Genomic DNA, 72,089 nt, shown 5'->3' on the forward strand with positions numbered 1-72,089 from the left:
CCCTGTTAGTCTAATAGAACCTTCATGTTAAATTCATAGGATATGTGAGTATTTTTTAACAGAGTAATATGTTGCAACAGTAATAGCAGACTAATTAAGCGGCGTTAAACATCAGTCAGTTTAACGAGTCAAATCATTGTTTTAGTGGACCAAGAATGTGTTTAAAATGTTTTTATTTCACAAAATTTACCCTTGTATTCAAATATCAAAATTTATTGTTCTACATGCCTCTTACGTGTCCAACGTTTTTCTCTCAGCCTGTGACCCGACATCGAGGACTAAATGTGGAGATGACTGTCACTGTGCAGACAGAAGGGAACGTGGAGGACCCATTTGTTGGAGAGTCTGTCATGACGGATGGTCAGGCTATGACTGCCAAAGAGAAGACATCGGGGGAGCATCTGGTACGTCCAGTACAACAGGCCTATATCATAGTAAACCACCCACACAGCGACACATAGTCCATCACACGGGGCTCTTTATGAGCAGTTCGTGTTTTTGTTCTGCTGTTTGTCTGCTGAGAAAGTGTCTGTTTGTGCCTGGTGTCACACAACGTGGTATTTTCTCCAACGTTTACACCACCAATTGTTAGATGCATGTGCCTGGTGTCACACAACGTGGTATTTTCTCCAAAGTTTACACCACCAATTGTTAGATGCATGTGCCTGGTGTCACACAACGTGGTATTTTCTCCAAAGTTTACACCACCAATTGTTAGATGCATGTGCCTGGTGTCACACAACGTGGTATTTTCTCTAAAGTTCACACACCAATTGTTAGATACATGTACCTGGTGTCACACAACGTGGTATTTTCCCTAAAGTTTACAACACCAACTGTTAGATGCATGTGCCTCGTGTCACATAACGTGGTATTTCCTCTAAAGTTCACACCACCAATTGTTAGATACATGTACCTCGTGTCACATAACGTGATTTCGTTCATATATGATAATTACGTTTAGTACTTCTATTTTTTCTGACAAGGTGAATGGTAGCGCTTAATATTTCTGTTCACGCTTAATGCAAAATTTATACTTTTACCTGTTCCAGGACCATGTAGGGATGGTAAATACGAACCCCAATGTCGGAACACCTGTAACTGTCCGAACAGACAATTAGCCACCTGTGATATGACCAGTGGGGCATGTACTGGACGGTGTAGCCCCGGCTATACTGGAACACACTGTCAAACTTCCACGTGTCCAGTCGGGAAATACGGATCCACATGTCAGAACACATGTAACTGTCCGAACAGGCAATTGGCCAACTGTCACAAAAACGACTGGGGCATGTACAGGACAGTGTAACCCCGGCTACACTGGACAGGGGTGTCAACCAACAACAGGTAATTACGAAATATTTTAAAAGTTATAAATTATAAGAAATACTTCACTAACTGTTTTACGTCACAGAGTCACAGAGTCCATCAAGCTGGGGAACAACTACGAATGTTTGTGGGCCTTTATAGTTTTGTTATGTTGCATTTCTGCATTTAGGAAAGGGTATTCCCTTGGGTTGCTAGTATGAACTTTATGGACGGCTCAAGGTTTTGTTCCGAACCCTACAGTGGTATCATTTGTAAAGCCGTTTTTTCTCATCAGTGCAAACGTTCAGTATCAAGGATTGGGTGCTATGTCGAACCCTCACCCTACAAAAAATCAAATAAATTAAGGACCCTGTAAATAATTAAGGTGGAGAGAAAATTTCCATCTAAAACTGCCCCCAAAATTTGAATAAAATTACACGTGATTAATATTTTAAAAAGATAAAGTTATCGCGTGATTTCGTGCCTCTTGTTGCCAGCGATATGGAGAGGAAGCCGTGATTTCCGAATAGGCCTATCATTTGCTGTCATCGGGTCATTCAAAGGTAAGGCTAGTTTTTTTCTTTCAAGAAATGTGAGTGTTGTTTGACTGTGCAGTGTGAATGGTTAAATTTAAATAAATTTATTGATTTGCATTGTGAGTAGGCCACGATGCTCTAATCATCGAGCAACTAGGACCCTCCCCGAAAGCGGGACGAGTAAATTCTGGGTCGAGTCACATTTAAGGACTTAACAGAGGAAGTTGTAACTTCCTCGCTTGGCCTTCAGCATGAAGGGGATAGTGCAACGACTGCGTGACCCGTATCAGTATAATGGCTGGGGCGGGGCTGCTTACTTGCCTTCCCTAAGGCGTCTCAGTGAAGCAGCACTAGATAAAAGAGCGGTGGAAATCCGACCTGCAACAAGGAGGCACATTACGTGCATTATAAGGATTCCTTCATATAGGGTGTTCATATAATGGCGCCCAATCTAGAATCCAGTCGAAAAAGTGTCCTGTGTTATATTATTAATTTGAAGGGCATACATAGTTTACCCCCTTAATCCTTTTCTCCGCTAGGTGGTGTTTGACTGGAAGTCATCGCGCGCACGTTCTTCTAATCTCTAAAGCACAGCCATCCCAATGCTGTCAAGGGATTTGTAATAAAACAGTCATTAAATTACTACAATGTAATTTTTTCCTACCCCATCCATCCCACCATGCTGATCGTCGACGTAAGTGAATACTTGAGTACGGCGTAAAACACCAATCAAATGAATAAATAAATATCCCATCCAAGCAGCACAGAGGAGTTTCGGATTTACATCTAGGTGAAAGGTTTGAACAGCTTTAAGTTAATAAACAACAACAACAGTTATGGATGAGAAATCGATCAGTGCAGGGTTGTATTCATGTGGCTTAAGATGAGTGTCTTGACTGAAGAAGCGTCTTGACTTGTTTCTTACAGAATACAAGGTAAACCAAATCAACAGGCTTCTATTCATTTGCTTTTACCCCATAATTATACAGATCTTCAAGCAAGACATAATGGGATGGCCTATTCGTGTGAAAGGGAAGTTACTGTTTTTGTCTCAAGTTTGTTCACCAAATCCAACTATCCACTATTATGCGTCGGTCAGAGCCTGACAGTGTAACGTTTGACCACCTGCCCCCATTCAGGAATATTCCACATTTTCAGATTTGGTCCACGCAGCTCCTCCATAACGTAAGCCTGTCGCACTGATGTCCATGAAACTTAGCATACATCTTCCCTATCATCTAAATTTCTTCATGCTGGATTTTAATCACAATTAGACCAAAATTAACGTAATTAATCACATTCAGGTAGGCCTACTCAGTACAGTAACGGATTTTTACGTATTTACATTTTGTCCATGCCTGGTATCAGGTAAAGGATTGCACCTTTTTCTCGCAAACTTTATGTACATGTTCACATCCTGTTTTAAGGTTTACTGGATGGGTTTTTTTTATTTGATTGTTTGTTTGTTGTTGTTGTTGATATGATGGGAGTGGAAGGAAAAATTATACACCTGTGTCCCAGTGGCCCGTTAGCAAAATATAAGGAACAAATAGAGAAAGAATTAAGGTGAATACAGGGATATGTATACCATTAGTATAGGGATCAAATATAGGGTGTGAACGGGAGTCACTACAGGTCCTATAGATCAACATTATCCATCACTACTGTGGTGTGTTAAGCTCTGTTTGTTTACCAGACTTTCGATCCATTGGAGGGAAATTTCCGTCTTTCTCTCCAGTGCATGAGACGTAATGATTTTCTTCTGTCCCTGTCTTTGTAATCATTACACAGAGTGTTGTACAGGCAAAGGTATTTTTCATACTCCTGTATCAACGAAAGTGTCTCATCGTGAGAACAGTTTATCTCTTTGACCTTTGGTGCCGCCATTTTGTCCAGGTCATGTGCCTTAAGACGGTCACGTTATATCTACACGCCCGCTGATTGGCTGCTTTAACTAAACTTGACTCAACTTGTTGACAAAAAATACACATGTACATTTCCGATTCAGCAGTGTTGCATGGTGTTGAGTGTCGTTGAACGAAGTTGAAGAACCCGTCCACACTACTCAACAGGGCTCAACTTGTTGACTCAACTTCAAGTTGACTCTTGTTGAACCAACAAAAGTTGAGTTAGTCTGAATAGTCTGGACGGGGCTTTGGGATTGCGGTTTTCCACTTAGCTAACAGTTGTTGAATACAGAATAATCATCACGCTAGTGGATTTTGTGGTTTGTGAAAGGTAGTCGATAATACGCTAGAGCAGGTCAGGTCACGCCATAATGTGATCATAATGTGACCTAATGCGCATAACATACCCGAGAAGCTGTTTAATGTTAGGCCAGAAGGGGAGTTTGCGGGGTGGGGGGGGGGAGAGGGCAAGCTGTCATCCCATAAATTTACTTATCAAACCCAGCGCTTGTAGATACAGCTCATATTTAAAGCACGATGACGTAATAAAGCGGGTTGAAAGCTGTACTGTTAAGCTTAAATGTCTTTTGTGCTGGATACATTCTTTACAAACTCGTGTGCTGTAGTTACATTTTGTGGAGTTGTCATGGTTGTGTTACCCGATATGGTCACGTAGGCATACATATCCGTCACGGTGTCAAATCAAGAAGGGATTTCCTCACTCTGGAAACGAGACGCACTTTCCTTGCAGAGGTGGTATTATAGCACAGTAATGCCTCTGTCAGGGGAATTTTCCAACGATTGCGTTTTCCCTGGCAGTCTTAAATTTTGAATGTAGCGCTAAACGAAACAGTTCGGCAAGTTGATTAATGGAAGTAGTCATTACCTGACCCTATGATGTCATATCAGGGGAGGTAACAGAGGTCTGGGTACTGGACTAACGGGGGGCCACGGTGATGGCCAGAGACTCCCATTAGTTTTCCATAAGCGACAATGTTAACGTTTAGCGCTGTAGCTCAGTCCCAAACATTCCGTGGCCAATAAGCTTTGGTGAATACTTGACCCAGCATGTGAGAAAGAAGCCATAAAAATCTTGAAATAGGTTGACCCTCAAAATCTGGACCTTTCTATGCCGGCAGCTGGGAGGGGTGCCTAGGCCTACGTGTGTCTGGCATGCTCCAAAGGTCAGTTGTGGCAGTGATGTAAAGCGGAGGTTAGAGAGCTGCGCGTGCGCAGTAAAGAGTATGCATATGAACTGTTGTTACTGTTTTCTTTATCGTACTATGCTTCTTAGACAATACTGTTCAAACGACTGTTGTAAAACATTTGGGAAAGAACAAAACCTTATCACTCTTGCAATGATAAAATGTTAATTCTCATTACAAAGTAGCGCTGTTTTATTTAGATGACATTACGGAGGACGTCCACTTTTCGTAAGCATTAGCATATCTGTCGTATCACCTTTGATTTCCACAGGTATAACCTGCAGGGGCCCAGAATGTTGTCTACGAGGAGATGGGGGGGGGGGGGGTACTTCTGGGTTAAGGAGTACTGGTGCATACGAGAATGTGGAGAATACCTCTGGATCAGAGGGAGTCTAATTGTACCGTCCCGGGCACAATTGTCTCAAGAAGTGCTTCTCAAAGCATTTACTTGATTACACTTTTACTTGTTTTATTATACTTTTATATGATTACCTCAATGACACAGCATATATTTAAGAAAAAATGTCCGTTAAATGGTCATCTATCGCTTTTTGGGGCCTCCGTGACGGAAATGGTTAGCGCGCCAGTGAGGCCCAATAACCCGAGAGCCTCTCACCATTGCAGTCGCTGTGAGTTCAAGTCCAGCTCATGCTGGTTTCCTCTCCAACCGTACGTGGGAAGGTTTATTAACAAACTGCGGATGGTCGTTGGTTTCCCCTGGGCACAGTCCGGTTCCCCCCCCCCCCCCCCCCCCCCCCACCATAATGCCGGGTACGATGGTATAGGTGAAGTGTTCCTGAGTACGGCGTAATACACCAATAAAATAAACCAAACAAATAAATCAATCGCTTATTTTACCTTTCACTGATGTGGAAGAGTTCAGTAGACTGCATAAAATTTTACCGCCTTCTCTAGATGTGTTCACGACTTCTGCCTTTAAAACTCACAAGTGTGTAGATATGGAGTGATTTCTACCTAGTAAACGCAGAGGTGTGTACATTTGTAATGACTAGATAGTTACAACACAAAAGTGTGTACATATGTAATGATTCATGTATGTTAATACACAAATGTGTCTACATATGTAATGATTCGTCTGTTAAAACACAGAAATGTGTACATATGTAATGATTCGTCTGTTAAAACACAGAAGTGTGTACATATGTAATGATACGTCTATGTCAAAACACAGAAGTGTGTACATATGTAATGATTCATGTATGTTAAAGCACAGAAGTGTGCACATATGAAATGATTCATGTATGTTAAAACACAAAAGTGTGTACATATGTAATGATTGATGTATGTTAAAACACAGAAGTGGATACATATGTAATGATTCATCTATGTTAAAACACAGAAGTGTGTACATATGTAATGATTATGCTAAGCGAAATGTGCACACGGACAGCATTTGTTGTTGAAAGAAGAAGTAATGAAGTGAAGGATTTTCATAAACCTTTATTGAAACATCGTGAATATCCAGACGTGTGACGTATGACGTTTATGTTTACATATGATATATGATAATGTTAATCTCCTGTTAAACAGGGTCATCATTTCCTTAAGCGTTCAGCATGGATTTTGATGTTACTGATTTCATGAAAACAAACATTATGTTTTGCCTGATGTATACTACATTACAAATTGTTGTCCATGTTTGTATGTGTTGATGTTATGTTTTTTAACGTTATTGTCTATAGATGTGTTGTATTTTATAGTTCTCCTGCTGTGGATGTGAACTGCCCTTGACTTTGTAATCAGAACCTTATGATTGCGTTAGACCCACTAACAAATCAATAAACATCACACACATTGTGTCTCTCTTACCCTCACTCACCCATGTAACTTTTTTTTTATCTGTAGTGGGTACCGATGCATGCATCTATAGCCTGAATTTTGTTTTTGTCGTATATTCCTGAAGATGGCTATACAGTTATGCCGAAATATAAAATACCAAACATGCTGACGTCAGTATTCAGAGTTTCCCTTGTTTTGTTTTACACAAAATTGATCTGTGATCACTGCTCTTTAAGCAATAGCATCAACACGTTCCATAGTTAAAGTAACCGATACTCTGCACAAAACGCAAGAGCCCTTGTATTGATCTATCTGATTGGTGTTTTGTGCCGTACTCAAGAATCTTTCATTTGTACGACGACGGCCGGTAAATTAGTGTGAAGAAACCGGACAGAGCCCAAGGGGGAATCCACGACCACCTGCAGGACCGTTTATATAGTTCAAATGTCTTTTTGTAGCTTTGGCTTTTCTGGACAACTGGATTTGGTTTTGTGTATTTCAGAGCAATGCACTTACACTGTTAACCATATTCACTTTGCCGCTTCGGAAGCGGTAGATCCAGGATCAATCCCGGGTCGGGTCACACCTAAGACCTTTAAAAAAAAGTGAGGAATTTGTAATTTTCTCGTTTGGCCTTCAGCATGAAGGGGATAGTGCAACAACTGGTTTACCCCTATCAGTATAATGCCTGGGGGTGGGCGGCTTATCTGCCTTGGGTAAGGTGTCTCAGTGAAGCAACATTAGAAAAAAGAGCGGCGGAAATCCGCCATGCAGCAAGGAAGCGCATTATATACACTCTAAGGCCTCCTTCGTCGTCATATGACTAAAAAGTGGTTAAGTACGACGTTAAACCCCAAGCACTCCCTCACTGTGACCGCTTCAGTTACCTAATGGTTAGAGCGTCCGCCTGGAAGTTGGGAGACCCTGAGATCAAATCCGGGTCGGATGGCACTTGCTGCTGCTTCGCTTGACGCTCAGGACTAAGAGGTTAGGGCAAGGAAAAGGGGACTGGTTGTCAGTATAACATGACTGGGTGAGGTGTCATGTCTGGTGTCTTCGGCATGATACTTCAGTGACGACAGCACTTTGACGGCATCCACTAGTCCTGCCGCAAGAAGACGCGGTATATGTACACTGACTTAATGGCTTTTCGTCGTCACATGACTGAAAAATTGATTTTTTTGTTGTATTGTGCGAGGATTATGGTTCAGTTGTTGTACGGATCGTACGGCTGTTTAACGCATACATGAGGATTTGTTCATGGAACAACGATATAATGTGATGCTGTAACGAGTGTCTGCTGTCAAGGCATCAGAATGAACCATTAGTAAGGTTGTGTACTGGGTTTTACGCCGAACTCGAGAGTATTTCACTTATACGACGGCGGCAAACATTATGGTTGGAGGAAGTCCACGAACATGAGCAGGTTGCTGACGGACCTTCCCACCGGACAGGAAGCCATCATGGACTGAACTTCACGTCACAGCGATCGCATTGATCACTGCACTGCACTAGCACGCTACCCCCTAGGCCATGGCCGGAGGACCCAATCTGCATGTAAACAACCAGAATCCTTATTCCAGCCTGGGAGCACACTGAACAAAGCCTTGTTAGTCGCAGCAAGCCAAAACATAAAGATGGTGATTAATGAATTTTTAATATTTTTTTTCGGTTTTTTCGGAGAAAAGTTGTTTGAAAATACTTTTATAAGGTGGGTTTTTGGGATCACCTTTTGGCATTTATCGTCTTTGCATAATAATCCGCTAAATAAGGAAGTGAAGCATGCGTAATGAATTTATTTGAATGCAAATTTGTTGTTCATATGCAAACACATCCATTTCATCAGAAGTATGATAATGTTTATGCATACATTAAAAATATAAACATGATCAAAATCCAGGATGAACACAGTTGTTGGCTGAAAAGACTAAATTTTAGTGCAGATATATTTATTAAACATGTCCTACAGCCTCATTTATGACATTATAACGCAAAGACAACATATTTACCAAGAGGTGGTCCCAAATATCCACCATACATTATTTTTCAGTGTTTTTCTTTTCTCTTTAAAGAAAAATCGGAAAAAACTTTTCAAACTCATTAATCTGAACTTTATGTGAATTTTTATGTTTTCTCAAGCTTTGAAAGAAAATATAATATTCTCACATTTCATTAGCTAAGAGCTTCCGTGACAGAGGTGGTTAGCGTGACAGCAACTTGCGGATGGTCGTGGGTTTTCCCCGGACTGTGTCCGTTTTCCTCCTACCATAATGTTAGCCGCCGTCGTATAAGTGAAATATTTTTGAGATCGGGGTAAAACACCATTCAAATAAAGTATATTAGCTATAGTTATACAGATTATATACAAGCGTCCAATCACATCCTCTACCAACTAACCATTCAATTATATCGTCCTCCCTCCGTCGTCGTTGTGAAATGATAATAACTACAGTGTAAAACATCAAGCAAATAAATAAATAAATAAATCACATCTTCTATCAGCGAACTGTTGGATCACATCGACCTTGATCCATCCATGACATCGATCAGTCAATATTCTATCTGTTAAAACCAGATATTGTTTCTCAGCAAAGCTGTTCGACCAATTCTGGTGATGGAGCTTTAACTGAAAAACAGACTACATTCACTAATAACTGTTCTCCAATGGTAATTGGAAAGACCATTAACTTATTTTCTTTTTTCATTATTATTATTATTTATTTATTTATGTATTTATTTTTTTTGATGTACTGTCATGACCATGCAATGAGTGTAAGTTATACACGAACATAGCCGACACGTGATTTCCGAACAACTGTGACGCTCGGGTTGCCACAGTAACAAAATACAGCCACTGAGACCTTGTAGCTTGGGTTACCACGATAACGAAATGTAGCTGTGGGTATCGAGTAAATTTGCTTCAACACACGGTATAACGAAGTACAGAGGGAAGAATGATGTAACTGGGTTACCACCTGATCACTGAGAACAAAATATAGTTAAAAGAAATAGTTATCGCCTTGGTCACCTTGGTAACCAAACACAACCATGTGATATAGTGAGTCAATGGATCAGGTCGGTTGCTAGAAAATCCGTCTCAATCTTTCTTGTATATACCCGTATATAGGTCGATCGTTACAAGAAGGCAAATTACGTCTCTTAAATAATTTAAATCACTCTATAGAGGGTTCCGCGAGACTTGCGGTTAATTATGCAGTAACACGAGAATCCAGGAAAGCCCGTTCCTTAATTGCACTGGTCGGATTAATCTCCAGCATAATGGATAACATTCTGTTTGACATACATACCAGAGAGTCTAGGATTAGAAAACCGTTCTTTGCTTTGCTCCCCATGTTCCGTGTGATTTATGTGATTTATGCAGTCCGTGTGATTTATGTTTAAGCCGGGATTGGGTAATACTATACAGTTACGAGCTTTGTAAATGTTGTTTCTACGGTGGGCTATTAGTGCCAGGCAATTTTCATTTGAATTATTGGGTAGTATTTTTTATGTACATGTATAGGCCTATATGTTATTTAGAATATACGCTAGAATACGGCAAAGGTAAAATTCCAGCTTACCTTTCTGATTCGAAGGACCCTCGCTGACTCGGTTCACCTAATAACATGCGTTCTTCTCACCGCAGGACATCGGTCCCCGACAATAGCGGAGTTTCGAGTTCGAACTCTTTCGTCATTTAAGGCATTAAGAGACCCACCGCATGATGTGACGGTGTGTTCTGGGGATATAAATGTCACCCTTTCCATCAGAAACTTCTTAAGTTCACAAACATTCAGCTTCTCAATTTTCTCTGCATTGTTCGTCTATTCTAAGTAATATTTTGTGTGACTTTTTTTCAGACTCACATGTTATAGTAAATGTAATTATGAATAGTTGCATAACATTTCATTTTGACAGGTCACATGATACGGGACCTTTTTACCTTCAGCCAGGAAAGAGTTCGAACTCGAAACTCTTCTATTGATGAATTTTGCAGGCTCCACTGGTTCGAGTCCAATGGTTAGTAAGTAGGTACATGTTCCCAACCACGGGGCAGTGGTTTACTCCCAGCCTTAATAGGTTCTCCTCCTTTAATCCAGACATAGAAAGACATTATTTAGATATTAGAACACTGCCTTGTGGTAGGGCGAGTGACACCAGATATGACACCCCACCCAGTCACATCATACTGACACCTGGCTAACCAGTCCCGTTTCCTTGTTGAGAGGCAAGCGACATACTGCGTGTCTGGTTACAAGATATGTAAATGTTTATATTGTGTATAAATAATTAAAATGTTCTATGCCATCCATTTCCCAGAATTATTTATTACGACGCCACTCAGCCCAAGAGAGTCTCAATACTACAGTCACCTGCTACACGTATACATGAATATAGCACTGGACTATCACGCTATTTCCGTTTGTCTTTCTTTAACATGGACATATATAATACATGCTCAGTACACATACCGAAGCCCAAACAACCAGCGGAACAGAAAAGCGTTTATTGTTAAAGTAAAACAGGTTTATCAGTCGACAAACCACAGGAAAATTGTGTCCTGGCCTGAACAAATCTTTACCACTTACTAGTGTTTTGTTAGTCTCAAATTTGTTTTACCTGAATTATCATAAATTTTCACCAATTTTACTGTGTTTCACTGTGTTATGCATTTTCAGTGTGTGTCGATGTATAATAACTTAACAACCGCAGTTAACGTTTTTGTGCTTTTGCTGTGCTTTTATATTGAGGGTTGATCTGCAGGTAAGCCACGTCCGGTTGGTGATAAATGTATTTCGTTTCTTTCGGCTCAGCGTTAAAACAAAGTCACCCCCCCCCCCCCCTCCGTCATCTGCCCCTCCCCCATGCCTGAAAACGCCCTACTTCTCTTCTGTAGGTAAACAGTTTGCCGCGATACATTTGCCTTGGGACATAGACGTCTACGTAAGCCAACCGGTATAAAGCACGACATCTACATTATGTTAATATATATAGCACAATGACGAGGTCGCGCGCGGGGATTTGTCATTGCGCGTTCGGACACGTGACTGAACACGGTGCTAATTTTAGCTCCGAAAGGATATCCATTGTCATGCGGTGTATCCATGCATTTACGCACCCGGATGTAGACTGTGACACACGTACTGTACGTCATACCTGAGGTATTCAGTCTGCTATTTGTTTTCACCTTACACTACCTGTATATAGAAGGCAAGGGTTTACGGTAACAACATAACCAGTGATATATTCCGTGACAATCTGATTTCTCGCAGGTAGAGCTCCCATGTCGGTCGATTCTTGATTCCAAACCAGCGTCAGTCGTCTATCAACATAACTCTTATCTTGTTCAGGTAAGCTTACAGTTGTAAATATATCGTCTTTTCCCAGAAATTTGTGATAAGCTCTAGGTCAGAGATTCCCACGTGGAATGGCGTGCGTTATTCTTAAGTTTCCGCTCTGCACGTGTTCATACCTGAACCAGTCTTATGTTGCTTGTGGACTGTTCGGTTACTTAGCCTGAGCGGATATAGCCAATGTCTTAGAACAAATGTAGCTGTTTCAGATAGTTCTGTACGACCAACAAGTACGAATAAAGAGGTTGCGGCCGACTCCAATTGAAAATTAGCGGAGTATGGCTTGCTGCCGATGTAAGTAAGAATTACCGAAGGATTACAGAAAATATGTTTTTGTATCGTACAGCTTTGACATGTTTAGGACAGCATACTCGAAAACACCGATTTCCTGATTAGTGTATGGAAGAGTACAGATCTGTATTTCTGAAAGCTAAGCTGAGAAGAATGAAACAGATCTCAGATCTAGTTAAAGATATACTTCCTACCCATATAACATTCAGCATGTAATACGGCGGCCACATCAAAAGAAATCACCTGTACTTTGAGACTTTGAGACTGATTGCTTTAATTGCATGATCTACTCCTTGATCACATTACTTTTCATTACCCCAGTATCCAGAAATCATAACCAGTATCCAGAAATCATAACCCCAGTATCCAGAAATCATAACCCCAGTATCCAGAAATCATAACCCCAGTATCTAGAAATGATAACCCAAGTATCCAGAAATCATAACCCCAGTGTCCAGAAATGATAACCCCAGTATCCAGAAATCATAACCCAAGTATCCAGAAATCATAACCAGTATCCAGAAATCATAACCCCAGTATCCAGAAATGATAACCCCAGTATCCAGAAATCATAACCCAAGTATCCAGAAATCATAACCCAAGTATCCAGAAATCATAACCCCAGTATCCCAAATTAAGAATACCAAGAGTGATGGAATATTCGGATATGTGCAGAGGTGTGAACGTTAAAAGAAATATGCTTATTTAATGTTCATTATTACTCATGTAAAATATATATAAATACTTTAAAAAAAAGAACACACAGAGCCCGCGAAAGGCAATTTGTTACTGCATATTGCTATTGCACAATAACTGAACTACTAACAGATGAATAATACTAACCAACGAAATATGTTGATATTTTCGTTAACCCCGACAAACGCAATATCTCAACATTGCCGTTAAACCTGACAAACGCAATATCTCAACATTGCCGTTAAACCTGACAAACAGAATATCTCAACATTGCCGTTAAACCTGACAAACGCAATATCTTAACATTGCCGTTAAACCTGACAAACAGAATATCTCAACATTGCCGTTAAACCTGACAAACGCAATATCTCAACATTGCCGTTAAACCTGACAAACAGAATATCTCAACATTGTCGTTCAATCTGACTAACGGAATACATAACACTGTCGTTGAACTTGACAAACGGAATATCTTATCATTGTCGTTGAACTTGACATACGAAACGTGCGAATGGTATCGTTAGACCTGTCAGACGATAATGTTGTTAACTGTGACAAAGGGAACATGTAAGGACTGCAGGTAACCTCAGTCCATCAAACGTTAAATTAAACTACTGAAGATTGAAGTAAGCCTTATTGAGTGAAACGTTTCCATATTAACAGTTACATTATTATAGTAAACACTCAGTTCTAGATGGTGCACATACTTCATATATAATACCCATCAGCAGTGATCATAGATTTGGGCGCACAAAGAAGAATACATCTGAGCCATCTAGAACTCATGTGTGCCATCGTGTTATTTTGCTCTTGTAAAATGCAAATGTTAAATTGTCAACATTTTGTATGTGTTAAAATTGTACGATTGTTGTAAACTGGGAGTGACAGTCACAACATTTAGAAACGTAACGCTGTAATGATTGTTGCAGGTAGTGACATAATAGTTAATAACATGCCCTCTAGTCATCAGAATTTTGATTACCGCTGATGTCAAGAGTGACAGGCATCAAAAATAGCCAATCGCTACATGTAAACATAAACAGCAACAAAAGCTTTACATAGTTTGGACACTGGCAGCTATAAACAGCAACAAAAACTAGCACATAGTTTGGACACTGACAGCTGTAAACAGCAACTCAAGCTTGCACATAGTTTGGACACTGGCAGCTATAAACAGCAACAAAAACTAGCACATAGTTTGGACACTGACAGCTGTAAACAGCAACTCAAGCTTGCACATAGTTTGGACACTGGCAGCTATAAACAGCAACAAAAACTTGTACATAGTTTGGACACTGACAGCTGTAAACTGCAACAAAAGCTTGTACATGGTTTAAACACTGGCAGCTATAAACAGCAACAAAAACTTGTATATAGTTTGGACACTGGCAGCTATAAACAACAACAAAAGCTTGTACATGGCAGCTCTAAACAGCAAACGGAGTCTGCCAATATGCATACAACCTATTAATATTTGATGCTATTATACAGCTCTGCAAGTTGCTCTGACTGTCCACTGGTCGGTCGATCTGATGGTCGGCCTTTCTGTATGTTGGTCCATGATCTGTTGGTCCGTCGGTTGATTGATCTGTCTGTTGGACAGTCTGTCGGTCTCTCTCTTTGTCCGTCGGTCTGCCTGTCGATCAGGGCGGTCGGCCGATCTGTCCGTCTGTCTGCCTGTCGATCGTTCAAATGTAGGACCTCAATTAACGAGAGTACTGAGGGCAATAAATAATTTTATGAACTGGCGCTTGTTTAAAATGATCACTCCAGACCTGGTTGCTATATTTATTTTATGGCTGTTTCACGTCGTACTGTTTAGCATATTCTAGACATTCTAGCTAACCAAAATCAGCGGCGGTAACCTAAGGAGAACATTGCTCTTCGCCAATTCAAAATTTAGAAAGATTACATCTCCACTCCTAAAAATCTGCGCTGAACCCAATCTGCGACGCCATGTATACTTTAATAAATGATATATATCTATTTGCTCACAAACCGGTTCAAGTATGGCCACTTGGCATGGTTTTACATACTTCAGGCAAGACGTAAATACAGTCGAGCACAGAGCCTCTTATATGGCTGAGCGAATGTTTCAATAAGATGCCGTTGTCCTCTCTTCGACCAAGGCACAGCTGACGGAACAAACAGATTACAGACAATATATCAAAACACTCTTTTGATTTATTGGCTTATTTGATGGGTGTTTTACGCCGAACTCAGCAATATTTCACTTATACGTCGGCACGCCACACGTTTTTGATCCATAACATATGAGCAAAGAAATGTTGTTTCGGTGCAGGCTATAAGAAAAAAAAATGAACTAAATCTAGTGTAATACCCGATCCATAACGCCAGGGTCAAAACATCGATGAGATTTATTATAATACTATTGATTTATTTACTTTTACTGGTGTTTTACGCCATACTCAAGAATATTTCTCTTATACTACGACGGCCATAATTATGATGGGAGAAAACGGGACAGATCCCGGGGGAAACCCATAACCATCTGCAGGTTGATGCCATACCTTCCTACGGACGACAGGAGAGGAAGCCAGTTTGAGCTGGACTTGAACTCACAGCGACCGCGTTTGTAAGGAATGAAATTAAAAGCGGTTTGGATGAAAACATAGGAGCTAAATATGTTCAATAATTGGACGTAAAAGTAATGATTATCGCCTCTAACCTCAAGTCTCCCCTTTAAACCCTCACACTTTAATATTTGAGTATTTAATTCACGGTTGTGTCGGAGTGTCACGGTTCACCAAACACTGGTATAGCCCGACCGTCCTTGGTGCAGTACCTGAGCCAATACACTTGTTTGTACCAGGTGTAAATTGCGATTAAACGCTGAGGGAAAGCTTTGTATGTTTGAGTACACATTTCCCAGCGACGACCACGGAATGTTATTGATCCAGTGTTTGCTGGATTAACCAGCGTGATGATGCCAGGCAATAGTTCATCAGATAGCTGTACAAACAAGCTGTTCAGGCCCCACAATGATGCATCAAGCTGACATGCGCTTAACATTGTCTTATCCTATTTCTTCTAAAATTTAGGATATCTGGTCTCCTGATTTTAGCCAATATATATGTAATTCTATCAGAAATATTGAGTTTCGTTTTTTCACATGGTTGGAACAGCCATTGAACAACATGCTCATATTTTTACTTTTCCAAAAGACTGGTAAAATTTGAAATATTCTACTGTCAACATTACTAATATCTGTCCCAAATTTTAGAGGAATTAGGGTAGCTTAAGAACGGATATTTTTTTGGTTGAATTCAGTGCTAACCATTGAACGTATGTATGTGTGTGTGTATGTATGTATGTATGTATGTATGTATGTATGTCTGTCTGTCTGTATGTATGTATGCATGTATGTGCCCAGTATGTATGTATGTATGTATGTATGTATGTATGTATGTATGTATGTATGTATGTATGTGTGTGTGTGTGTGTGTGTGTATGTATGTATGTATGTATGTATGTATGTATGTATGTATGTATCTCTGTCTGTATGTATGTATGTATGTATGTATGTATGTATGTCTGTCTGTCTGTATGTATGTATGTATATATATGTATGTATGTATGTATGTATGTATGTATGTATGTATGTATGTATGTATGTATGTCTGTCTGTCTGTATGTATGTATGTATGTATGTATGTGCCCAGTATGTATGTATGTATGTATGTATGTATGTATGTATGTATGTATGTATGTTTGTATGTGTCTGTCTGTGTGTGTGTGTATGTGTGTGTGTGTGTGTGTGTGTGTGTGTGTGTGTGTGTGTGTGTCTGTCTGTCTGTCTGTCTGTCTGTCTGTCTGTCTGTCTGTCTGTCTGTCTGTCTGTCTGTCTGTCTGTATGTATGTCTGTCTGTCTGTCTGTCTGTCTGTCTGTAAGTGTGTAAGTGTGTATGTATGTATGTATGTATGTATGTATGTCTGTCTGTCTGTATGTATGTGTGTATGTGTGTATGTATGTATGTATGTATGTATGTATGTATGTATGTATGTATGTATTGTGTGTCTGTGTGTGTATGTATGCATGTGTGTACGTGTGTGTGTGTGTATGTATGTATGTATTTATGTGTATATGTTTGTGTGTATGCTGGGGTTTTTACGTCGGACTTAGCAATATTTCAGTCATATGACAACGAAGAGTCATAAGTTGTGTGTAGGCTAACCACTAACATTTATGTTTTAACACAACCGTTATATGTGATATCTGTCCTGGTGAAGATCCTCGCTTGGCGTTCAGCATGAAGGGGACAGTGCAACGACTGGTTGACCTGTATCAGTATAATGGCTTGGGCGGGGCGGCTTACTTGCCTTCAGTAAGTCGTCTAAGTGAAGCAGCACTAGATAAAAGAGCGGTGGAAATCCGTCCTGCTACACGGAGTCACATTACCCGCACTCTAAGGATTCCTTCGTCGTCATAGCACTTACTTACTCACTCCGGGTGAAGATGTAAATAACTTGCTAAGTTCTGTCCTATAACATTATAAACGCTAACCACCTGTCCCACGGAGGCTTCGGCTCGACACCTTCATGGTGGCACGGTGTTGGTTAGTTTACCAATAAATCTTTATGACCACCTTCATATAACTGAAAAGATGTGTTCACGAGTAGGACATTAAGCAATCCCAGCAAACAAAAGTGGCTTCCTCTCCAGCCGTAAGTGGGAAGATCTGGATGCAACCTGCGGATGGTCGTGGGTTTCCCCTGGGCTCTGCCCGGTTTCCTCTCACCATAATGCTGGTCGCCGTCGTATAAGTGAAATATTGAGTACGGCGTAAAACACCAATCAAATAAATAAATAAATAAAGAAACAAGTATTTTTCAAACAGACTACGGTTCGTGTTAATCAGCCTCTCCTATTGTTTTATCCTCATTCGACCAGCAAACAAATATTCGCTGCTAAGCAACGACGTTGTTTTTTTTTTCTTTCACGTCACGTTTGCAACTTTTATTAGGTTCTCTTAGTTAAGAGGGTAAGGGTAGGGGTGGGGTTATGTTTATGCACCTAATATGGAATTACCTAACAGTAATAGTGATCGATGGACGTAATCAGTAAAAGAGTCACGTGAACAGAGAAAATCGATATACTCTACGGTCTTGTATGACAATGACGCTGTGAAACCATCAGTAGTGTTGACGCCTTTCAGGCATACAGTTTACAGATATAGAACCTCTGATTCTTGTCGCCTGATGAGAATGCGGTATCACAATTTTACAATGGGGAGAGACGGCATATTTTTTTATTTCCGTGAGGTGGCACTGGTGTGAAGTAGGACCTCGAGCAATTGTTATGATTGTAACGTAACGTCTACATCGTTACAATATATCATTGTCCATTGTAACGTCGTATTGTCTTTGATGTGACGTCATCATGATGAGCTTGGAAAGGAACATTTGACGTCAATAAAATGACGTCAAGGTTCTGTTGCCGGATGATTTGACATGTCCCCATTGGTCAGAATATAGGAGACTTTACAACCACACAGCTTCCACAGGCAGCTATCTTTGTATTTTGTATATAAGAAACTATAGTGCATATAATAAATCTATAGTGAAAATTTGATTCTTTCCAGTCTTAACATATGAAATATGTATATTGAAACTGATGTTGCCCCATATCCTGGGATCAAATCCTAACGGGCATACATATAGACTTTGTAGTATAGCACAGAACTCAAAAGGGAGACTATTCACCGCAAAAAATAATCTGCTAAATTGTGATAAAAGAAAGTCTTTTGTATGAGGATGCTAGAATGTATTTTGCTATTGCAGCAGATTATTCTGACTAATAGAACACACGTTCTATTTATTCAACATAAAAATTCTATTAAAATAACAGAATATTGTACTGAATATGGCAGAATATTGTGTTATAACAACAGAATACGTTCTAGCAACAGAATACGTTCTAGCATCACTCAGACAACAGACTTTTTGTTCAAATTAACAGATTAATAGTTTTGAGTTTTCGAGTGTTTCGAGTATCCAGATATCCAGTCCCCTCCCCTTTTCAGTTAGTAACGTTTACAATGCTACCAAAACTAACTTATCCACCACACAACACGTGTAACTTTCTCACAACTTGTTTGTATACAGATTACCAAACATCTGTTAGGAGATATTACAACATACAAACCGAAGTGTGTGTTTGCACACCAAAGGCATAGTAATTCAACGAACAACTTTTCTAAAATGTATAACTTTAAGCAAATAATCATCAGATTTCTTGACTATTAACATTTAGATGTTTTGTGTTTGTTTTGTTTTTTTTAACTTTCAGAAGAACTGTTTAGAACGCAATAATGGGAGTGGAAGGCCTTGCCAAATGTATGAAGTTCGTCCTCATCATCTTCAATGCTATTTTTGTGGTAAGTACGGTACACTGTATACCATACCGCTTACATTCTGCAAAAAGCGTAAAATTTATTTATTTGATGTTGGTGTTTTACGTCGTACTCTAGAGTATTTCACTTATGTATGGGAGATCATGCAGCGTAATGATCATGCAGCTCGGGTGAAACCCGCGACTTCCCGCAGGTTGTTGACAGACCTTCTCACGTACAACCGGAGTGGAAGCCAGCATGAACTGTGCTTGAACTCACATCCACAGCAGAGAAAATTTTAAGAAGTAGAGTAACAATAAAACAGAATCAACATCAATAGTAAAAGCGATTATGAAGATGTTGATATCACAGATGATGACGATGTTGTTGGTGATAAAGGCAATGACAGTTTACTTTGACATTTTAGCTAACATCAGTTTAAAATGGAGCTGTGGGGCAAGGTTTCATTAGGCTCATCATGCATGCAGTATCGTTTTATTTTTTCTGGCCATTACTGATAAATTAGTGTTGTGCTCTTTATTGAGGACGCATTTTACCCGCTTAACAAACCGTTATTAGAAGTCAAATTTAATTGGCTCTTTTAGTTCAACCTGTTGCATGAGAAAAGAAAGCTCATTCCCATGGGAAATTTTATCCCTGTTTGGTCGGAAAAGTCGAATTACCACATTTTCGAAATGATCGATGATTTGTCGAAGTATTTTTAGTATTTATTTATTTATTTATTCAATTTGTCGTTTAACGCGTTAGCCACTTCAAGAATTTTTCTCGAAATGTACGATAGCAGTCGGGTTTTGGGCTGAGGAAACTCTATCATCTGACAAACCTTCTGAATAAAAGATGGAGTCAAACCAGCAAGAACCAACAACCCCATCAGTAAGAATCGTCTAGTCTATATACCGTATAAATTGTTGGTCCTAGGTGCGGTATCCAGGGCACGGAATGCTGGCTGGCTAAGGCCCCGAGTCGTTCATGTATATATACCATATATAATTGCATGCAGATTCCGGGCGCGGTGTGATGGTTGACTAAGCCATCGGCCTAAGACCCTAAATCATTCTAGTATACAAACCGTATATAATTGCAGATCCTGAACGAGGTGTCCTGGCTGACAGCCGTCGGCCTTAAGCCGCAAATAATTCTAGTATACATGTATATACCACATAGGGCCTATAAGTGCAGATTCCTGGGCACGGTGTGCAGGTTGATTAAGTCATCGGCCTAAGGCCCCAGATCATTCTTGTATATATAACGTACATAATTTCAGATCCTGAGTGCTGTGTATTGGCTGGACTAAGGCCATTTGGCTAAGGCCTCAAATAATTTTAGTATACATACCGTATATAATTACATATCCTGAGCAAGCTGACTAAGCCATCGCCTAAGGCCCCGAATCATTCTATTATATATACCGTATATAATTGCAGATCCTGGGCGCGGGTGTGCCTTGGGTGGGAATCTGGATCCTGCTGGACAAGGAAAAGCTGATGGAGCTGGCAGGATCAACTCTGACTCTTACGGACGTGCCGTCATTACTGCAGCAGGGAGCGTACATCTTGCTGGGGGGAGGAGGGTTCATGTTTCTGATTGGCATTTTTGGCTGTGTGGGGGCCTGTCGGGAGAGCAGGGTCATGCTCACAATGGTCAGTATATACGGCAGGCACACTCCTCTTATTAGCTGCGAAGTGCAGCTGTATAATAAATACAATATATCAAAGACCACTGCCTGGATAGTAAAATCAGGACAGTGACGACAGTGTGATAGTTGACAAGTGGGCACACGTGACAAATGGGCGCACGTGAAAATGAGCACACGTGACAAATGGGTAAACGTGACAAATGGGCGTACGTGACAAGTGGGAGCACGTGATAAATATGCGCACGTGACAAAAGGGCGCGCGTGACAAATGGCCATACTTGGCTCTATTTGATTAAATAAGTAAGTGGCTTCTTTTAACTGTTCAGGTAAACCGCAACTTATACGCACCCAAGCAGTACATAAATGAATACTTTGAGAATAAAGGCATAGTGATGACAGTGTAATAACTGGCACATGGACACAGCGAGGTCACTGACAAAAACCTCCCTCTGGTCATTTTATATGACTTAGGGTCTTATTCGTTTATTTAAGAGCTTATACACAAAAATTTTAAAATTACAATTTATTAAATGTCACTGGTCTAGAATTGTTTATTAAGGAGGGCGTATTTCTTGTACACGTTCTTCTTCTTCGGAAGGTTGCTCGGTATACATGTTACAGAGCATTTTTCTTTAAAGCGCATGCGTGGCACCTTATGACCGCACATTGATCATTTCTGTCTCATAAATCGACAATGTTAATTACAATGTTGATGTTTTAAAAATGTGTCATATGCAGGAAAAGTAATAAAGTTAATATTTAGACCGTAATTTTTATTGCAATCTGGAGAGTTTCTGGTTTAAAGGCTCTACAGCAAATTTCAAATTTTATAGCCTTCCAAATTGACACAGATATCTACGAGATAAGATTTTTTGCCTTTATTTTTAGCGACTGTTTCTTGAATTAATCTGAATCAAAATTACTCTTATAACCAATGTTCAATGTTTTGATGGCGTATTTCGTGCCTGTTACAGTATGGGATACTCGTTCTGATAGTGTTCACGCTGGAGCTAGTGGCCGGCATTCTCGCAGCCGTATACCGTGGAAAGGTGAGAGTCAGCTGAAGCATTTCAATATTTTTTGGAAATACCCTTATATTTCTATAAAGTCAAAACTTTTATTCGACCATTTCCGTCTTCTCCCGAAGCCAGATTTAAAGGGAAATGAAATTTAATTTTTAAATCTAATCCATTAATCGACAGTTCGTACCCCATGCTCTGCACTCAAACGAAACTATTAACATTTCCATTGTCATACAAATACTATATTTAGTCGCAAAATTCTCTGTTTTTTTCTCGGTTAATCATATGGCCCATGAAAAACTTATGCAGTGGTAACTATGGCGACTAATTGAAAGCAATACAAAACAGTTGAAAAATTTGAAAACGATATTCATCGTAGTTGAGCAAAGGGTGCGCCGTACCAATCATATACAGATAGAGATGTTACCAAGACAACAAACACTTATGTTTAGAATAGAAAAAGTGTATTCCAACGCCTTGCAAGACTGATCTGATACAAGGAGACAATGAGTCGGGTTGTAACATGACGCCAAGAACGTCAGGCCGGCCAATAATTTATAGTACAGTATGCTCGAATGTCAGTATTTTCATTTCCGAACTCTGACCTTTGACGATGTGATGCCACGAGAAGGGGGAATACCACCGGTTGGAAAGATTTCTGTGAATATTACTATTGTTGACAAATATAACTGCATATATCTTTCAGATCGAATCGGAACTTAAGTTTACCTGAAAAACGCCATTAACACCCAGTACCACGGCACGTGGTCTACGACATCTGCGTTTTCACTCGCCTTGGATTTCGTTCAACTCCAGGTAGGCAGGCCCTTGTTTTATGTTTGATGCCTTAAAGTCAAGTCAGTATAACTTTGGTGAAAGTGTCGCGTGATTAAAAAGTACTCTTCAGATTGACATTTTCTCCGAAGCAAACTCATGCCAGAGAATATCTACCCCCATCCCGTTTTTTTTATTTTCTACAGTCAACTTCTTTAATCATGTGTTCAATTTAATTCCTCCATATCCGTCATAAATTTCACATCTCGTATACCCTATATGAACTGTTCTTTAAACTGACAGTCTGTTGTTGTTGTTTGTTTTCCCCCGGTTAGTACGACTGTTGTGGTATCGACGATCATCAGGATTTCAACTCGTCCACGAGCTGGGCCAAGGGCTCTTACGAATTGCCCTTCACGTGCTGTCAGTTCTCCGATAAGAGCGCTTATCCGGACAAGCCTGAGGATCTCCGCCCTAAGGATCCCAACTGCCCAACCAGTGTCTCCAGCTCAAATGCCTGGCTGAATAAAGTTAGTGTCTAACAGTCATCAGGACGTCTTGTAGTGACATTAACCTGGATTTGGAGGGAATATCACTCCGTATCAGTCAACATAATTTGTGTCGAATTACGGTCTGAAAGATAAATACAGAGCACGGAATCAAGTGGACCGTGCGCACGTTTTTTCGCATGTGCGAGATTTTTAGACGCAAGAGATATGCAATTGAGCCATGCGTTTTTTTTTTACCTTTATAACTTGTTTTGTGGTCATTTAAAAGGGTGACGTCCACACCCCAAAAATAAGTTGTTAAATTTAACAGAAAGTCTGTTGTCTGAGTGATGCTAAAGTGTATTCTGTTATTGGAGCAGATTATTCTGTTAAATCTAACATACATATTCCAATAATTCGACACAACCATTCCATTAGACTAACAGGATACTATGTTGAATGTGACACAATTTTGAGTTGTAATAACAGAATACGTTCTAACATCATTCAGACAACATACTTTCTGGTAAAATTAACAGATTATGTTTTTTTGAGTGCATAAATTTGCTTTTTCTGATAATTGATGTCGACCAACAAGCGAGATTTTCATCAACGTTATGTCTTGAGCGAAAAGTTTCAGGTTACTCATGGTAGGATAGACTGGAAACAACTGACTGCTCTTTAAGCTGAGGAAGGCCGTTTAAAAGTTTTCAATGTACCAACAGTTTACAACGATTCCTCTCTGAATAGGGTATTGGTTTCCGCACGTGAACTTGGTTACACTGTAAAACATCACAACTATTTTGGGGGTTGTGTAGTACGTTGTTTTGGGGATTTGGTGTTGCAATTGTTGACCTGGAACGTCCGTTTTGTTGACGGATGACATACAAAGGCCTGTTTTCACGTCTAGAATTAAATCATTTTATAAAATGTGATTGGCTATTTTGAGCGTGACTGTGTCAGGATTCTCATTTGTTTTTTTTCTTTTTCAAATCATCAGGGATGTTACACCACAGTTCGGGATTTACTAGAGGACAATGCTAAAATACTGATCGAGTCGGAGTCGGATCGGAGTTGCGCTAATTGAGGTGAGTCTTCACGTTGATTGATTGTTTATTGATCTACTGTTGGCCTCAAAAACTGTTGACGTCCTGAGCCTGCTGCCAATGTAAATGTGGTAATGTATGTCTCCACACAGAGAGGTCAGTTCTGAAACTAGTATACCAACTGCAAACCACAAAAGCCGTCCATTTAAGCCAACCGTAAACACAAAAGCCGTCCATTTAAGCCAACCGTAAACACAAAAGCCGTCCATTTAAAAGCCAACCGTAAACACAAAAGTCGTCCATTTAAAAGCCAATCATAAACACATAAGCTGCCGTCCATTTAGAAGCCAACCATAAACACCAAAGCCGTCCATTTAAAAGCCAACCGTAAACATAAGTACTTAATAAAAAGGATCTGTCGCATAACCGCGTTTTACATGGAAAGAAAAATAATTAAGCCTATAAGTGAATGAATTTCTGTAATGAGTTTCACACACTAAAACTCCTTCTTCTGCTCAAACCTTTGCGTCAATGTTGGAAAAACGCGCCAGTTAATCGCCAAAGTAACGTCTGGTTTATTCAAGCTCTCCTCTACCACAAGCCTCACCGCCGTTGTACAGGTGAAACGTCTTTATAGAAAACGTTAAACCCCAATAAAGCTAAAAATACAGAATAGCACAGTTATTTTGTACAGTCAAAAATTAATCCGTTAATTTTAAGTCTGTTGTCTGAGTGATGCTATAATGCAATCTGCCATTGCACTACATAACTTGTGTTATTGCACAAAGGTCCTATGAAACTAACAGGATATTATGTTGGATATGACAGGATATGGTGTTATAATAACAGAATACATTCTGTAGCATCACTCAGGCAACAGACTTTCTGTTAAAATTAATAGATCAAATTTTTGAGTGTGTGAAATGCAATGAGAGTTATTTCTTTTACACCGGATCGGTTTTAATGCTTCCCAGTACGTGTATGCTAATCTTTAATGGACCGCTTTGATGACTTAATGGTTAGATTGTTCGCTCGAAATCGGAAGGGCCCGGGATCAAAGCTCGGTTGGTTCATACAAAATACAAAAAATGGGACTTGTTACTACCTGACTTGGTGCTCAGTGCGGAGAGGTCAGTGCAAGGAAACAGAATTGGTTGTTAGTATTACGTTGCTGGGTAGGGTGCCATGTCTAGTGTCTTCGGGACTGTGTCTATGGCAGCACTTTGGCGGCATGCACAACTAATAACTTCTGAAAAATTGCAAAGTACGACGTACATCCCCAAGCGTATATGCATACATACTGATGTCTGTTCTTATGTTTCAGCTGATGGGAGTCATCTTCGCTTTCTACGTGTGCTGTAAGCTTAGGGAACAGAATAAAATCTACTAGAGACATTAGGATAGACAATAAAATCTACTCTAGACATTAGGACTGACGATAAAATCTACTAGAGACATTAGAACAGACAATAAAATCTACTAGAGATATTAGGACAAACAATTAAACCTACTAGAGACATTAGAACAGACAATAAAATCTACTAGAGACATTGGGACAGACAATAAAACCTACTAGAGACATTAGAACAGACAATAACATCTACTAGAGATATTAGGGACAGACATGGAGCTGCTGATGATGGGAATGGACTTGGAAGGCCTGAAACATCCGGACAGAGGCGAGGTACCTTGTGACTGGAAATTTATATGTGTATATATGAAACTTTCGGGAACAGGCGAGATAGTTTAGGAAGAAAGCTTCAAAGAATAGCTGCTCACTTTCCAAGCAAGTAATAGTTGCTCCGTTCCAAACAAGGAATCGTTGCCCCGGTCCAAGCAAGGAATAGTTTCTCCCGTTCCAGCAAGAAATATAGCTCCAACCGTTCTAGCAAGGAATATAGCTCCAACCGTCCCAAGCAAGGAATATAGCTCCAACCGTTCCAGCAAGGAATATAGCTCCAACCGTTCCAGCAAGGAATATAGCTCCTGCCGTTCCAAGCAAGGAATAGCTCCTCCCGTTCCAGCTGATACAGCTGTCGCCATTTGAGGCACAATACAAAGCTGCTCCTGTTACATACATTCGTGGACCTCCTAAAGTTAAATGAATAAATTTCCCTTAACATAAAACCAGACGTCATCACATTATTAAAGGATTAGAGCTCATAACTGTGATATTTATCTCCAGACGAGCCACAAGAAAACATTACATAAAAATTAATGTTTGGGTACATGTTAAGACTTTTCAACGTATCTGTATCCAAATGCTTAGATGTTAACCGTGATTCGTGACTCGTGATTCAGACATAGTCTGTAAAGCGTGCTTCATGAACCGTATTAATAATCTGGGGTATGACCTTTAAGGTCACAGCATGACGTAACAGCATGACTACACAACGCGTAAACGAAGATTACGTCATGAGTAAATGTTCAGGTTGCTAGAAAATTAAGAAATTGCTTAAACTCACTGCGTATACGATGTGATAATTGCAGTAAGAAAATGAAGTGTCCATTGTGTTTGGACACGATCCGGGGCCTATTCTATTCTCCACGTAGAGTGGAATCGGATGTATTAAGAGTGGTCTATAGTTGATATATAACAGTACAAAATGTGATTTCACATTATGCTTAACTTCAAACATTTGAATATATTGAATAATGTTTTAAGGCTTCAGTTAAAAAAGTAGAAGTATTTAAGATATGTTAATCATTAGTTATTGTTTTTGATCTTGGAGTCAAGTATACATATAGTGTAGTCCCAGCGAACGGGATAATAATCGCTGTGGTTCACATGCGCACAGGTTTTATTTATAATCAGTATAAAATGTCATCAGCCTGAAAACATATATATTGTAAATATACAGAATTGTACTATGTACTATAAATATTTAATTTTATATGCTTTTTAAAAATATCAATGTTATACACTTTGCATCTTTTCAAATTACACTTTACATATCATATTTATATATCGTGTCAATCCTAATGTTATTGTTTTGATTACTCGCTGGATTATTTGTTTAAAGCGTCAAAACAAAAAAAAAACGTTTTACAATCGGTGTTACTGGGCACATAATGCAAACTCGTACATTGCTGTACCCACTAAGACCTTGCATGCTCATCCAAAATAGGATTTTGTTTTTATTTTATTTTTCACAGTTCACAGTTTTAATACGTTTATCTCTGCTGGGGAAAAAACCGAAATGCTTTAAATTATCTCAGATATGTATATATAATTTACCTGTGTACCGGTGTAAATATTGTGAATATTATATGTTGCATAATTTTAATTAGATCTGATTTCTTTTATGATGATGTGTCAAATACAGGCCTAGTCACTGTATTTTTTAAAAAAATTTTCTGACCAGATATGGCATGTTCTTTTACATAATGTACATACATATCCTTCTATAAATCAGCCAACCCCCCCACAACGCATTCTCTACTCCAAAACCCCGCCTTTTTCACAGTTCTGACGGAACATGCTCTGTCGATGAGTTTGAGTCTCAGCCCTAATGAACATGTGTATGTAATGCGATACCCCGTTCTAACAGTGTACAAACAAGGGAGTGAAATAAAAAAAATATTTAATAAAGTTTGCTTTTACTTTTTAATATATATACGTACTCCAAAGGTGACCAGCAAATATGACATGTTTAGTTGTAGATCCACATTGTATCAATACAGGTGCTTAACCATCCTTAGTTATAGACCTAAGATTTTCCCTTGTCCGTCATGATTTATGACGATTTATGACTGAAGCATGATGTGTTTTTTGTCCTCCTTATGAGTTGACATTACTCAGTTTTGGCATTTTGGTAATTTATGATCGAAGAATTATTGCTTATAGTGTTTTAACTGCTTATGAGTTACCATTCATGCATTGCGATGGTGTCGATAAGGAGGTTTGCAGACCTGAGCTGAGGCAGACAGAACGTACACCATTTCCCGCCTGGAAGCCCAGGCCCTACAGTGCAATCTTTGGTTCGTTTCTAACATGTAATACTCACGTTTCTGTAACAGAGACCAATTTCATAAAGCTATTTTGGACTTCAGCCAAAGATTTTGACCCTAGAACTTCACATTTTGGGCACCTCATAAATCTTGTATAAAAACAGTTGTGTAAAAGCATTCGACTTCTCGTACCAAAACATTAAAATGTCCCCAATTCAGCATTACTCTCCACGGCCTGAAAACTCAATATCGATCTAATCAAACATACGTGTATAGCATTAACTGTTTAATTATGAGTGTTTCATTGATAAAATCTAAATAAAAGCACTCAAACCCTCGTATCGGCGCTCGCGACATTCCAGGCGACAGAGCGGATGATGAATTAGACTATTTGTGGTGGCGCGCCGCAGTAGTGCAAAGGACAAATTTTGATAGGCTAAAAGACCTGCTGAGGTCATATTCCTGTTTTATTAGACCCGGAAGTCGCTATGAATACTACTCAAATATAATCATGATCGAACTGAACCGATCGTACATTTAGTTACTAAAAAAGAAACTGAATTTAAAACAATTATTTTTGACAACTGCAAACGGTCTGCAATAACTTGCTCGGGGAGGGTGGGGGGGGGGGGGGGGCGGTATATAAGTGATATATGTAATCAAAGTATATTGATTGAATGGGGATAAGGGTATTGAAAGAGCGGGGTTTATCATGTTTATCAATCATACATGCTTGTTTGGCCTTAATTACTGCTTGTGTATTAAGTTTAAGTCTTTATACAGTTAAGTTTTGTGGTCTTAATACAGATGCTTGTCCCCTGATCATTGAGGTCGCGGGTTCGAATCCGGCTGTTGCTAACTTGCCAATCAAGAAAATTAGATTAAACCTAAGTCTCATTTGACCTAGCATTTAAATATCAAGCATCATTGAAATAAATCCTAATCAAGAAACAACAATATAGTGATCAGTATAAAATAGCGACTCATCAGCATAAATTGTGAAAAGTCCCAAGAAAAATGTATCTATTTGTTTCTTTGCTGGAGATTTAACAATTTCAATATAATAAGCGTCGTGTATGATAATGTCTCCTTGTAACAGGCCAGTCCAATGTCCACATATTTACATTGTGATGCCTGACTGAAATGATATGTCGGGCCAGTAACTAACCTGAAACTATCCTTTTGTGCTTTGATTTATGCCATCATTCTCGCTATATATCAGGGTCACTCCGTTAAGATTTGACTGTCACCTTATGTGAGGAAATCCCGTTTACGTTTCGACCAATCAAGTGCCATTGCGAATCAATGTTACGACCAATAAGAGTGCATGTCTATCTAAAGTGTTCACAGTAAACTGGTATGCGCCAAAAATTAAACATGCAAAAAAAAAAACAATTCGTGATTCGAATTGAAGTTTGAACACAAAGTTGTACCTATATGTATTTATATCGTAGACGTAGGGATATTGGCAATCTGCTTACTAATGTAACCGTTGACATGGACAAACCTGAGGCGTGACACGTCGTCACCTGTGTATCTATGTATTACAGAAAACTTAACAGAAGTAAAACAACTGGAGTCGTAGTCCGAACATGAAGTCCCATCTATCTATAAAGAACTTCCCAACATGGAGTCACATCAATCTATAAAGAACTTCCCAACATGGAGTCACATCTATCTATAAAAAAAAGTCCGAACTTGGAGCCACACCTATTTATATATATTAAAAAGTCCGAACATGGAGTCACATCTATCTATAGAGAAGTCCGAACATGGAGTCACGCCTATCGATAAAGAAGTCCGAACATGGAGTCACATCTATCTAGAAAGAAGCCTGGACATGGAGTCACATCTATCTAAAAAGAAGTCTGAAGATGGAGTCAAACCTATCGATAAAGTAGTCCGAGACTGATTTGCCAAGGACGGTTGGAGCCATCCTTGGTCGAACAAATTGTTCCAAACCAAACAAATTTACATCGTCAACTCTGTATCTATACACAAATGCATCTGCGACAAATTATAACTGCACATGCGAAACAATTGGTGTTGTAACACAAAATCATACCCGTTTAGGGAAATTGGCAGTCTGATTACCAAGGCAACCGCGAAAGCGAACATTGCAAGGTGCGAGCCATGGTTACTTCTGTATGTCTGCATGTATGGATCCATGAAAACTTAAAATTGCATTCACATACAAAACAGTTGGAACTTTGAACTGGGCGCGAAATCATACCTCTTTATCAGGTCCACCATAAAGCAAGTGGGGAAATAATGACAAATTTTACACGAAAGACGTCGTCACCTCTGTATTATGCGACATTTCTCATAAGCAATCAGCGAAACAGCCATGACATGTGTGCTTTGTAAACAGCATAACGAACAACCCACCCGGTCGATCATGTCGACTGACGGGATCTCTTTACCTAGTATACACCTTCGTCTTGTTGCCTTTGTGAGCTAATAAATATTTATCACATGTGACGCATAAAATACAGTTTGGATTTATCTTCAATTTCTCTACAACTATCAGTGACCGTCATGAAAACGATTTTGTTAAGATTTCATTATGTGTTGTAGTAGGGGAACATAGAATTCACATAACAATGCCCTGATCTTTGCGATCAGTGTTTGATGGAAGCCAATGTACATGCAGACTGCACAAATCTGTTCACGGCACGAACCTACGGTCGCCATGGCTCGGAATTCCGGTCGCACTTGATGGTTAGAGCTCGGCATCGATAGATTTCTCACAAGCTTCCTGACTTCTGAGAAATTCCAGCCTTCAGAATAAACATGCTGAGGATATGAACCAGGCGCTTTTCACTTAAAAATGACTGCTGAATACCCACCTCCCATTATTATCATATACCATCTTACATTTGGCAGCAAGAATACGGAAGAACTCACCTGTAGGGCACACATGAATGCAAAACTTCAACTCAGTGCATTAAGTACTGAAGTCGTTAATTTCGTAATTTACGGTAATTAATATGCACACAGGGCATCAGCTTTTGGACCCCCCCCCCCCCTCCCTTCCCCCGGGGCATTGTGCTTTAGGCATGTAAATGTAAAACTTCAGCTCAGTACGTATAGTACTTTTTCAGATGCCACCCTAACGTTTACTTCAACATTGATTCTAATACACAGTATACCAAGTGGTGATTTTTACAATATTAGTTAGTTAATATACACACACCGAATCAACGACGAAACATCCCCCTCATGTTACTTTGCTCTACATATGTGCAAAGCCTGAGATCAATACAAGCAGGACTTTTTACGATACCACCCCTAACATCTGTTTAAGATGACCCCCGGGGTAGGACATACTAATGCGTAGAATGTAATTTCATTGGTTTCACTGATACTCCCCATTGCGCCAAAACACACTAAGCAAAAACATATTACACCCTCTAAGATTAACTGCTTGCTAACAAAATTGGTTTCGTTTTCATTTACAATTAAATTTATCCTTTGGTGTGAATTAAGTTCGACCGGAAAAGAATCTAGCTTCTCTTAATTCACCTGTTATATGTCGACTGGGCTAATCACGTATTTATTTCTTTATTTATTTTCTTGGAGATATTTCTATAACGATTTTTCACTTTTAAGGGTGGAACTAAGACCAGATTGCCTGGGCTAAACTACCGACCTTTTGCAAGTTACTGAGTTTCTTTCCTACATGGGACGTACAGATATGCACACCATAATGGTTTGACAGGCGGTCCGCAACGAACGATGGGTTGCGTAAACGGCCACACACCATACTCCTTCCAGCGCTCTACCTTTCTCTTTACATCACTGCCCCAATAGCAAATTTTGTACAAAAAATCTTGAGCAACGCATTCTCTCTATTTTGTATGTATAACATGATTCCAACCAACACCTAAAACAATCTTACTGATGAATGCTGATGAAATAATTCCGCGGGAGGACATCAGTGATGAGGCTTAGCCTAAACAAGCCTACGCGGGTCTCACAGGCTGAAAAGGTCAAGCTTGTCTGTTGGTGGCAGTGATGTAAAGCGGAAGGCAGAGAGCCACGCGTTCGCTGTAAGGAGTATGGCCTCACGCATGCATCGTTGCCAGCTTATTGTCGAGCAGGTTCCACAAACAGCGCGTGCGCGGAAATCTTTAAGGATTCCCTGCTCACTGCACTGATGAATTTGTACCTCATTGGCCTGTCATACAACAACCAGCAGAGAGCCTGTAGCCTTTTCAAATGTCCCATCCACAGTATCAGGGAGAAATCTGCCAGCTTTCAACAAAATGGTCACAAAATGTTTTTCCCTTTCTCTGACATGACACAGTATATGAAGGCCTTTAGTCACATTAGCGGACTGCATACCATATGGAGGTCATGGGGCCTGCTCAGTTTTGGACTGAACTGTGTTAGTGTCGAGACACTTTCTACCAGGTGGTACTTTTCCTCGTCAAGGGTATAACCAATTAAAAAAATGTAAACTATTAATGACACCAAGGTCATGTCAAAAATTATGTAAAAAAAAAAACCACCAAAAAAAAAATCAATAAATACAACGCTTATAATTCTCACTTTTGAATAACCGCTTTTAATTGTCATAATCTGTCACAAATATCAGATTTACCATATTATTTAAAGTAAGAAAAGCTATACAGTATTTCCATGCGACAAGAGTTCAAATTTCATAGTGCAATGTCTGTACAACCAATATATCTACACAGATATTGCAAACGTCTATGCAACAGATATACCTACAAATATTGCAACATCTATGCTACCAATATATCGATACAGCTATTGGGCATTTGCAACGAAGCAACTAATGGCTTCCTGGCTGACTAAGAACACAAAGTGTATGCCATGAACATATCTCTCTTCAAAACTAGAGGCTTGAACAGACGCCAAACAACTAATTTTGATGTTTGTATTAATTTTTTTTTAAATTTATTTTTCAACATTTGTTTCGCATGGCAGATGCCCCTGAGGTCTTCCATTCATATGGTCACCTTATGTCTTTACTATTTACAGTTTCAGATATATATCTGCACAAATATATATATATACAAACAGTGACAGGTGTAACCAATAAAATAACGAAGGAAAGAAACCATTTAACAAACATAGCAAAATGATACCATACATACATAGATACAGATACAAAATACACTTGCCTCAGATGTTCATTATTGGACAATTTGGGTTTCACGGTTGTCACTCAATATTAAAGGAGTGCAGTACACTTGCCTCAGATGTTCATTATTGGACAATTTGGGTTTTAAAGATGTCACTCAATATTAAAGGAGTGCAGTACACTTGCCTCAGATGTTCATTACTGGACAATTTGGGTTTCACGGTTGTAACTCAATATTAAAGGAGTGCAGTACACTTGCCTCAGATGTTCATTATTGGACAATTTGGGTTTTACAGATGTCACTCAATATTAAAGGAGTGCAGTACACTTGCCTCAGATGTTCATTATTGGACAATTTGGGTTTTACAGATGTCACTCAATATTAAAGGAGTGCAGTACACTTGCCTCAGATGTTCATTATTGGACAATTTGGGTTTTAAAGATGTCACTCAATATTAAAGGAGTGCAGTACACTTGCCTCAGATGTTCATTATTGGACAATTTGGGTTTCACGGTTGTCACTCAATATTAAAGGAGTGCAGTACACTTGCCTCAGATGTTCATTATTGGACAATTTGGGTTTTACAGATGTCACTCAATATTAAAGGAGTGCAGTACACTTGCCTCAGATGTTCATTATTGGACAATTTGGGTTTTACAGATGTCACTCAGTAATATATGCCCTCCACCTGAAGCTCATATATATATATGTGGCTTATTCCTGTCATGCCTATCGATTTTTTTTCTGCCATGGTCATTCGACCGCGGATATATGTTAATCTGATTTTAGTGGCACCACAAGGCTGGCGCGATTGTGAAAATGCCTATAATTTATACTCAATATAACAGACTTACAGCACAGAAAGTTAAACCAGAGAAATCTGACTGTTGGCAAACAGCTACACACAACTGGTGAAATGCTGTTGTGCGTATTAACTCTTGCTAATTTACCTCGGTTGGGGTCTTATGCCAACTGTCCGTGTTATACTGAAATAGCACAAAACTACACGAACCCTAGCACCTGGCTGATGCAGAATTAGATAAAGAAAACAAAATCATAAAGATGTTAGCTGCAACAAACTATGTGCACATACACGGCATTTAGAGAAAGCCCAGGATACAATGCAGTAGCCTGAGAGGCCATTTGTGTATATGTAAATAACAAACTTTCTTTCTACTCCAATAAAGAACATTGAGACTGGAACAACTAGACACTGATGTCTATACCCAGGATGTTATGTTGACAGTGTCATAAAAGCATGCAGCAATGAGTTCAAAACTATTTATTGCTGAAAGGCTTAAACAAACTTGACAAGAACAGACATGACCCTCAATCACAGCACAGATAACAACTAGTGATTTTATTGACTAAATGCATTCACAGTCAAAGCTCATTTCATATGACTTGCAAGAATTTGCAAATGAGTGGGAGAAAAATATAATATGTACCTCTGGCACATGGATATAGGACATATTTTCAGCTTGTACTGTACTTTGATCATTTCCTGTCATACGCTGAATGATTATTGCAGGAATTCTTGAACATTTTCATGTAATTTTACTGAACATCATATTCCTTAAGTCATTCTGAGATTAACCCATGATGCAAAATATGTTTAAATACGGAAAAAAAAAAAAAAAAAAAAATGAACAAAGATTTACATCATTAAAGCCAGAAAACAGATGAACTTCTGTATGCAACAGCCCACATCTCCCTCTCCTTCACCGCAATATATATATATATATATATATATATATGTATATATATGTATACATATATATATATATACATATATATATATATATATATATATATATATACACAAAAGTTAGCACTGGGCTTTGTCATGTTTAACTCAACGCAATTTTGTTTATTTTCTACACAAGTTCTAAATATAAACATGTGTAAGTTCTTGGTGATGTACTGACTTAAAATACAGCTCAAAAACTTCATTTCTTTACAAAAAGTATAAAATTTGTAGCCATAGGCAAAGAAATGGTTTGGAAATATGCAAACGACGACATACCACAAAGATGATAGATGACCGTTACATGTACTGTTGTATATATTACTGAAAGTTGTTGACAATTAGACTTCATATATATTCCTGATTTCGAATACCAGGTGCCCCTCCCCTGATATCTGAAAATGTTTAAAGGTAAATCAAACTCCAGCACACACATGACAGCAGAACAGAATGTTTGGATGACTGACAACTTACTTTAGCAATTAAGGAATTTATGTATTTATTTAAATAGTGCTCATGAGTTCTTCACTTTGTCAGGTGTAAGACTGGAGCAAACTGGATTGCCCAGAGTAAACCAATGCCCTCCCCCATGTACCCGACAAACCCGTCTGACTAAAGCAGCAGTAAAACTAGCAATGGCCAGATTTGAACCTGGGGCCTGAAGAACATTTGGTACAGTGAATCAGCTAGGGCTTGGACAAGTTTTAGAAAATTCTTCCAATGCATTGTTCGTGACAATGATGAGTCGGATAAGCAATGGTCCCCCCCCCTCAACAATCTCTTTCCAAAGAAATAGCCATTTCTTGGGTTTTTTTATAATGAAAATATTTTATTGTAATGGACCCTTCCCAGCCACCAGCCCAGCCCCCCACCCCGCCTTTCCACCAATAACCATTTCTTGTTTTTGTTTTATGATGAGAATTTTAAACTAACAGAGTAACACTGTATCATGTCAATAGAAAACAATAAACCTCAATCACCATGTTTTTATCTACATGTACATAAAGCTTTCCTAAGCTCCTTGCTAGTCCTGTTTGGGACATTATCATCTCTCACACCGTCACTGACAGAAACTCCTTGTCATAGTCAGCCATGTTGTTAGGCCCAGCACAATGTACCACATTCATTCAATGTGAACTGGGGCCTCCGTGGCTCAGTCGGTTAGCGCGCTAGTGCAGCGTAATGACCCAGGAGCCTCTCACCAATGCGGTCGCTGTGAGTTCAAGTCCAGCTCATGCTGGCTTCCTCTCTGGCCATAAGTGGGAAGATCTGCCAGCAACCTGCGGATGGTCGTGGGTTTCCCCTGGGCTCTGCCTGGTTTCCTCCCACCATAATGCTGGCCGCCGTCGTATAAGTGAAATATTCTTGAGTACGGCGTAAAACACCATTAAAAAAAAAAAAAAATCAATGTGAACTGCCGTTGGGTTAGACAAGATTTATCTCCCCTTACTTTCGAAGGCATTAGCCAGAGCTGTGCACTTCTAAAACAGGCAAAAAAAAATGCCACTTAGCTGTTCCTGGACAAAATTCCACCAATCCCTGGATGAAAAACGTATAATCTACCTGCCCTTTCTTTATCAAATTCCAAATCTGTACTTCTTCATCAAATTCAAACTTCTTGAACTAACAGGTCCTCTTTGTGAAAAAGGCTAAGTTTTTCTGCTGGCTATTTACATGTGTGGTCATGATGAATAACATGCCAGGGTAAGCCACGCCCTTCCTCTACCCCTGAGCCTTGTCTGGTAGTCCATTGGCTAGCAGGAGGTCACTCGTGGATGTGTTCTGGGGCAGTGATTGGTTCTTTTGTCTGACCTCAAAAACCTGTTGGATGGCCTCGCGGAAACAGTGAAAATTGTAGTCTATCAAACCTGGAGGAGAAATGCAACAAGGTTATAGTCATTCAAAAAGAAACAGAAGTGTGAAATTTGTAGTCTATCAAACCTGGAGGAGAAATGCAAGACAACAAGGTTATAGTCATTCAAAAAGAAACAGAAGTGTGAAAATTGTAGTCTATCAAACCTGGAGGAGAAATGCAAGACAACAAGGTTATAGTCATTCAAAAAGAAACAGAAGTGTGAAAATTGTAGTCTATCAATCCTGCTGGAGAAATACAGAGGGACAAAGTTATAGTCTGTCATTCAAGAGAAAAAAAGTATGAAATTTGTATTCATTCAGTCAAGAAGAAGAAATGCAGAAGGACAAAGTCTTTATGTGTCAACTAAGACAGAAACAACAACAGTGAAACCTGTAGTGTATAAATCCTGCACGAGAAATGCAGAAGGACAAAGTCTTTATCTGTCATCTAAGACAGAAACAACAGTGAAACCTGTAGTGTATAAATCCTGCACGAGAAATGCAGAAGGATAAAGTCTTTATCTGTCATCTAAGACAGAAACAACAACAGTGAAACCTGTGGTGTATAAATCCTGCACGAGAAATACAGAAGGACAAAGTTATAGTCTGTCATTCAAGAGAAAAAAAGTGTGAAATTTGTATTCTTTCAGTCCAGAAGCAGAAATGCAGAAGGACAAAGTCTTTATGTGTCAACTAAGACAGAAACAACAACAGTGAAACCTGTAGTGTATAAATCCTGCACGAGAAATGCAGAAGGACAAAGTCTTTATTTGTCATCTAAGACAGAAACAACAACAGTGAAACCTGTGGTGTATAAATCCTGCACGAGAAATGCAGAAGGACAAAGTCTTTATCTGTCATCTAAGACAGAAACAACAACAGTGAAACCTGTAGTGTATAAATCCTGCACGAGAAATGCAGAAGGACAAAGTCTTCATCTGTCATCTAAGACAGAAACAACAACAGTGAAACCTGCGGTGTATAAATCCTGCACGAGAAATACAGAAGGACAAAGTTATAGTCTGTCATTCAAGAGAAAAAAAGTGTGAAATTTGTATTCTTTCAGTCCAGAAGCAGAAATGCAGAAGGACAAAGTCTTTATGTGTCAACTAAGACAGAAACAACAACAGTGAAACCTGTAGTGTATAAATCCTGCACGAGAAATGCAGAAGGACAAAGTCTTTATGTGTCATCTAAGACAGAAGCAACAACAGTGAAACCTGTGGTGTATAAATCCTGCACGAGAAATGCAGAAGGATAAAGTCTTTATCTGTCATCCGAGAGAGAAACAAAAAGGTGAAAATTATAGTCTATAAATCTCAAAGGAAAATTGAAAGTTATAGTCTGTCATCCAAATCAGAAACAAACAATGTGAAAATTGTACTCTATTATAGGAATCTACTGTTTCAACCCTCATGGAAATGCGCAGAGAGAGAAATTTCGATTTAATAGGAATCATCTTACCTTATCTGTAAAAGCTATCCTCTCTCAGTATACACACTAACGCCAGGTAATGATAGTGATATTACCTTGTCTGTCAAAGCTATCCTCTCTCAGTATACACACTAATGCCAGGTAACGACAGTCATCTTACCTTGTCTGTCAAAGCTATCCTCTCTCAGTATACACACTAATGCCAGGTAACGACAGTCATCTTACCTTGTCTGTCAAAGCTATCCTCTCTCACTATACACACTAATGCCAGGTAACGATAGTGACCTTACCTTGTCTGTCAAAGCTATCCTCTCTCAGTATACACACTAACACCAGGTAACGACAGTGATCTTATCTTGTCTGTCAAAGCTATCCTCTCTCAGTATACACACTAATGCCAGGTAACGATAGTGACCTTACCTTGTCTGTCAAAGCTATCCTCTCTCAGTATACACACTAATGCCAGGTAACAATAGTGATCTTACCTTGTTTGTCAAAGCTATCCTCTCTCAGTATACACACTAATGCCAGGTAACGACAGTCATCTTACCTTGTCTGTCAAAGCTATCCTCTCTCAGTATACACACTAATGCCAGGTAACGACAGTCATCTTACCTTGTCTGTCAAAGCTATCCTCTCTCACTATACACACTAACATCAGGTAACGACAGTCATCTTACCTTGTCTGTCAAAGCTATCCTCTTTCAGTATACACAGTAACGCCAGGTAACGATAGTGACCTTACCTTGTCTGTCAAAGCTATCCTGTGACCTTACCTTGTCTGTCAAAGCTATCCTCTCTCACTATACACACTAACGCCAGGTAACGACAGTCATCTTACCTTGTCTGTCAAAGCTATCCTCTCTCAGTATACGCACTAATGCCAGGTAACGACAGAGATCTTACCTTGTCTGTCAAAGCTATCCTCTCTCAGTATACACACTAATGCCAGGTAACGACAGTCATCTTACCTTGTCTGTCAAAGCTATCCTCTCTCAGTATACACACTAATGCCAGGTAACGACAGTCATCTTATCTTGCCTGTCAAAGCTATCTTCTCTCATTATACACACTAACGCCAGCTAACGACAGTGATCTTACCTTGTCTGTCAAAGCTATCCTCTCTCAGAATACACACTAACGCCAGCTAACGACAGTCATCTTACCTTGTCTGTCAAAGCTATCCTCTCTCAGGATACACACTAACACCAGGTAACGACAGTCATCTTACCTTGTCTGTCAAAGCTATCCTCTCTCAGTATACACACTAATGCCAGGTAACGACAGTGATCTTACCTTGTCTGTCAAAGCTATCCTCTCTCACTATACACACTAACACCAGGTAACGACAGTCATCTTACCTTGTCTGTCAAAGCTATCCTCTCTCACTATACACACTAATGCCAGCTAACGACAGTCATCTCACCTTGTCTGTCAAAGCTATCCTCTCTCAGAATACACACTAATGCCAGCTAACGACAGTCATCTTACCTTGTCTGTCAAAGCTATCCTCTCTCAGAATACACACTAACGCCAGGTAACGATTCACTTCCCTCAGGTACAAGATTGTGGCATTGTTCAGTTTGATGATGGAGGAGGATTGTGTGTCAAAGGCACTGCCATCACCATCATCTCGAATTCTGCAAACAATGAGAAGGTGAGTGAATCAGTGAAAGGTGAGTGATTCAGTGAGAAGGTGAGTGAAACAGTGAGAGGGTGAGTGAAACAGTCAGGGGGTGAGTGAATCAGTTGGACGTGAGTGATTCAGTGAGAGAAGAGTGAAACAATGAGGCGTGTGAAACACATATAGGCGAGTGACACAGTGAGATGTGAGTGAAAAAGAGAGGGGTTAGTAAATCAGTGAGAGGCACGTGCATCAGTGAAAGGCAACTGATTCAGTGAGTGAGTGAATCAGTGAGAGGCAAGTGAAACAGTGACAGGTGAGTGAATCAGAGAGACGGTGAGTGAATCAGAGGTGAGTGAATCAGTGAAAGGCGAGTGATGCAGTGAGAGGGTGAGTGAAACAGTTAGGTGACTGAAACAATGAGAGGTGTGTGAAACAGAGAGAAGTAACAGAGAGTGAATCAGTGAATGGTGATTGATTCAGTGAGAGTGAGAGAAACAATGACAGGTGAGTGAAACAATGAGAGACAGGGACAGTGAAACTGTGACAAGGAGAGTGAAACAGAGGAACAGTGACAGACGAGTGAAACAGTGAATGAAACAATGACAGAGTGAGCGAAACAGTGACAGGGTGCATGAAACAGCGAGAGGGTGAGTGACAGGTAGAGGGGGGTCAAACAGTGAAAGGGTGCATGAAACAGTGAGAGGGCATGTGAAACAATGAGATGGTGAGTGAAACAGTGAGAGGGTGTGTGAAACAGTGAGAGGGCGTGTGAAACAATGAGAGGGTGTGTGAAACAGCGAGAGGGCGAGTGACATAATGAGGAAACCGGGCAGAGCAAATGGAAAACCAACAACTATCGGCTGGCATGAACTGGACTAACAGCAACCACACACACACCACATATTTACTAAGTCACAGCAATGGTTGAGAGTTCGTATGAAATCCTTGGTTTTTTTTATTGTTAAATCATCATTTTTGCTCAAATGTTAGTTTTCATACAGCTTAATTAGTTTAGAAGCCAAAAATGTTTTCTGGAAGTAAAATGGCCCCGAGTTATCAGGAAAAAAAACGTTTCATACCAAGATATGAATTGTTAAGTTAAATTTGCAATGGACAAATATGTCTGCCTCTGCTAGAAATTCTCTCCATTTGACTGGATGGAAAAATTTATGGCTTGCAGAGTGAGTGAGTGCTTGAGGTTTAATGTCGTACTCAACAATTTTTCAGTCATATGACGACGAAGGAATCATTAGGGTGAATGTACGTATGTGCCTCCTTGTTGCAGGACGGATTTCCACCGCTCTTTTATTTAGTGCTGCTTCACTGAGACGACGTACCGAAGGCAAGTAAGCCGCCCCGCCCGAGCCATTATACTGATACGGGTCAACCAGTCATTGCACTATCCCCTTTATGCTGAACGCCAAGCGAGGAAGTTACAACTTCCTCTTTTAAAGTCTTAGGTGTGACTCGATCAAGGATTGATCCTGGATCTACCGGTCCCGAAGCGGACGCTCTACCAACTGTGCTATCCGGGCCGGTATGGCTTGTAGAAATAGGAGTCAATTTAAGACTTGTCTGAATTACAACTCAATTTATGGTTTGTCTGAATGAGGATTCTATTTACAACTTGTCTAAAATTATAACTCAATGTATGGCTTGTCTGAAAAAGACTCAATTTATTCTTTGTCTCAATTTATGGATTGTCTGAACAATGACTAAATTTATGGTTTGTCTGAACAATGACTCAATTTTTGGATTGTCTGAACAATGACTCAAATTGTGAGTGTCTGACACATTGGCAGACATTCAGATTTCAGTGTTGAGTTCAGTGGTGCAACTGACAACGCGATGAAAGCGAAGAATGTGTCTGAAGTATCTCAATACACATCTCTCACTTTTTACACTTGAATTCTCAGAGACAAATCAAAAATACTTTGGCACAATATCTGATAATAAAAGAAGAAATTCCTGCAAAAAAAAGAAAGAGTGACAAAGTGGAGGAGGAATATTATCCTGTGAAATCAGATTTAAAACAAAACACCTCAACCATATTCTCCCCCACCAGTGTTGGTTAAACAACTGCTTCCACCCAACACCATATTTATTATTGTGATTTTAAGAGCGACTCAACGGTGAAAATGCTATCAAGAGTCAAGCAGACTCCGCAAACATCAGACATGACTTCAACATGCCATGCATATTAGGCAAAATGCACAAGACTTGCCAGATTTACGGTATTTATTTGATGGGTGTTTTACGCCGTACTTACGAATACTTCACTTATATGATGGCAGTCAGCATTATGGTGGGAGGATGCCTGGCAGAGCACAGTGGAGACCCATGGCCATCCTCAGGTTGGATAATCCCATGGTAAGGCCTAACAGGAAGCCTGAATAAGCTGGACTTGAACTCATAGCCAATGCATTCGTGGGAGGCTCCTAGGTCATTACGACGCCCTGGCGTGCTAACCACTACAGCAACAGAGGCCCTGAAATCTTTATGGTAAATGAGGGCATTTCCAGAGGGAAATATAGGTATTACAAAATTTTAACCATTGGCATGACTGGTTGCTGAAACTGGCATTTTGCAGGAGGATATCATGTTTCCTTCCACGCAAACCTCAGTCAAAATGTGACAATCAGTCAGGGTAGAAATTTGAGGTCATGTACCGCACAATTCAAGCCCAGATGGTCCTTTAAGTCAGGAGACTTGTCAGGTATCCAGAAGGGTGCGGTAGTTTCTCTTCAGGCTCTGCTCTCAAGCCACAAACGTGACTGGTGAAATATCTCTAAGCAAGTTGCTAGACATTAATTAAATAACTACACGCATGCACAAAAATAAGTTTACCACACTGCAATCGGAGTTTTGGCTCCATGCCAGGATGTCACACTCTCAGTATTACACACAACACTTCACATGGACAGGAAATGTAATCATACCAGTCATTTGTAATCATCTTTGTCAGTAGGACGTCATACTCTCAGTACTACACACAACACTTCACATGGACAGGAAATGTAATCATACCAGTCATTTGTAATCATCTTTGTCAGTAGGATGTCATACTCTCACTACTACACACAACACTTCACATGGACAGGAAATGTAATCATACCAGTCATTTGTAATCATCTTTGTCAGTAGGAATCACCAGCTGTCACCTGGAATCATGTCTTGTCATCTGGAGTCATATCTTGTCATTCGGAGTCATGTCTTGTCATTCTGAGTCATATCTTATCATTTAGAGTCATGACTGGCTTTTACAAATGAAATTCCAACACTGAATTGTATAATATACCTGTATAATACACCTGTATAATATACATCATCTTTAGGTAATCTGAACCTCTACTTAAAGACTTATTTATTTAAGTATTGAAAGCAAACTTATAGTCTTCAGGTTACTACAAGCGCTGAGATCCGGCAAATTTTGTCCAAGGTCCAAGGTTGGGTTTGAAGAAGCGCCTTTAAAGGATACATGAAAAAAGTGATATAAAACGAAAAGACCAGCTTTAAGGAAATTGGAAAAAAATCTGGAATAGACAAAAGGAGACTTTTTTGTGGGTTTTATGGGTTTCCTCCATTAATAGTTGTTGTAGCAGCGACTACCATGGAAGTCACCAAAGCAAGCTACTTAATATCCGGACTGGCTTATGGGGCCTTACTAAAACAGTACTTTAAAGTGATTTTTAGGCCACAAAAAAGACAGCTGGTTAGCTTTTTTGTAGTTTATGTACATGTTAAGACACATGTGTTTCTTGTATCTCCTAACCAGGTGTCAAACTGCTTCCTCCTGAGCATGTTTAGTATTAGTCACCCCAGCCAACCCAGCCACCCCAGTCCCATATCCAGTTTTCAAAGCCTGTTTGCCTCTAACTGGTCCATGAAGAAAATCTACTCCTTCTAAATTATTAGGATTAATCCCAATTATGGTTACTTGTAACTAATTGCAACAACTAATACTAATTAATGTAACATGTTACAATTAATTGCAACAACTAATACCTATTTCATTTTACTTAAATGTTATGTAAATTTTGCCTCGAGTCATCATGCGATACTTGCAAGAAATCTTCATGCAATAAATCTTCATGCAATAAATCTTTTGTTTCACATAACATTGTCAAGGAGCAAAATAAATGTGCGACATGCAAAAACTCATTTAAATCTGGTGATGATATCATCGGCCTTAGCCTGGACACTGTGATGAGAATGCACAGGTAGGGTTTGGAGGGGTGAGGAAGTTGTGGTTAATGTCATAACAGAGAGCGTCAAGTGTAAAACTATTCAGTGGAAAAGAATTTTTACTGATTTTAAACAAGTATCGTGTCTTGTGTAGCAAATATAGAGTACCATCAGTATGAAAGTTTGACAGTATATGTAAACCAAGCAAGTCAATGAGGAAAATTTCAAATTTATGCAGAATAAATCTACCATGTTAAAAAAACGTACTAGCAATGGGGATTGGAAGAGAAGGGGGGCACAAGTCGCCGAGTAATGATGAGTGATGGGGATGGGGGGGTGGTGGTTGTGGGGGTAGAGATTATAGGCAACCTCATTAAAATTGCTGTAGACAAACTAACACATGTACTGGCAGTAGACCTGTCTGTTCTGCGATGTTTATCATCATTCATCCATGATTCAGATATGGACAAGCATCGAAACAGAATGAATGAATGAATGAATGCTAGAGGTTTAATGGCGTACTTAACAATTTTTTCAGTCTTGACGATGAGTCATCATTAGGTGTGTGTACACATGCTGTGACTCCATGCCACCACAGAGCTGTCCCCACTAAAGTATCATGCCGAAGACAACAGGCATGACACCCAACCCAGTCACATTACACTGAAATAGGGCCAACCAGTCATCTTTCCTTACTTTAACCTCTCAGTTCTGAGAGCCAAGCGAGGGAGCATCAAGTACCATTTTTAAAGCCTTTGGTATGACCCGACTCGGGTTTGATCCCATGTCTCCCGACTTCAAACTGGAAGCTCTAACTGTTAGGCCATCGAAGTAGTAGCATCAAACTAGACGTCTCACATTCAGCTTCAGGCAGCATGGTCATAGAACAGCAGTTAGCCATCTGATTGGTCACACCCACTGATTGGCCACACCCACTGATTGGTCACACCCACTGAACAGACAGGTTCTGCTTCTACATGAATGTTGCTTGTTTTGTCAGCGATCTTGTTTGCATACAATCTAATTTTCGGTCAACTGACATGACCCAAAACCGGCTGTTTGTTATCCCATGGTTAGACAGCATTACAACGAAGAAATAAAGTGAAAAATGTGTTACCTATTTCTGGCATTCTGTATTCTGGAATAGTGACAAACACATGCAGCACAGTGTAAGAGGAATGGAAGCAAAAGTGACCCACGAGGCAAACGTGTATATAAAGGTATATGAACAAAACAAAACAGCAGAGAAATATCAGATGCCTTGTGCCATTCCCCACACAGATACACAGACACATAAGCAATAGCAACCCACTCAGAAACACTTTTTATGAACAAACTGGTACATATACATGTAGCAAGGTACTTGGCAGTGTTTTGTGTACACTGAATGGTGGATTATAATACAAAAACAAGTTTCCCATGGGGTTACAAACTTAAAGTGAATGGTAGTGGAATGTGAGAGTTAACATTGTCAAACAGGTTTAGTCAAGAATCTATCAGAGCTCAGTGTTATAGTGTGCATGTTGTATTCAGGATTTCTTGTCCATTGCATGAACATCCACTGTAAGCCACCCAGGTAACACGAGACAGTATAAGGTATCGCGTGGACTGATGTCTTGATTGTTGCCCATCCACTGTACACCACCCAGGTAACACGAGACAGTGAGGGGTATCGCGTGGACTGATGTCTTGATTGTTGCCCATCCACTGTACACCACCCAGGTAACACGAGACAGTGAGGGGTATCGTGTGGACTGATGTCTTGATTGTTGCCCATCCACTGTACACCACCCAGGTAACACGAGACAGTGAGAGGTATCGTGTGGACTGATGTCTTGATTGTTGCCCATCCACTGTATGCCACCCAGGTAACACGAGACAGTGAGAGGTATCGCGTGGACTGATGTCTTGATTGTTGCCCATCCACTGTAAGCCACCCAGGTAACACGAGATAGTGAGGGGTATCGCGTGGACTGATGTCTTGATTGTTGCACATCCACTGTACGCCACCCAGGTAACACGAGACAGTGAGAGGTATCACGTGGACTGATGTCTTGATTGTTGCCCATCCACTGTACACCACCCAGGTAACACGAGACAAAGGTATCACGTGGACTGATGTCTTGATTGTTGCACATCCACTGTACACCACCCAGGTAACACGAGATAGTATAAGGTATCACGTGGACTGATGTCTTGATTGTTGCCCATCCACTGTACACCACCCAGGTAACACGAGACAGTGAGAGGTGTCACGTGGACTGATGTCTTGATTGTTGCACATCCACTGTACACCACCCAGGTAACACGAGATAGTATAAGGTATCGTGTGGACTGATGTCTTGATTGTTGCACATCCACTGTATGCCACCCAGGTAACACGAGACAGTGAGAGGTATCACGTGGACTGATGTCTTGATTGTTGCACATCCACTGTATGCCACCCAGGTAACAAGAGACAGTATAAGGTATCGCGAGGACTGATGTTTTGATTGTTGCACATCCACTGTACACCACCCAGGTAACAAGAGACAGTATAAGGTATCGCGTGGACTGATGTTTTGATTGTTGCACATCCACTGTACGCCACCCAGGTAACACGAGATAGTATAAGGTATCGTGTGGACTGATGTCTTGATTGTTGCCCATCCACTGTACGCCACCCAGGTAACACGAGACAGTGAGAGGTATCGTGTGGACTGATGTCTTGATTGTTGCCCATCCACTGTACACCACCCAGGTAACACGAGACAGTATAAGATATCGCGTGGACTGATGTCTTGATTGTTGCACATCCACTGTACGCCACCCAGGTAACACGAGACAGTGAGAGGTATCGTGTGGACTGGTGTCTTGATTGTTGCACATCCACTGTACGCCACCCAGGTAACACAAGACAGTATAAGATATCGCGTGGACTGATGTCTTGATTGTTGCACATCCACTGTACGCCACCCAGGTAACACGAGACAGTATAAGATATTGCGTGGACTGATGTCTTGATTGTTGCACATCCACTGTACGCCACCCAGGTAACACGAGACAGTGAGAGGTATCGTGTGGACTGGTGTCTTGATTGTAGCACTGATTCAGCACTCTGAACATCAGGTCACTTTCTTGTCACAAATGAGCAAGCTTATTAATCATGTTTATGTCAGCATAAGACCAAATGTTACTTAGTTTCTCAGATGGGTAAAGTTTAACATTCAACCAGGTGAAGAACTTAAAGCAACATTTGTTCTATACGTAGAAACTGCCAGCAGACTCACTGTAGGCCTTTTAAGCCAATAAAAAGCAACCACACCTACATGTACAGCTCTGAACCTTATACACAGTCAGAAGAAGGAGGTCAGCGTAAAAGGAAATAAATGCTAATTTAAACGTTGTTAATTTTTTTCTTAAAAAAAATGTTTGCAGTGCACTGTGGGAATGCCATGTAACATTTACTCTGCTCGACAAAAATACCAAAAAAAAAAAAAGCAAAACGAAAAAAACAGCTGAGTGCAAATCTATGAAATAGTGTGTATGTCCAGATTATTTAGCCTTATGGCAGAATTCAGGTTTATGGAGGAAGGAACGGGTTTGTCCTGAGTAAAGGACTGCACGCTGCCTGGTACCTGGCAAAATGACGCACTGCCAGTTCCTGGTACCTAAGAAAACGAAGCACCGCCCATTGCCTGGTATCTGCAAAACGGAAGCACTGTGATCTGCCTGGTACTTGACAAAAGGAAGCCCTGCCCATTGCATGGTACCTGACAAAACGAAGAACCGCCCACTGCCCAATGCCGACTGTATGTACGCTTGGCTTTTAGGCAATCATGTGCTGACTGTGTGTGTACACTTGGCTTTTACATCGTCCTGTGCTGACTGTGTCTGTATGCTTGGCTTTTAGGTCGTCATGTGCTGACTGTGTCTGTACGCTTGGCTTTTACATCGTCCTGTGCTGACTGTGTGTACGCTTGGCTTTTACGTCGTCATGTGCTGACTGTGTCTGTATGCTTGGCTTTTACCTCGTCATGTGCTGACTGTGTCTGTACGCTTGGCTTTTAGATCGTCACGTGCTGACTGTGTCTGTACACTTGGCTTTTACATCGTCCTGTGCTGACAGTGTCTGTACGCTTGGCTTTTACGTCGTCATGTGCTGACTGTGTCTGTACGCTTGGCTTTAACGTCGTCATGTGCTGACTGTGTCTGTACGCTTGGCTTTTAGGACGTCATGTGCTGACTGTGTCTGTACGCTTGGCTTTTACGTCGTCCTGTGCTGACGGTGTCTGCATGCTTGGCTTTTACGTCATCATGTGCTTACGGTGTCTGTATGCTTGGCTTTTATGTCGTCCTGTACTGACTGGGTGTGTACGCTTGGCTTTTACGTCGTCCTGTGCTGACAGCGTCTGTACGGTTGGCTTTTACGTCGTCATGTGCTGACCGTGTAGGTACGCTTGGCTTTTACGTTGTTCTGTGCTGACTGTGTATGTACGCTTGGCTTTTACGTCACCCTGTGCTGTGTACGTACGCTTGGCTTTTACGTCATTCTGTGCTGACTGTGTATGTACGCTTGGATTTTACGTCATTCAGTGCTGACTGTGTATGTATGCTTGGCTTTTACGTCGTGATGTGCTAACCGTGTATGTATGCTTGGCTTTTACCTCATTATGTGCTGACTGTGTATGTATGCTTGGTTTTTATCTCATCATATGCTGACCGTGTATGTATACTTGGCTTTTACCTCCTCATGTGCTGACTGTGTATGTATGCTTGACTTTTACCTCGTCATGTGCTGACCGTGTATGTATACTTGGCTTTTAGGTCGTCACGTGCTGACTGTGTCTGTACACTTGGCTTTTACATTGTCCTGTGCTGACAGTGTCTGTACGCTTGGCTTTAACGTCGTCATGTGCTGACTGTGTCTGTACGCTTGGCTTTTAGGACGTCATGTGCTGACTGTGTCTGTACGCTTGGCTTTTACGTCGTCCTGTGCTGACGGTGTCTGCATGCTTGGCTTTTACGTCATCATGTGCTTACGGTGTCTGTATGCTTGGCTTTTACGTCGTCCTGTACTGACTGGGTGTGTACGCTTGGCTTTTACGTCGTCCTGTGCTGACAGCGTCTGTACGGTTGGCTTTTACGTCGTCCTGTGCTGACGGTGTCTGTACGCTTGGCTTTTACGTCGTCCTGTACTGACTGTGTACGTACGTTTGGCTTTTACGTCGTCCTGTACTGACTGGGTGTGTACGCTTGGCTTTTACGTCGTCCTGTGCTGACGGTGTCTGTGCGCTTGGCTTTTACGTCGCCCTGTGCTGATTGTGTACGTACGTTTGGCTTTTACGTCGCCCTGTGCTGACTGTGTACGTGCGCTTGGCTTTTACGTCGTCCTGTGCTGACTGTCTGTACGCTTGGCTTTTAAGTCGCCCTGTGCTGACTGTGTACGTACGCTTGTCTTTTACGTCGTCATGTGCTGACCGTGTAGGAACGCTTGGCTTTTACGTCGCCCTGTGCTGACTGTGTACGTACGCTTGGCTTTTACATCGTCATGTGCTGACCGTGTAGGTACGCTTGGCTTTTACGTTGTTCTGTGCTGACTGTGTATGTACGCTTGGCTTTTACGTCACCCTGTGCTGTGTACGTACGCTTGGCTTTTACGTCATTCTGTGCTGACTGTGTATGTACGCTTGGATTTTACGTCATTCAGTGCTGACTGTGTATGTATGCTTGGCTTTTACGTCGTGATGTGCTAACCGTGTATGTATGCTTGGCTTTTACCTCATTATGTGCTGACTGTGTATGTATGCTTGGTTTTTATCTCATCATATGCTGACCGTGTATGTATACTTGGCTTTTACCTCCTCATGTGCTGACTGTGTATGTATGCTTGACTTTTACCTCGTCATGTGCTGACCGTGTATGTATACTTGGCTTTTACCTCGTCATGTGCTGACTGTGTATGTATGCTTGGCTTTTACATCGTCCTGTGCTGACCGTGTATGTATGCTTGGCTTTTATCTCGTCATGTGCTGACTGTGTATGTACGCTTGGCTTTTACCTCATCATATCTTGACTGTGTATGTACACTTGCCCATCAGGTAGCCCTGTGCTGTCTGTGTATGTGCGCTTGGCTGTTAGGTCGCCCCGTGCTGACTGTAAGTATGTATGCATGTATGTGTGCCTGCTTGGCTTTTACATGGTCATGTGCTGACTGCATAACAGAAATACTTCTTAGAGCTCCAGGATTTCTAGAAAACGTAAACCTCACTATATAGTCCTCTACTCACCCATATATACAAGAGATGTCAATGACCACGTCTATCATATCACAACAGAGCTCATAGGATTGCATGTCTACAGGAGAGCTGTCCGTGGCAATGTAAATCTTGCTCACTACGTCAAACAAGAATGCTTTTTCTATTCCAGAATTCTGAAAAAAGAACATTTATTTACATGATTGATGAAGTTCCTAATTTAAACAAGCTTTTTCTATTTCCTAGTTCTAAAAAAACACAAAAACTGATACATATATGAAGTCACTAATACCCTGGAATGGCAAGCAATCTTTTCACCCTCAGGCTAAAAGTACAAAATGAAACAGTCAGGGGAGACAACTATGTAATTTCATGTGTACTGTTAATAGCTCTGAAAAAATAGTTAAATGATGTAATAACCAAATCCAAGAAGTTATTACATGTATTAAACCATGATTCACCAGTGAAACCAACAGTGAAACCAGCAGTGAAACCACCAGTTAAAGCTCCTGATCTTACATGAATACCTCAGACATTTACATTACCAAAGCTTTTGTCCATGGACAACCTGATCTGCCATCAGGTTGTCCATCGTAAACTGTAAACCTGATAACAGCTTGCATGTAAGTGAATTTTGTCAACACGGCAAAAACAAAAAAAAAAAGCCCAGAGCAGCTAAAAATTATGCTCTTGGACAAAGATCACAGAGAGAAATATATGACACACATACCAGAGTGCATTTGTTTCATTTACTCATCTTAAAAAAAGATTGCCGTTGTAAAAGTGAAATATTCTTGAGTACAGCATAAACACCAATCAAAATCAATAAAATAAAATAAATATTCACTCATCTGATTAACAACACCACACTAAAGAATTGTTCACTCATCCAATGCCAGTGAGTTCAACGGGTGAAGGAAGCAGGAGAGAATTATTTGCGCTAAATGAATGTGACTATAGCCAAATGACTTCATGAGTGCCCTCAAGTGCTTCCTTTTCACCTCACCCTCAAAAGGACTTATTAGTCCACGCTGGTTATAAATTGTTGTTTGACAGGCAGAATGGATCTTGTCCAATGACGGAAGAGGAAACAGTAATAAAAATCCAACTTAAAAATCATTTACATGGAACTTTTTTCAGTTGAAGACATGCTTACATGATCAAAAATCCTTGAAAACCAGGAAATTCATAAAAATCTCAAGATCAGACAAAACAAAAAGGTGGATTTGCAGTTTTCACGTCGGCATGCCCATATTTATTTATTTCATTGGAGTTCCATGCTATACTGAAGAATCTTTCACTTGTACAATGGCAGCCAAAACAGAAACCACAACATAAAGCTGGTGACGGTTCAGGTTGATAATGTGCATGATACTCACAGATATAAGGATATTGAGAAGATTCTCCAGCGTGGCCAGCTGAGGTATGAGTTTCTGAACCACCTTGCTGAACGCCTCAAAGATTGAATGATCATAAATACTTGTCAAATAAAAACTACAAGCAGAAAACATTGTGCATGTACATTAGAACAGAGACAGACATTTATTACATCTAGCAATATAAAGTATATGTACTGTTGAGGTGATTTTTTCTTTGACTCAAGTTTGGAGACTTAAGGCCCCAGGATAAAGAAGCTGTCTTGTACACAAGTCAGACTTAAAATGGTCTGAAGCATTTTTCCTACACTAACATTTGAATTTGAAAGTTTATTTTCACTTCTGACATGATGGTTTAAAGCAAATTTTAAAACCCTAATTCCTGAACCATTTCACATACAAAAAAGGGACTTTCTGTGCAATTTATGCTCATTTTGAAGTTGATTTTAGCATAACTACATTGGCTGGATTGGTTCACAAAAAAAGGTAGTTTTAATATCAGTCTACACAGAATTACACCTTAAGAATATGCTTGAATAAATAGCTTGGAAACATGTGAAATAGTCAAAGAACTACAGTAGTTAGGTAAAAATCGTTAACAAGAGTCGTAATAAACTTTTTTGAAGTTAAGTCTACATCTAATTTTTTCTATGACAGCTTCGTAATCCTGGTGCCTGACGTAGTTCAGTAGTCAGTTTTTCAACTTTCTGGTAGATTTTACCGATTATTTATCTTATGCAATGATAAATTTTTCACAATGATTTAAAACAATACATGCTGTAATATAAAGGGTAGAATGTGACTTATTGGTGGAGTGTTACATGCCTATGCCATTTCTATCTCCCACAAATGGCAGCTCTTATGGCTCCATGCTGGACACTGAGATTGAGCAAATGTCTGAACCTTTAACCACACAGACTCAGCCCAGTTTAAATCTTGATTGAACTCAACATTCTGAAGGAGAAAAAAAAAAAAGTGAAATAACTACATTGCTTTGATCTCACCTCAAATGTAAATTTTCTAAACCTGCGTCTGTCAGTTCGTCATTGGCCCGCTGATGAATGTCTCGCTGCGTCTCCATCTTGTTGTCATCTGAAAGACCGTCCACTTTGTGGATGAACACCTCAAATTTGATCTCGGGGTTGACTTTGTACGCTCTACTCACGGTCACATGTAGCCGGGCCAGAGCTTCCACATAATCATCCTGTCCGTAAAAACGTATTTTGGTTATTTATTTGATTGGTGTTTTGCGCTGTACTCAAGTATATTTCAACTATACGATGGCGGCCAGCATTATGGTGGGTGGAAACCGGGAAAAGTCCGGGGGAATCCCACAATCATCTGCAGGTTGCTGGCAGACCTTCCCACGTACTGCCGGAGAGTTAGCCAGCATGAACTGGACTGGAATTCAATGTTACCACATTGGTTACCACATTGCAAGGCGCAGAACGGCGTGCTATACACCCCTCACCCCCAACCCACCACCACTCCCTCACATACTGTAAGCACATATGGTCAGATTGACTTATCATTTTACATCAAGTACTGCTGTTCTGATTGATATCGCTATTGTTGACCACTTCCACCAAAATACTGGGCATCCACATGAACGTTAGCCCAACTGAAAAACCTGTAATTATTTCATTGTAGTTTATTTCCAAACTGTACACTTTCAACTGAATGCAATGTTGGTCAGTTTTTATGGGAACCAGTGAGCCTTGATGAACTTACTAACGTGTGACATACCAAATACTTCAATATTACAATTTTCCACTTACCTGAGCGTCAATCACATATATAAGAGCACCACAGCCCCCAAATATCATCTCTGAGTCAAACGTTGGGTCAAAGAAATCAATTTGTCCAGGAAAATCCCAAATCTGGAACTGAACAAATGAACTGTTGGACACATCTGCAAAACAAATACAAAAATCACAGTGAGCTACTGAGATACAAATACACATGTACATAAAAAATCCCAGGTGAGCTACTGAGATATAAATACACATGTACATAAAAATCCCAGGTGAGCTACTGAGATATAAATACACATGTACATAAAAAATCCCAGGTGAGCTACTGAGATAAAAATACCCATGTACATAAAAAAATCACAGGTAAGCTACTGAGATACAAATACACATGTACATAAAAAATCCCAGGTGAGCTACTGAGATAAAAATACCCATGTACATAAAAAAATCACAGGTAAGCTACTGAGATACAAATACACATGTACATAAAAAATCCCAGGTGAGCTGCTGAGATATAAATACACATGTACATAAAAAATCCCAGGTGAGCTACTGAGATATAAATACACATGTACATAAAAAATCCCAGGTGAGCTACTGAGATATAAATACACATGTACATAAAAAATCCCAGGTGAGCTACTGAGATATAAATACACATGTACATAAAAAATCCCAGGTGAGCTACTGAGATATAAATACACATGTACATAAAAAATCCCAGGTGAGCTACTGAGATATAAATACACATGTACATAAAAAATCCCTGGTGAGCTACTGAGATATAAATACCCATGTACATAAAAAAATCCCAGGTGAGCTACTGAGATATAAATACACATGTACATAAAAAAATCCCAGGTGAGCTACTGAGATATAAATACACATGTACATAAAAAAAATCACTGGTGAGCTACTGAGACAGAAATACACATGTGCATGTACCAGAACAGTACTTCTCCAAATCACAACTCCAGTGTGACTATTGAGTTAATTTAAATTTAGTCGAGACCTGAGGGACTCTGTGGCCGAGGTGGTTAGCGTGCCAGTGCCGTGCAATGATCCATGAGTTCAAGTCCAGCTCATGCTGGCTTCTTCTCTGGTCATACGTGGGAAGGTCTGCCAGCAACCTGCAGATGGTTCTGGGTTTCCCCCGGGCTCTGCCCGGTTTCCCCCCACCATAATGCTGGCCGCCGTCGTATAAGTGAAATATTGTTGAGTACGGCGTAAAACACCAATCAAATAAATAAATAAATATAACTGTGGGTTTTCCCCAGGCCTCTCTTCGGTTTCCTCCAACCATAATGCTGATGGACGTTGTATAAGTGAAATATATATATATATATTGGTAAAACACCAATCAAATAAATAAATAAATCTAACACTCCTTTGAACATTACAATACCATACAAGTTAGAATTTCTTTGCTTGATACGTGTAATTGACACCATACACTCTGAGCATGAAAGCAATGTAGTAAAATGTTTGACTTTGATCACACATAATTTAACATCACTATGAACATTATAACAATATATAACAGATTGTTTTTTTGCCTAAAACAATGCTTACTAACAGAGCACTTAACCACTGATCCAACCATCAGATATAAATAAATATACTTACTGTCCTATTTTATTTGTGCTTTCTAAGAATAACATCTCACTGGGCAAATATACTTACCATCTTTAACTATTTTATTTGTGCTTTCTAAGAATAGCGTCTCATTGGGCGACATTTTGTGGAACACCACTTTCTGGATTGAAGATTTTCCACTCCTACAACAAAGCAAAAGCATCACTAATTTGTTTACTTAGGAGTTCAACATTCCTTTGGTCACATTAAAATTGTGTCACCTTGTCACAGTTACGTCACAACAGTGTCATAATTCACAGTTACTGAGCCCTGCAATACTCGGCAAGCTCAGATGATATGGAGAAGACAGAAAGGCAACTTTTAACACGGTGTTAATGGGATACAAAATCTTCACTGACTGGCTGGCTGAGAGAGAGGCAAGTCCAGATTGCCTATGCCTCAGCAGCATTTTAGGTATGGCAGATTTATTCAAGTGTGACCAAAGCTGCAGGATTTCACACCGGAAAGCACTGTCAGCCAATCAGTGTCAATTCTCTATCCGTTCAAGGTAAGGCAATATGCGAGAACAGCATTTTTAAACATTCTGCAGATTTAGGCTAATGATTTTATTCCAGCAGTTAGGTAACGTAATTGCAGACGAACATATGATACAAGAGATATTGTCAAGTAGCATTATGGCATTAAATACTCATCACAAGAAACAAAAATAATTCAGTGATAATGCAAACTGTGACCAATCACATTTGCACTTATTCATAAATTTCTGATTTCCCATAGAGAAAACATCACGAAGTTTTTCCTTATATGTCACTCACCGCCTGAGGCCCATCAGGAGTATACGGGGTTTGGTCTCCACACCTGCCCCAGCCACGTCATGATCGGGCTCTTCACTGCCGTACCCAAAACCCTTGGGGAATGAGCCCACAATGCCGTAACTTCCTGACACATCATCTTCATCATAGCCTCGCGACTGCACATACAACACCAAAACAAATGTGTTTATATAGAAAACCAAAGCTATTTTCACAAGTCCTCGACATAATTTATGAAGAAAGCTACCCAAAATTTATTTACAAAGTTTTGCGCTTGCATTTAGATGTTTTTATTCATTAGGCGTCTTACGTATATATATAATGTATCACCAACACTTCCCTACCTACACATATTTTATTTATTTATTTATTTGATTGGAGTTTTATGCCATAAAACCACTGATCCAACCATCAGATATAAATAAAGTTTATGCCATACTCATATATTTTATTGACTTTGCTTCAAAACTAATCAAAACAAAATGCTGTTCAGTAATGCAATATGGCTAACACTGAAGAATGATGAGGAGAAAATAAAATAAGAAAACATGTGGGACCATCGCAATTTGGCATCCTTTACACTTGTGGAACAGTTCTTAAAGGTGATTACAGACAACATACTTTGTCTACTTGGGCTTAGTGTTAACACTAGGGTAGTTGGGACATTTTCCGGAAATACATGTATATGGCTATTTCCAAGGACTGTGACATTAATACCAAGGATTGTGACATTAATAACACGAACTGTGACATTAATACCAAGGACTGTGACATTAATACCAAGGACTGTGACATTAATACCAAGGACTGTGACATTAATAACACAAGCTGTGACACTAGTAAGAAAGCATTGGTGAACTGTCTGTATCCTATACACAAACTATTTCAATACTTAGCCATAGGGAAACACATGCTTAATACAGGTATAAGTCAAATCTCATGCATGATTCTTCCTTAACCTAGCCTTTCTGAATGAAAGGTGCCTCCACATTTCATGTATTGTCAATCTAGTCGCAAAGTAAGAGAAATGTGATTCATTTTCAGATTGCCTTACTATCTGACAGTGAAAATTATGTTTTATAGCACTGATGAATAGACTAGAAGGCCTGTATTGACTTGACAGACATCTTACACACTTTACTTGTCCAAAAAATAGCACAATTTCTTTAAATTCCTTGCATTTCATGGATAGACCTCATGTGTTGGAGAGTTTGCAGATCTCACAAAATGTGCTTTCATCTTGTAACTGAGATCCATATTTCATGTCTACTATAAGTAGCATTCGCATTTCAGGATGTGTGCCACTACACTTGCCACAACAGAGCAGCGATGGTCAAATGAACACCCAGTCGCAGCCAATAAAATGGCAGCATTTCAAAGTAGCACTCTCTACCTGGCATTTTCAGTTTCTCCATTACAGTAACTATGAATGGGAACATGATTTCCAATGTAGAATTTCAATGAAATAGATATTTTATGTAGTAGGCATGCTGCCTTCAGGCAGTTGAGCGAGATCTGTTTCTGTTAAAAATATGGTGGCCATCTGAAATGCCGCAGTGACTTATACCAGCCTCTTATATAGCCTAACGAATCAGACCTTATATGCTAACGATACAAGATCTAACAGACGCCCATTCCTAAAGCGCTGGGTATTTTCCTATTCATACTTACAACCTGCGTAGCATTTCCTACTGATATTTTCTCAATCAGTGATACCTAGCCGAAGGGATCAAACTTTTATCAAACCAAAATTGGCTTCTGTTCTGCTCAAATCTGTCATTTATAGACCGAAAACCGGCAAATTTTGAACAGGCAGCCATGTTAGCCTTCTCAATGTTTTGCCCTGCATTCTCCCCGCTGGAGACTTTTCGCCATGCTGATGGATGTTCTTCAGATTTTTAAATTATCTGCTATACATGACAAACGAAAAATCCAAATCATGGACAACAGTCTGCCCTGCACCCAACTCAAGCGCGTAAAGGTTAGTAATAGCGAACATGGCTGTCTACACTATGTTTTAGCTGGGTTGTGAAGTAGAAATGCTTGATATGATCGTAATTGGAGCATATTGTGGTCCAATAAAAGTGTGATCCCCTCAACTAAAGATCGCTGATTGAGAAAATGTCAAGTAGGAAACACTACAGAGGTTTTAAGTATGGATAGGAAAATACCCAGCGTTTTGGAAATGGGCCTCTGTTAGACCTTTTATCGTTACAATTATGGTTTTATTCATGGTTAGTAAATTATGGTTTTACTTTGGCCACCTCTCATATATCCGCTAGCATGACTTGGTGAGAATACTGAGAAATTTTTGACAGCGTACTGTGAACACAAGCTCTTACAATTTGAAATGAGAACATATTATGCAAACTGCTTAAGTGATGGTAGCTGTAAACACTAGGTTGATGCTTCTGTGAGTGAGCTCTGGTCATTCTCAGAAGTTATTCTGAAAAGCTGGTTCCTCAATGAATTACCCTCACTCTACCACGTGGAGACCTGACACTTGACAGCAACCTGAGCTCAAAATCGCCAGAATTATCTAAACAGTACCGATGGGCAGTACCGATGTGTGTGAGCATGCTGGTATTCGCTTCAACTTTCGTTTTATGCTACAGCTATACTGGGAAACTTTTTCAGAGTGGTATCTAGAACACGCTGTGGGCCATCTCAAATACAGTACATGCTTTTCTACGTTTCCCTATGAAACACCTAAATAAAATATTGATTTCCGACACCCTGAAATAGCGGAGTAAGAGAAGAGAATTGGTCCATTTGAAAAAGTTACGCATTCAGCGAAGTGAAGTTTCCCCCTCACCATTTTGTCGCCTCATGTCAATCATGTGACTCCAACCAATCTCAGGCCTTCACGTTCATCTTTTGAAAACGAGATGACCTATTCAAAATTCAAAATTTTCATACAAGCTAACTGATTGTTTATTTGCAACTCTTAAAGATTAATCATTATTAAAAGGGTTATTTTTACGTCCAATTTCTTACGTCCTTTTCCATCCAAAGGTCAAGGTCGAGGCTGCGAAAGTTGAACAGTCTGCAAACTGAGAGTTATATTTGACACGAATTTCTGTGAATTTAGGACATATTTGTTCAGACGGGTGAAGTAACAGTACCCAGGTAAGGCATTTATTGTTCGGATATACGAGGGTTGTGTAGCCTTCGTCTGGATTTTTGGATTATCTCTTGGGTGGATGATACGTGAAACAGCTACGTTGCAGACGATGTTTTGATGTATCGGAAACTGGGGTACCCATGATGCGGGTAGTTTGATATACAGGCTAATGTGGCACAGTTAATCGCGGAGATCTGAATCAAGATTGGTAGTAACACCATCACAGTGCGATATACGGTAGGCAGAACCGAAAAGCTTTAGTTTACATGTGTATGGCAGATGATTTGGCCTCTTCAAACTGGGAAGAAAACTTTTGTAAAATCAAATATGTGTTTTTGTGTCCCTCCTTTATTGATGTTCTTTGTATCATTTGAGCAGATATACATGTACTTGCTCAAATGCACCAGATTTACGGTGAAAAACATGGTGTGCTATTCGCAATTGCCATAAAAAAATTCTCTGTTGTCCAGGAAAGATGGGACTCCAATTGACCCTGGTTCATTTGGCTACAGTGTTGGTTTGACAGTTGGAAAGATAAGGTCCACCGTTGCTGTTGTTGTTGGTCATTCAATAGTCCTGGATGACTACACTTCACTGTTTTATATTTGTATCGGCGCTTACATAGTTATGGATTGCTCCCATTCACCCTGGTAAGAAGCATCATAAAATTTTGGAAAACAGGCGATTACTAACCTTCCCAGCCTGTTCAACTTCAGTCACTCCTTTACAATGCTTAGGGTCCTAGACTTCCAGATACAGATAAAATTCCGAACAGTTGATTATCTCAAAGGTAAATATCCATCCATATTTTAGTAAATTCAACTTCTCCACTCACTTGGAGGTGGTCGTGCATCATATCTGCGATCCTGGGCCTCACCGTTTTCAGCAGGGAGGCCTGGGAGCCAGGATAACCACAGGATACAACAGGCAGAAGACAGTGGCCTTTTTGGGAACTTGGAATCAGCTGGCAGGTTGAACTTGCTGAAATATGGATCGATATTTATCTCTGAGTGATAAAGCTGGAGACTTTGTCTGGTGCTCTAGGACCCCAAGCATTGTAAAGAAGTGACTGAACAGGCTGGAAAGGTTAGTAATTGACTGTTTTCCAAAATTTTATGGTGCTTCCTACCAGGGTGAATGGGACTATGCAAGCCCCAATCAAAACATAAAAGAGCTAAGTGTAGTCATCCACAGCTAGTAATTCAACAACATTAAATGTACTATGGCCATATTTTATATTTCTGACATTTATTTGGTCAGTACACATTTAACAGATGATACATGCTTTTTTGAACACAAAACTTTTTCACGGAAAACAGCCTTGCTTTGTCACTGTAATCAACCTGGTGCTAATGGTCTCTAATGTACATGTATAACCTGCATCCTGTCAGCCTGAAATACCCACATTTTGGAACATGTTGGTGTTGCTTTCTAAGTAGTCTTGCCCCTCAGATTGAAGCATAAATTTTGAAATGTGAAATATATGAAACCAGACTCTAAAGAGTGCTGAAGGGAAGTATTTATTTATTTATTTGGTTGGTGTTTCATGCCATACTCAAGAATATTTCACTTATTCAACTGCGGCCAGCATCATGGTGGAAGGAAACCGAGGCAGAGCCATGGGAAAACCCACGACCATCCCCAGGTTGCTGGAAGACCTTCCTACGTACGGCCGGAGAGGAAGCTAGCATGACTGAAGAGAAGTAACTGTGGAAAATTTTGTTTAGTAGCCTGTAACAACATGTCTCTTAAAGCCATTGTTGCTGTTGTCTTTGTTTGATAATGTCATTCTGCATATTTTGCTGAAGCCAGTTTGAGTTATCATATTAACAGTGGAAAAGGCATTATAGTTGAAGTTTTAGAATGAGCGTCGTAGGCATCTGAACTCTTCCACATTCACCGGGCTAAAATGAACAAAATGAATAGATAAAAAGTCATTATTTCTATTCTATTATGCCTACTTTAAACTTTCAGAGATTTATTAGGGAAACTGCGCAGTTGAAGCACAAATTAAACAACCTTTTTCTCCTTCATTTACTCTGCAGCTATCAACAAGTGCGTAAGCATTTGAAAATGACCAGCTTGAAAATTTCTTAGCAGTTCTTGTATAAGCGTGGTCTTGTTTGTGTTGTTCATTTAGTCGCAAGACTTTATTGTCGTGTGTGTGAATGAAATTAATTGCTGCATGGGTTGAACACCTCCTTGACCACCCCGGATCCTCCCCTCCCCTCCCATCCCACACTATGTGAAATGACTTTGAGTGTGGAGATGCGAGTTGTAAGACATACATGTGTCAGCCAACTCCTTTAGAGTTATGCGTGGGAAAAATATGTTTAACATAGGGCAACATTTTAAAGTTGAGAAAAATTAATATGGCTGCAAACGTATGTTAAGCATAAGACAGAAAATATGCATGTGGCATTCTCTGATACAAGCTAACCACAGACACGTTGGTTTGTGCCAGTAGTGAAAACCTCACTTATTTTTAGTCATCGTGGTTTTAAAGCGTTCACCATGATATGGCTGAAATGTAATCCATTCATTCATTTAAAGTGAAGGTACATTTACATGAAAAGCGGACTTTGTGAATCACAAGAAAAGGACCTCAAACATCGCTTTAGAGATTACTCCTCTTCAGACTGTATACACTGTATTTGCTCACAGTTTATACGCATGTATGCTATATAAGCTAATATTGTAGCCTAGCCATTGCAGAACATCAGATCACAGCGCAGGAGTAATAGCATGAAACAAGGTTACTTCTGATGGGTGTAATTTGGTATGTCATCTAATGTGCCTCTACGTAAATGCTTAAATATACCTCTTATCACTGTTAAATACTGAAAGAAAACATTACCCTTCCTATTCCTGTGATCTATCATGTGAAGTTAGCAAATGTTTGGTTGCTGGGTTTTTTTTTCTTAGTGGAAGAAAAACATACATGTGTTATTAACAGTATATAGAGACTTGACTTCAGTGTTATCAGACACAGAGCTACAGTATTACGTAACCTGTCCTAAAGTCAGGTTTTGTGCTGTGTATGTACAATTTTACATACCGTAGACAGGCAAGATAATTAATCTCTGTTCATGTATATGTACATAACAGACTGCATACATGCACCAGAAGTTTTAAAAGTCTTAATAACCTAAGCTGCCTTGGTACGAGAAAAAAATGGACATATCTAATTTCTGATGTGTCTGATGTGTGCGTACATGATATGGCATTTGAAGTCTTGTGAATAATTGCATTTTAACTTTCTTCAGATTTTTTTTTTTACTCCTAAAGTGGATCAATTCTTCATTTGTCATGACAAAGGACTTTTAGGATACAATTTTTTGGACTTTACATCTACTTTTATGTGATTTAGTTTGGGAAGTGTAACTATATCAGCTTGGTTGGCCAAGTTGTTAAGAACTTCACAAAGAGTAGAGTTTTATTAATTTAGACAAAATATGTGACCTCAGACCCCCGTTAATTTTCCATAAACGACAGTGTTAACCTTTAGGCTGTAGCTCAGTCCCAAACATTCAGTGGCCAAAAAGCTTTGGTGTATACCTGGCCCAGCCTGTGAGAAAGCTGTCTGTAAGAAAGCAGCCATAAAAATTTTGAAATAGGTTGACCTTCTAGATCTGGACCTTTCTATTCTGGAAGCTGGGAGGGGTGCCTGGCAATGCCAAAGGGAGGTCACTCACAGCCTCATCACCACCTGTCTCCTTGTGTCCTAGTACAGGCCACAGACCCCCATTAATTTTCCATAAGTGACAATGTTAACCTTTAGCGATGTAGCTCAGCCCCAACATTCCATGGCTAATAAGCTTTGGTGTATACCTCGCCCAGCCTGTGAGAAAGAAGCCATAAAAATCTTGACATAGGTTGACTGTCAAAATCTGGACCTTTCTATGCCGACAGCTGGGAGGGGTGCACAGCAACACCAAGGGGACATCACTTGAAACCTCATCACCACCTCTCTCCTTGTGTCCTCTCACCCAGAATTTCAAACTTTCATCATTAAAACTCATACCTCCCCAAAGCTTAGACAATTTCCAGCATTTTGATACCAAGCCTGCACCTGAACACTAAAAATGGCAGACTGGCAGCAAGAAAAGACTTTACACCAAAAAATACACAGAATTACATTTGTCCCTCTCCCCCCCCCCCCCTCCCCATCCGAAAAACGGGAGTTCTAATGGGGTTCTGTGTCCTAGTAGGGTCCTGATTCTGTGTTAGGGTTCCACATCCTGTAAACAGAACTGTCACCTTGCAAGGGAAATAACTGAGGTTTGAGTCTAAAGCAGTGCCTGAAAAAGGTGATAAACCCTGTCACAACTGTCTAAGTTTACTATATCGATAAATTAAGCAGATGTAGACGAGCATACAAACAGTATCTTATAAACGTCAAATCCTGTAGGTTATGTACATGTGTGAAGAAGTACGCCGCACATTTTAGCCAAATTAGTAAACAATATAATTTGAGGTGTGAAGTTTACGAACTATTGTTTTTTTCTATTTGTAGACACAGGTTGGCACACTCATGCCTTTAGGGCGTGTATTCATACAGATACATGGGACTTATTACTAGCCCCCATGCCTACATACTTACACGAAAATGAAGCCTACATACATGTACATGTGACTTATTACTAGCCCCCATGCCTACACACTTACACGGAAACGAAGTCTACATACATGTACATGTGCTAATTTAAATAACACATCTGATATATTCACACTCATCTGATAATACATGTATTGACACATATTCCAGTATGTGCAAGTCATCTGTTCAGGAAGAAAGGTCTGCATACATTCTGACAACTTGTGTCATACATGTATATCATTGAACAGTTTTGTTATATGTACTGTAATGTATTGTCAAGTTACATTAAAAAAATTAATTTGCTAAATTTAACAGAAAGTTTGTTACCTGAGGTGATGATAGAATGTATTGTGTTATCTGTACCATAAGTAAAAAAACTTTTTGACAAAAATTTCAAAAACGCAACTTATTATGATGTTTTCTAAGAGCTTTTAAATTTGTATGAAAACTTTACTATTTAGTGGTAAGCCATCATATTTGTGTTTAATTTACTTGTTAGTTTTAATACAGCTTGTTTAGTTTGTGCAGCCAACAGTTTGGGGGCCGAAATGTTTTCCAGAACTGAAATCACTCTGGACATGGCCATGGTTATAACAGCACAACATTGTGTCATGTTAAACATAATATCCTGTTAGTGTAATAGGAAGGGTATGTTGAATTGACAGACTAGATGCATGTGTGTTATATTTAACAGAATAATTGGCTGCAATAGCAGAATATTTTATAGCATCACTCAGGTAACAGAATTTCTGTTAAATTTAAGAGATTAATTTTTGGAGTGTAGAGTGATGATGTCACATCAAAGCTCTATACCAGCATACATACATTAACATACATGTACAGTTGCACATGCATACTCATACACATATTGTATCTGAAATTGTTACCTCCATAATCCTATAATTGCAACACAAGGCAACGTGGCTCAGTTATGTCACTGGGTCATTTGCTGAACTCCTAATTACCATGCTTTCACAGGAAGTTTGTAGATTTCCCCTGCTGTCATTGTTTGTGAGGTGTTCTTTTCGCATGTTTGCAAGATGTTTATTCAAGTATATTTCAGCAGTGTGAATGATAGACAGTAAAACTTAACACTTTTTGTGAAGTCCTGAAATTGGCCAAACTGTCCAATGTAGTTCTGTCTCCAAAATCAGATTAAATTGGTATATAAATGGAACTGAAAGTTACTCTTTCAGATGTGAAAAGGTTGAGGAATTATGGTAGGTGAGGTGAAGTTAAACAAGCAAAAGAGGGACTGTGAAGAATGCCTAGGTCAGGCAGTGTGAACCCTGTCTGTGCTTAAAAAAACAGGCTCAGTTAGAAACTTGACAGGTCTAGGGAAGTAGTGAGGAGAGCTGGTAATAGGCCTTGACATTAGTACTGATAGAAACCTAGGGGATATACCCTACCCCCACCCCTCCCCTTACTAAACAGACTGTCTCCCCAAGGCCTAGCCCCTTGGCTGGAAGGGCATTTTTGCCATCAAGATTTCGCCTGCTGGGCTGTCAGAGCCAGGGTGCAAATCACACAGCTGCTGAGCATGTACCGGGAGGTGTATCTTGTGTTAGCATTTATAGACAGCGACTCTAGACAACACTGCAGGTAGGAGCAATGATGAACTGGGGAAATACTAGAGCTAACATAACTAGTCAGTACATAACCAGGGCATGGTTGTGACGAGTATTTGTCTGTGGAGCATGATTTGAGCATTAATGTATACACATGTCAAATATCTATAAATGCTGTGTGCAGCACCTGTGCTGTATTTTACCTAGAGTTCAACCTTTGTCAAGTGGCACTTTTTCCTTTATTCTGTTCAACTGATCCAAATTATAGGATTAATTAAGAGTTTCGTGTTTGATGAATTTCTTGTCAGAAGAACGTTGGTGTTGGCATAACAAGAATCAAATTTTACTATTTATGTGCACATATTTTTCCAGGTCAGACTTAAAGTGAAGTATAGTGTTTGAAGATGCCTAATGCTCTTATGTTATGTTCTTAGGAGTCCATCATACTTGCATACATGTGGGAAAGCACTTAAGGGTATTGCATTTCATGTGTGAAGAAATGAAAGAAATGTGCTTGGCTGGATAAGCTATTAAGTTGCACAAATATGTCCAGTGTTGATGTAATCTTTGGCTACACATATAAACATCTTAGTTTCAGTCTTGCAGTTACAATTACATTTATTTGCATACAAATGTAGGCCTTGTTTGGCCAGTGAGATATATCGGGTGACGAACATGTTCATGCAGCTGGGATACTGTGCATTTGTGTTTCTAAACAAACCATTACATCTGTGACGTGAGGTACATGTAAGGAGCATATTCATGGGTTATACAACAGAATATGTGTAAGATTAACTTAGGCTACGTTCACATGCATAAGGAACTTACATGTTACATGTGCATGTGTGGAGAAGCTAGAGCTCATACATGTGTGGAGAAGCTAGAGCTCATATACATGTGTGGAGAAGCTGGGGCTCATGTGCATGTGTGGAGAAGCTAGAGCTCATACATGTGTGGAGAAGCTGGGGCTCATGTGCATGTGGGAAGAAGCTAGAGCTCATATACATGTGTGGAGAAGCTGGGGCTCATGTGCATGTGTGGAGAAGCTAGGGCTCATATACATGTGTGGAGAAGCTGGAGCTCATTTACATGTGTGGAGAAGCTAGGGCTCATGTACATGTATGGAGAAGCTAGGGCTCATGTACATGTATGGAGAAGCTAGGGCTCATATACATGTGTGGAGAAGCTGGGGCTCATGTACATGTGTGGAGAAGCTAGAGCTCGTACATGTGTGGAGAAGCTAGAGCTCATGTACATGTATGGAGAAGCTAGAGCTCATATACATGTGTGGAGAAGCTAGAGCTCATATACATGTGTGGAGAAGCTAGGGCTCATGTACATGTATGGAGAAGCTAGGGCTCATGTACAAGTGTGGAGAAGCTAGGGCTCATGTACATGTGTGGAGAATCCTGGGCGCATGTACAAGTGTTGAGAAGCGAGGACCCATGTACAAGTGTGGAGAAGCTAGAGCTCATGTACATGTATATGTGAGGACAATCTAGGGAACCCCAAAGAAAAACCAACTTGTCACATGGCATAAATTGAATGGGCATTTAAAAATTATTGCAAGTAACTAGTGAACAGAGATCTTCTGACTGATGTAGAAGGACAGGGCATGTACATGTATGGAATGAATACAAGACTATGCTGTGGGAAGTGAATTATATTTAGGCACTGTAGCCCGAAGTAACTTACCATATACATACATGTACACACTTGGGTTTCTTTACTCAGAGGTGTTACAAAATGTGCACATGATCAACACACATTGTTGAACCTGATATGTACAAATGGACAGTAACCATGTGCTTGTGGCCTAGGAAATTCCGAAACTTCAGCATCCTGTTTTTCTTTAGGTCTTTTTTTTTTTGGTCATCTAGTGCTTTATGAAAGTCTTCATTCATGCAGATCCTGAAAACACATGTCCATGTATATTTGTAGGTATGGGTACCATGTCATGTGTTGTACATTATGTATCAGTAAGTGTGTGGATTCATAGTATTCTACCCTGCTGTTAGTTGTGGGCGGTGTGCAAATATACATATTAAATCGAGATGACCTTTCAAACAACATCGAGTGTGTCATGCAACACACCGGCCAGTACATTTACCTCACGCAGTAATATCATTTCATGTTGTTTATGTCTACAAATTAAAGAATTGAGTTTGTTTAGTTGTTAAATTTGCTTTTATGATTTATATAAAGGTGAACTATTGGAATTTCCTTCAGTGATAAAAGTGTTATTTCGCACAGTTTGTAGATATCACTTCTGTCTTTGCATTTTTGATGGTTTACACCCAAACGCCATGACGCGACAAAAGAAACATTTGTTTAATGACCTTCCAATCTAAGCTCAGCGGTATGATACATGTACAGTGCAATTTTACATTCCTACATCACTCAACAATGAGACATTTTGCCTCATTTTCTTCATTTTCTTCATTTTGGGGGGGAGGGGGGGGGTTAGAATAGACTTTAACACCTTTGTGTTTGTTGTGTAACCCTCTATCATTTCTACCTATTGACGAGGTAGAAAAGATTTGACTAGGTACGAAACAAGGCTCAACTGCATTGGGTTACACAACAAACACCGCTGCGGCCCTGTAAACCCTTAAACCATTTATAGTTTGACAGATGTTCATCCAGGTCTATTAACGTTAGGCGGTTTGAACTCCACCAAGTCAGCAAAAGGCCAAGACATACACAAAAAATTCCTTGTTTATGTGTAACCTGACCCTACCAGAGAAAATGATAAGAGTAGGTTTGTGTGGAAAGGTTTTTTTTTTACATGTATATTGTAGCAAATGACACTAGCATAGAGAAAAAAAGCCCAGTAAAAAATGAAGAACTTTTTGAAGACATGTACGTGTAGGTATACAAGCAGGCTGGCCGGGTGTTACGTGTACACGTACATGTAGGTATACAAGCAGGCTGGCCGGGTGTTACGTATACACGTACACGTAGGTATGCAAGCAGGCTGGCCGGGGTGTTACGGGTACATGTACATGTAGGTATGTAAGCAGACTGGCCGGGTGTTACGTGTACATGTACATGTAGGTATGTAAGCAGGCTGGCTGGGGTGTTACGTGTACATGCACATGTAGGTATGTAAGCAGGCTGGCCGGGTGTTACGTGTACAGGTACATGGAGGTATGTAAGCAGGCTGGCCGGGTGTTACGTGTACATGTACATGTAGATATGTAAGCAGACTGGCCGGGTGTTACGTGTACATGTACATGTAGGTATGTAAGCAGGCTGGCCGGGGTGTTACGTGTACATTTACATGTAGGTATGTAAGCAGGCTGGCCGGGGTGTTACATGTACATGTACATGTAGGTATGTAAGCAGGCTGGCCGGGGTGTTACGTGTACATGTACATGTAGGTATGTAAGCAAGCTGGCCGGGGTGTTACGTGTACATGTACATGTAGGTATGTAAGCAGACTGGCCGGGTGTTACGTGTACATGTACATGTAGGTATGTAAGAAGGCTGGCCGGGGTGTTACGTGTACATGCACATGTAGGTATGTAAGCAGGCTGGCCGGGGTGTTACGTGTACATGTACATGTAGGTATGTAAGCAAGCTGGCCGGGTGTTACGTGTACATGTACATGTAGGTATGTAAGCAGGCTGGCCGGGGTGTTACGTGTACATGTACATGTAGGTATGTAAGCAGGCTGGCCGGGTGTTACGTGTACATGTACATGTACATGTAGGTATGTAAGCAGGCTGGCCGGGTGTTACATGTACATGTACATGTAGGTATGTAAGCAGGCTGGCCGGGTGTTACGTGTACATGTACATGTAGGTATGTAAGCAGGCTGGCTGGGGTGTTACGTGTACATGTACTTGTAGGTATGTAAGCAAGCTGGCCGGGTGTTACGTGTACATGTACATGTAGGTATGTAAGCAGGCTGGCCGGGGTGTTACGTGTACATGTACATGTAGGTATGTAAGCAGGCTGGCCGGGTGTTACGTGTACATGTACATGTAGGTATGTAAGCAGGCTGGCCGGGTGTTACATGTACATGTACATGTAGGTATGTAAGCAGGCTGGCCGGGTGTTACGTGTACATATACATGTAGGTATGTAAGCAAGCTGGCCGGGGTGTTACGTGTACATGTACATGGAGCTGCTCCTTCACACTCTGTATGAGATGCTACTGTTTTATTTGTACATGCATGTTAATGTGCAAATTTACAGGTGTTATAATTAATTACAAAAACTTTTGTAGAGAAATTTTTTTTAAATGAAAAAAACACATATGTGTTGTGTAAATAAATGAAGATCTGGCCTCCAAATTTGAGGTGTGCTATCACACTCCCACGCATAACACAGCCCTGACCTAAAATCTAGGTGAGGTACAACATATAAGAGACACCTGACAAAATCAAGAATGTGGTGAGAAGGAGTGCAAATCACACTCTCGGCCTTTGGTAAGGAGTGTGATAATGACACACCGGATTAAAAAGGAAGTCCAAGAGCTGGAACATGTTGGAGTACATGGACATTATTGTCCAAAGTTACCATATCCCAGAAGTGAGACTTAATCTTAATGCCAGTCTTACATGCAATGCAGCACTGAGAAATGAGAGGTGCCTGGGACTTCAGTATTAAGTACATGTAAATGCATGGCTTTACCAGGCATAGAAAGGTTTTTTTAAAACCACCTGTGACATGTAGATTATTTTGGTACCTGTCACCTTCAGGTATCTACCTGGCCCCATCCGTCTGACTTTTAGAAAGTCTAGCACTGCCAATCAGCATTGTCCCATTTTGTGAACATACAATTTCAGTTTGGCAAAATTATTTTTTGTCATCATCACTGCCTTGGCAAAGCAATATCGGTCCACAGTGTTACAAGAATTTTTGGTTTCAGAAGCAAGTTTCTTTTCATTCAATATTCTGTCAGGACCGTGACACCTGCACTGTCAATCATCAAGATGAAAGTTCATTTTGTACCTGTATATGCATGCGCTTCCCATTACAGAGAAACAACCAAGGAAAAGCATCCAGTGTGTGTTTGTTTAGATTGATATGTGTGTGTCTTGAGTTGCTCCCCTTTACACTTGCAACGCCACGTATAGTCCAAACCTTGAGCGGGAAAAGTTAGCAATGCAGCCCTAAAACTGTACACTTTTGGGCGATAGGAAGAGGTTGGGACAATAAATATTAATGTCCTTTTATTGTTTATTTATTTGACTGGTGTTTCACACTGTTTCCTGTGAAAATGGCTTCTTCAACATTGAAGGTACGTTTGGTCTTGGAATTGAAAGCGCAAATATGATGACAACCTTGTCCACTAAATGACGTAGTAGCAATGTTGACTTGTTCAGGCAGAAAATGTCTAAGTCTTGTGACAACACTTGATTGCGGGAACGCCAAGTAAATATACAGACTTCACAAACATAGACCTGCATGGATATTGACTTAAACATGATTGGAAACTTATTGAGCCTACCTGTGGCTGCAGCAGGTGAATTTTTTTTGTGACCTGTCGCCGACAGGTAGACAGATGTTATTTCTGTCCCTGCTTTACTACAACATTAACATGTAATTCACGTATAAACAACTGGCCTATGGCTTTCATGCTTTCAGCTCTAAATTGTAGTGTTGTTCTGATTCTTGAAAACACAAAAAGTATTAACAGATATATTCATATACATGCACATGGGTCAATGCATGTTGACAAAGGAGAATTTCATTTCTCCACAGTTAATACATACATGTACACATGTAGTTACATGTGATAAAGGCAACACATTTTAACTCACACACATGTTGCCACATAGGCCTAGTTTTAACACGTTTGCTGCCACTTAGTTTAGCATCATGCTGCCACTTAATCTAGCATCACCTTGCCACTTAGTTCAGCATCACCTTGCCACTTACCCTAAATGACCTAAAATTTCGTTCATGACTAACGTGCCCATTCTGCCAGATTCTGAGAGTTCTATTGACTTTAGATGGATGTTTTTGATGTTTGTTTGGAGCATGGGATGATATTCTACTGGAAGATTGTAAGTTTCAGCACCGAAAGTAATATTTTGTGACATTTATTTGCCACTAACAATACAGTTTTGTTAGGTCATTTAGGGTAATCCAAACCCTAACACCAGGTTGTCACTCCGTTTATAAACAGTATGTCTAGCCCTTAACTAGGGATGTTTCTGGTAGTCCCTGAGTATTGTTCTGTTACACTGCCTTATAAATTGGGCAACCTGAACCTTATGTTCTTTTCCAGTTTGACAGGAACTGTCACATCTGATATAATATTGACACTGGCGTGTGATTAAGTGCAGTTTCGGATGTTTCAATGTTATCCTGCGTTAAACCATATATCTGTTAAAGGCCAAGTGTCAGTGGTTTGTTGTTAGATGGCTGAGGCCAAACAGGATAGTCAGGAAGGGGTCGATTGTCCTCCCCTCCCCTCCCCCTCACCCCCCTTACACTTCAACTCAGGCTACACTGCTAGTATGACACCAGCACTGCAGTGATTTCAAAAATTTATCTGTATAAAATTAGGCACATTAGGATGCAGTTGGTGAATATTAAACCCAGTATAGTGTATTTGACTGAAAATTTTGTCCTTGGTCAGATTTCTAATTTTGCATGATTCCAAGAGCTCTGTTATTGTTAAAGTTGTTTTGAGTTTTTTTGTGTGTTATATTTTT

The 72,089-nt window shown here is 40.0% G+C and overlaps 3 protein-coding genes and 1 long non-coding RNA gene across 5 annotated transcripts in view; 3 read left to right on the top strand and 1 right to left on the bottom strand.

Annotated features, from left to right (window-relative positions):
* The first annotated feature begins 11,892 nt into the window (after positions 1–11,892).
* On the top strand, positions 11,893–24,446 carry LOC135463684 (tetraspanin-18-like). The gene is made up of 7 exons (XM_064741063.1): positions 11,893–12,107; positions 19,408–19,495; positions 20,896–21,111; positions 22,082–22,156; positions 22,836–22,945; positions 23,239–23,433; positions 24,392–24,446. Exons 2-5 carry the CDS (start codon positions 19,430–19,432, stop codon positions 22,860–22,862), a joined length of 384 nt encoding a protein of 127 aa, XP_064597133.1. The 5' UTR covers positions 11,893–12,107; positions 19,408–19,429; the 3' UTR covers positions 22,863–22,945; positions 23,239–23,433; positions 24,392–24,446.
* Positions 24,447–24,448: 2 nt separating this feature from the next.
* LOC135463685 (uncharacterized) lies at positions 24,449–28,029 on the top strand. The gene is made up of 2 exons (XR_010443577.1): positions 24,449–24,479; positions 25,762–28,029. It is a non-coding gene; the product is annotated as an uncharacterized LOC135463685 (long non-coding RNA).
* Positions 28,030–35,338: 7,309 nt separating this feature from the next.
* LOC135463577 (ras-related GTP-binding protein C-like) lies at positions 35,339–58,964 on the bottom strand. 2 transcript variants are annotated; one of them, XM_064740881.1, is made up of 10 exons: positions 58,939–58,964; positions 56,127–56,281; positions 55,399–55,493; positions 53,740–53,873; positions 52,966–53,165; positions 51,965–52,079; positions 50,619–50,761; positions 45,467–45,487; positions 40,029–40,177; positions 35,339–37,117 (listed from the first exon to the last, which is right to left on the bottom strand). In XM_064740881.1, exons 1-10 carry the CDS (start codon positions 58,939–58,941, stop codon positions 36,972–36,974), a joined length of 1,161 nt encoding a protein of 386 aa, XP_064596951.1. In that variant the 5' UTR covers positions 58,942–58,964; the 3' UTR covers positions 35,339–36,971. The 2 variants fall into 2 exon arrangements, with proteins under 2 accessions (XP_064596951.1, XP_064596952.1); XM_064740882.1 differs by lacking the exon at positions 45,467–45,487.
* Positions 58,965–70,545: 11,581 nt separating this feature from the next.
* LOC135463576 (exostosin-3-like) overlaps positions 70,546–72,089 on the top strand; it is a 19,788-nt gene continuing 18,244 nt past the window's right edge. Inside the window, 1 exon segment of the mRNA XM_064740879.1 lies at positions 70,546–70,666. The gene's annotated coding sequence lies outside the window, so the exon portion shown is untranslated.

The sequence above is a fragment of the Liolophura sinensis genome, chromosome 3, assembly GCF_032854445.1.
Source record: "Liolophura sinensis isolate JHLJ2023 chromosome 3, CUHK_Ljap_v2, whole genome shotgun sequence".
Classification (NCBI taxonomy): Eukaryota; Metazoa; Mollusca; class Polyplacophora; order Chitonida; family Chitonidae; genus Liolophura; species Liolophura sinensis.

Excerpts from the sequence above, each read along its gene's own strand:
- LOC135463684 (XM_064741063.1), top strand. The coding sequence starts at position 19,430 with ATGGGAGTGGAAGGCCTTGCCAAATGTATGAAGTTCGTCCTCATCATC. Across the intron at positions 19,496-20,895 it reads TCTTCAATGCTATTTTTGTG|ATCCTGGGCGCGGGTGTGCC; the intron begins GTAAGTACGGTA and ends ATATAATTGCAG. Across the intron at positions 21,112-22,081 it reads GCAGGGTCATGCTCACAATG|TATGGGATACTCGTTCTGAT; the intron begins GTCAGTATATAC and ends TGCCTGTTACAG.
- LOC135463577 (XM_064740881.1), bottom strand. Across the intron at positions 53,874-55,398 it reads AAATAAAATAGTTAAAGATG|ATGTGTCCAACAGTTCATTT; the intron begins GTAAGTATATTT and ends TTTGTTTTGCAG. Across the intron at positions 53,166-53,739 it reads TATATGTGATTGACGCTCAG|GATGATTATGTGGAAGCTCT; the intron begins GTAAGTGGAAAA and ends TTTTACGGACAG.